Source organism: Rhinoderma darwinii, chromosome 3 (assembly GCF_050947455.1).
Source record: "Rhinoderma darwinii isolate aRhiDar2 chromosome 3, aRhiDar2.hap1, whole genome shotgun sequence".
NCBI lineage: Eukaryota > Metazoa > Chordata > Amphibia > Anura > Rhinodermatidae > Rhinoderma > Rhinoderma darwinii.
The window spans coordinates 86,986,071-87,058,159 of NC_134689.1; the positions used below are offsets into that span (position 1 = coordinate 86,986,071).

The following is a 72,089-nucleotide window of genomic DNA, read 5'->3' on the forward strand; positions in this document are numbered from 1 at the left end:
ATGTGCCACAATGCCTCTATAGATAGTGCCACAGTAATACCCCACCATAGATAGTGCCACACAGCCTTCTGTAAATAGCGCCACACTCCTCTGTCCTCATTCCCGTGTCATCCTCTTATCCAGTAATGCAGACCTGGTATCTTCTGTCCAGGCCTCATCCAGTGGAGTGACCCAGGCGGCGCATTGACGTCATCGCGCCATCTGCATCACAAAAAAGCGCTGAACCAATGGTTCCCTTGCCTAGCCAGTTCTGTCAATTGATACAATTGAGAAACTATGTAAGGGCCTTCCGGCCCTTGTCACAGGGGGCTTTCTACCCCATACACAAAGCAGTTTTGTTGCCTTATTGCCGCGATTGGTACTGCGATGTGGTTTTATTCTTTGGGCTGCCATGGGCCCTCCGGGAGCCTTTGACCCCCGAGCAGCCACCCTAAAATGGACCTATGGGGATCCTCTTTTGGTTGCCATAGCCGCACCCTTGTTAGTAGCATAACTGAACAGATATTAATAAAAAGGTATATCCACAAATGTTCCACTCTCTTATTAGATCTTCACTTTGGTCTTAGATATAGCCAGGAGGTAAATCCTGGCAATCTATTTTAAAGATCCCTGATATTAATGTGCCTTTTACCCATGTTTGTAAGTACAATATACAAGTCAATTCCTTGAATCATTTCTCCTTGCTGTCATGGACAATGTGTTTTTATTTGTCCCTGCACTAGATATCTAGATATTCTCATCTTTTGAAAGGGGTTATTTCCATCTTGTACTTGGAGATTCAAGCATACCCTCCTTGAGCTTCAGAGAGGATTTTTAGGGAAATTTATGTTGGTTATTGCAGATTTTCTTAACACCTTCTTGATTTCTTTGCTAGAAAGGAGAACCTTTGCATCGGCACCAGTGTATATTTTCAAAATGTTGTGTTATAATGATGACTACAACATAGAAGTAGTATAGATAGGAGTTCTATTTCTATGACAAATACCTGGAAGAGTAAAGACAGGACCTCTCTAGTTAATAGGTGTGCAGAAAGCTCTAAACAGATAACTTTCTTATATGGGTTTAACAAAAATCATAAATTATCACCTATGCTGTAGATAGGTGGTAATTTTCTGATCACTGGGGGCTCCATCGATGGGAGCCTCACTCATCATGAGAACGGCATCCTGAACCCCAAAATCCTCACTGGATCCCCTGCAGCGAGGAGGAGCTTGAATGAAGCGCCAGTCGAGCAAGCACCTGCTGCTCCATTCACTATCTATGAGAATGACGGAAACAGCCGAGTGATGTACCTGGCTATTTCCGTAATTTTCATAGACCTTAAAGAGATTGGCAGCACACATGCTCAACCTCCGCTCTATTCAATGTCCTCCTCACCGCAGTAGAGCAATAAGGAGGATATGGCGGTTCAGGACCCCCCATTCTCACGATCGGTGGTGATCCCAGCGGTGGAGCCCCTAACGATAAGAAAATTAGGTGATCATTTTATGATTTTGGGAATACCCTGAAAAGAGGTTGATGATAAAATATTAGTGTACAAAGGACAGTAGGCAATGCAGGAAGATACAAACTTTAAAGGGATTTTACAGGGACACTACATTTTTTGGGGCGGGCAGATCACAGTCACTGAGGAATTTCAGGAACGAGAAGAAAATGGGGCGGGCATTGAAGCGTAAGCAAAGAATTGAACGAGGCAGGCATTGAGGAGGCTGTGGACCAATAGAATGCCTAAAACCCAGGTATATGTCAGAAATTCCTATTGGTCCACAGTCTCCTCAATGCCCGCTCTGTTCATTCTTTGCTTATGGTTCAATACCAGCACCGTTTTCTTTGCGTTCATGCTATTCCTCAGTGCTCGTGCTCTGCCCGCCCCGAAAGGAATATCATGAACGGGAAGAAAATTGTGCTGGTATTGAAGGATAAGCAAAGAATGAAAGGGGTGGTTATTGAGGAGGCTGTGGACCAATCGGATGCCTCAAAGCTGGGACTTCTGACATATACCCGGGTTTGAGGCATCCTATAAATCCAAAGCCTCCTCAATGCCCGCCTCGTTCATTATTTGCTTGTGCTTTAATGCCAGCACCATTTTTTTCACTTTCCTTCTATTGCTCAGTGCCCGTGAGTTGCCTGCCCCGATGGTATCTACAGGGATGATGGCAATTACATATATACAGGGATGATGGGTATCACATAACACATCTGAGGTGCGGTCACGTGATTCTGTGACCACACGCAGAGAAAAGGGGAAGGGAGAAGGGAGAACTAGTGGGGAAGGGAGAACTAAAGGGGAAGGAAGAACTAGTGGGGAGGACCAATAGACAGTAGGGGGGGGCGGAATAATTACTAAAGAACAGCCCTGTGTCGCTACGTAAATGAGTGAGGTATCGACACAGGGTCTGTGTGCATACTAACGCTCGTGCACCAGCCTGTGTCTAAAGAAAAAAGACACAGATGAAAGGCAGAACTTCCAGCCGGGCAGAGGTAGGGTGAATAGGAAGAAATGTGTTCAGATTTAATACAGAATGTATATTAGGAACTTTATTTAATATTTACATAGAGTATTAGTTAAAAAATGTTGTGTCCCTGGAAAACCCCTTTAACTGTTTAATGTAAATTAATATGTGCATTATAAATATTTTATGTTTTTGTGCAAGAATGGAAGCCCAATTCCATGTCAATGAAAACACAACTTCCATTGTCTGTAAGTATTTACAACTGCTAAAGATTGTGTAATCTGTGGTAGGTGATAGTGAGCCTTAAGGGGGTTTTACACAGGATGATTATCGGGCAGACAAGCGTTAATATAACGCTCATTGACAATAACTGCCCTGTGTAAACAGGGGAATGATCAGCAGATGAACGAGCAAACACTCGATCATCTGCTGGTTGTATCGTTTTAAAAAAGTAAAAGATTATTGTTGTCGGCAGCACATCTCCTTGTGTAAACATGGAGACGCTGCCGACATGATAATAATGTATGGGGACGAGCGATCGGAGTAATGACTGTTCATCCTCATCCATAGCTCCGTGTGACAGGAGTAAGTGAGCACCGATCAACGATGTCTCGTTGATCGGCGCTCACTGCACCGGCCGATTATCGGCCGGTGTAAAAGTGCCTTAAGGCCTCATGCTTACAAGCTTATCACAGTTCCAATCAGTTGTACTGTACATGACTAGGCAAAGACACTCAACACCTTCCCCCCAACTATAAAAACACACATGACACAAGGTAAAATTGGGAGGTGCATGTCACAGCTTTATTAATTTTTTTCTTTTACAGAACTTGTAAAATATATAAAAACTAAAACATAAACATAGTTAACTAGTCACCAAAGCATTATGTGGCTAAGTCCTTGGCAATCTTCAAATTTAAACACAGTAATACCCTTAAAGGACTAGCCGTAACGATATAAGCTTCAGTGATGTCACCACGAGTATGCTATAACTTCACTCCATACCACGCTTCCCGGGGAAGCCGAAATCGACTGCCATTATAACTTTTCCTATAATGAAAATGAATATATTGTAACTAAGACTGCAATATATAACATAATACAGGGTGGGCTATTTATATGGATACACCTAAATAAAATGGGAATGGTTGGTGATATTAACTTCCTGTTTGTGGCACATTAGTATATGGGAGGGGGGAAACTTTTCAAGCTGGGTGTTGACCATGGCGGCCATTTTGAAGTCAGCCATTTTGTATCCAACATTAGTTTTTTCAATGGGAAGAGGGTCATGTGACACATCAAACTTATCGAGAATTTCACAAGAAAAACAATGGTGTGCTTGGTTTTAACGTTACTTTATTCTTTCATGAGTTATTTACAAGTTTCTGACCACTTATAAAATGTGTTCAAAGTGCTGCCCATTGTGTTGGATTGTCAATGCAACTCTCTTCTCCCACTCTTCACACACTGATAGCAACACCGCAGAAGAAATGCTAGCACAGGCTTCCAGTATCCGTAGTTTCAGTTGCTGCACATCTCGTATCTTCACAGCATAGACAATTGCCTTCAGATGACCCCAAAGATAAAAGTCTAAGGGGGTCAGATCGGGAGACTTAGGGGGCCATTCAACTGGCCCACGACGACCAATCCACTTTCCAGGAAACTGTTCATCTAGGAATGCTCGGACCTGACACCCATAATGTCACCCATAACTTGTAAATAACTCATGAAAGAATAAAAACTTTTATTATTTTTTTTTAGATCCCCAATTAACCTTACAAATCCCAGAAGAGTAACCTTTTGCCATTTATTGGGCTAATGTATTTAGGTAAATACCTTCTATTTTGCTGTATGGAATAGTGTAGTCAACTGTTATATAGTGTCATATATGTCGGAGGCTTACGATTGAGGTATAAGTCTGCAGTGTGAATAAACCCTAAACTAAACAAAATAAGCAGAAGCAAGATCCACGGAGCTGTTAACATTATCAAAAATGTTTACAGCTTTAGTACTTGGCTGTTCCTATTCTATTAGTATTAAGCCTCTTTGCATACACTTGGAACTAAAGATGTTGAAAAGAGGTAATGGAACATTGATTTCTAAGGCATTAATATGAACAAGTCACATTTATTTTGCAAGTCCAAGATACCACAAAAATTATTTATATTCAAGAACATGTTCTGAATGAATTTGGGCTAGGGGCTATCTAATAACAACGTACAAATATATAACTGTACAGAGATCTTTCTAATGATCTTTTTACACCTATGCCTGTAGCAATGACAAGGGGGCATCCTCTACATCTAGAGGAAAAAAGGTTTCACCAACATTACAGATGGGGATTCTTTACTGTGAGCAGGGCCGGCTCAAGGTTTATGTGGGCCCTTGGGCGACAGAACCTTAGTGAGCCCCTTTGCAGTTCAACTCGAGCGGCGGCAGTATAAAGGCAGAAACATAATGCCAGAAGGATGTAACCATGGATCACTTACCATTCACATGTAATTCATGGGCCAATGAATCCAGTGCCGTTTCTGCGATGTGTGAATCTTGATGTACCTGTTACATGGACGTTGTGATTTCCGGAAGACCTGGTATCTGTAGGCTTGAGTATTTCAGTACCTGGAGGAATTAGAGGTGAAAGTGATGTTGATAAACTGCCTCTACCAATAGGTGACCTTTAAGAAAATAGTTATGGTGCCACCTTTCTACTCCCTACACAGTAATACCTCCCTATGTGCTCCCACACAGTAGTAATGTCCCATTTTCCCCCCTAAAGAATAGTAGTTCTCTTTCGTGCCCCCATCTATTAGTTGTGTCCCTATATATTAGTAAGGCGCCCTTTGTGTCCCTATATATTTTGTAGGTCTCCTTTGTGCCCCCATATTTTAGTTAGGCCCAGGGGCGCTGCTACGGTCTTAAAAGATCAGGGGCACAAGCCCTGAAACATATATTTATCCTACGAAAAATAAATAAACTTTTACATACATATCGGAGATAGCATATCTATAAGACTAAGGCTTCTATAGCTACACCGCTGGATAGAATTGGATGCATTGTCTCAGTAGACAGTATCATACACGATAGGTTTAGATACATGGCCCAGCAGACAGTATCACACATGATAGGCTTAGATACATGGCCCCAGCAGACAGTATCACACATGATAGGCTTAGATACATGGCCCCAGCAGACAGTATCACACATGATAGACTTACATACAGGGCCACAGCAGTAAGTGTAGCGTCCATGGCCGCGGGCCGTAGGGTTTACTCACCTCCCGACGCCCGCAGCCATGGATCCGTGAGCGCTGGTCCCCATCTCCTTCCTAGGAGATGCCAGCGCTCACTTCTGCTCTGGTCTGCTGTGTCCCGTAGGGTGCGCACCAAGGAGATTGTCATCATCATCAACTGCCACGATTTCCTGGTCTATAAGAAGGCCCCACGCCTTCTGATCCTTGCATGAGCGTTGTTAGTTTTCCCAGTCTGTCTTGCAAATGGTCCCTTAGTGTTTCCCGTTCCAGTTGTTACCCGTGCCTTGTTCCCTGTTCCTGTTTTCCGTGCTGTGCCTTTAGTATCAAGTCGTGCCACGTCCTGTGTCATCTGCCACAACCAGAGGAATCTGCCACGTCCTGTGTAATCTGCCACGTCTGTAGGAATCGCCACGTCCTGTGTCATCGGCCACGTCCGGAGGAATCCGCCACGTCCTGTGTCCTCTGCCACATCCGGAGGAATTTGCCACGTCCTGTGTCATCTGCCACGTCCGGAGGAATCCGCCACGTCTGGCGCAACCTGCGGCACCTGTGTCATCCACCACGCTTGGCGTTATCTGCTGCAACGGTCTCCATCAGTGCCAGAGCTGCAGCCACTGTCTGGACTATCCAGGTACCCTTGTGCTGTACATTGTATTGCTGGGGTTTCCTGTTGTTTGGCCAGCTGCCTCCCCGCTACGGCGGTACGGCCTAGTGGGTTCACTAACCCGCTTCGTGACAGTAAGTATCCTTGTTCTAACATATGTCAACCCCCCAAAAAAATGTGTGTGTATGTATATGTGTGTGTGTTTGTGTGTATATATATATATATATATATATATATATAGAGACAGCATATCTATAGCACTATGACCCTATATGGATAGGATTAGATACAGTGGCTCAGCAAACAGTATCACACATGATAGGCTTAGATATAGGGCTCAGCTCGCTGACACAGCGGCTCCTGCGCTGGACCCAGAAAAGGTAAGTATGAGCATTGTTTTGTTTTTTTTATGCGTTACAAATTTTTTTTGTGTTTGTGTTTTTCTTACAGGTTCAGATGTTGGACTGCTTCGGATTCGAGGACTACTTCGATGACAGCATTTTTTTTATTCTCAATAAAATGGTTAACGAGGGTTGTGTGGGGGTTTTTATTTCAATAAAATATTTCTTCCATATCCTTGTAGTTTTTTTAAACATTATTACTATCGCCTTAGCAATAGCTGCTGGCTGATTGACAGTGTCCATCACTAAGGCGAGGCTGAGCGTTAGCCGGTTCAGAGGCAAACACTAACCCCAATTATTACACCAGTACCCACCGCCACCAGGGTTGTCGGGAAGAGCCGAGTACGATCCAGTACCCAACCAGCTGTAGCGATGGGTGGGAACTGGGGCGGCCGCAGGCTGGTGTTACTGGACTGGGAAAAGCCAAAAACAGTGGACCCTTCCGACCCTGGTAATGCTAGCCTGCTGCTGCAGTGTTGTATCTGGCTGGTTATGAAAAATTGGGGGGAACCCCACAATGTTTTTTCCAATTATTTAAAAAATAAATAAATACAGCAGCAGCAGGCTAGCATTACCAGGGTTGGAAGGACCACTGTTTTTGGTAAATTTCTCCCCAGTCTAATAACACCAGCCTGCGGCCGCCCCAATGGCCGACCATCGCTACCAGGGTCGGATTATCATTGGTACTCTTGGAGCTCCAGCTACAGGCCCCGCGTTCCCCCTTACTCAGGGGGGCCCCCGGCCACCAGCGACTTCCATATTAAATTGTACCTGCGTTCTCAGGATGCAGGTACAATTGAATACAATGACGAAGTTGCAGGGAGATAGCGAAGTTGTTTGCTATTCGCTGCAACCTATAAAACAGGGATAGGATGACGTCATCAAGCTGGCGTACACTTCAGGCCTAATGTGGCTGAGTAGGCTGGAGCTCGGTTCATCACGGGAACGGCCCGGGCTTGGTGAGTACAATTTTTTTTTTATTTCATGCAGGGAGGTGTGTGTTTCACTATCTACAAGGAGGGGGGTGTTTATGGCACGATCTACAAGAGGGGGGCTGTATAGAACAATCTATACAGGGGGTGTATGGCACGATCTACAAGGAAGGATGTATGGCACGAGCTACAAGGGTGGTGTATGGCACGATCTATAAGGGGGGGTGTATGGCACGATCTACAAGAGGGGTGTATGGCACACTCTACAAGAGGGGGGTGTATGGAACGATCTACAAGGGGGGATGTATGGCATGATCCACAAGAGGGGGTGTATGGAACGATCTACAAGGGGGGGCTTTGTGTGTCACTATCTACAAGGTGGGTCTGTGTGGCACTACCTACAGGGGGGGGGGTGTGGCACTATTTACAGTGTGATACTGTCTGCTGATCCACTGTTGTATCTAAGCCTATCGTGTGATATTGTCTGCTGAGTTGTATCTAATCTTATCATGATACTGTTTGCTGAGCCGCGGTATCTAAACGTATTGTGTGACACTGCTGAACTGTTGCATCTAAACCTATTATGTCTGATAATGTCTGCTGAGACGATGTATCTAATTCTATTCAGTGGTGTAGCTATAGGGTTCATAGTCTTTTAGATCTATATATCTTTTTTTTTTGTTTGGGGGTGGTGCATGGTTTGTGCCCCTGATCTTATAAGACCCTAACATCGCCCCTGGTATAGATACATATTATGTTAATATACATAGTCTCCCACAAATGCGTCGCAGGCCGCAAATGCTAATTTTACATTGCCCCGTCCCCAGTTGATGCTTGCACCTCCCCACCGTCACCAGCAGGCATAAAATGTAACTTGTCCCTTTGGTGTAGTTTAGAACTGGTGAGTAGATGACGAACCTATGTGTACACAGTGTAGTATTAAACAGAGGTGGGATAGGTCAAGATCACTTTTTTCAATTGGAAAGTCATTTTGGGGGATGGGCTCATATTTGATTGGCATGGTGCAATGGAAGTGGATGCTGCTATGTAAGTAAATCATGAGGTGGGGTAGGTTAGGAACTGACTAATGTGTTGATGAGTAGCTGTATTAACGTATTTACTTTTTTCTTTAGATGACGTGAAGAACCTGACAACTCTACTTGGTGTGGGTAGATTCCAGGCTCCTTCTACCTGCATTTCCTGTGTGCCGGCTGCCCAGTAGGCATAGAATTGAACTTGTCCCTTTGGTGTAGTTTACAACTGGTGAGTAGTCAATTGGCTTATTTATAACACTGTACTAGATAGGAAAGAGATATTTTATATATTGGCTGATGACACTTTTTTTTTCTGTCAGTTTTTGAGCAATTTTTCAAGCCAAACACAGGAGTGTATACAAAAGAGAGATATCAGTTTTTTCTTTATACTTTTCCGTCCTTTAAGATCCACTTCTGTATTTGACTCAAAAAACTGTGACAAAAGTCTGTGACACCAGCCTCAAGGAAATATGCTAAGAGCCTAAGCCGTCTCCAGCCTGACAGGGAGAGCTGCTCACAGATGAAGATGCAAAGCTCTCAGCTAAGTATGTCTGCACCTTCGTTTCAGCGGTGGCGGTCTCAGCACCCAGACCCACTTCAGGTATGTGTCTATGACATTTCAAAAGTTTGATGAAAGTGCAGTTATTATTTCATGTTAAAACTTGTTTTAAAGCAGAATTTTAATATGTTGGATTTTTAACAAGAATCTGTTGCTGTTATCAAAGTTTGTACAGAAAGTTTGTACAGCTTTTCCTTCCAAAAATTATTTTTGTTTAGTCAGGCAAGCACTGTTTAACACTGCTGCACATGCCGTTTCTTGTACCCATCTGAATGAGGCTGCCTTGTCTGGGCAGGTGGGCTCACACAATTTTATCAAATTTGATTAATTAACTGTGTGCCAAGAACCTCACTGCTATTTGCTAATAAGAAATATTGCAGTAATTAAATGGGTTTTTGAATATCATCTCATAAATTCATGGTATATCACCATGATATGCTATAAATGTCTGATAGATGCAGGAACCACTTCTAACACGTTCCCACGACGAGCTGAATGGTTCTGTCACTACCTTCTTACTGGTACTTGGCGCCGCTCGCATCCACAATAACAAAGAGGTGACATGATTATGATTATGATTATGTCAGCGTGACATGATTACGTCATCTGCGCCGCAATGCATTGTTATTGTGGATGTGAGCGGCGCCAAGTACCAGTAAGAAGGAAGTGACGGGACCGTTCAACTCATCGTGGGAACGTGTTAGGTGAGTTTTTAATTATTTTTAGATGCTCCTCTCTGCAATCTACCACTGACGGCTATAGTTAATTTAAGCAGGTGGGTGGAGTAAAGCACACGGCGGCCGAGTGGGCCCCTACAAGAGCAGTGGCCCCGGCACTTGCCCGGGTTTGCCGGGTGCTGACGCTGGCCCTGACTGTGAGAGCATTGAGATTATGGAACGCTCTGCCACAGGATGTTGTGATGGTTGATTCTTTGAACAAGTGTAAAAGGACCTTGACCCCTTTCTTGAAAATATAATATAACAAGTTATGAGTTCTAGATTCTGGAGATGGGATGTTGATCCAGGGATTTTTTCTGATTGCCATATTTGGAGTCATGGAAAAGTTTTATCCCCTAATGAGGCAATTGGCATCAACCTCATGGGGGTTATGCCTTCCCCTGGATATACACATATAGGATTATTGTAAAGGATCTGCCAGACACAGCTTCTGTGTCAATGCCCGTGGTTAGTCAGTCTGCACCTGCTCCTAAGTCTGATAGAGTGACTCCTTCGTCTACCACTCAGGCTGGGAGGCTGAGGAGTGGGAGAGCCTATCACAGCCTGGCCAGACGGAGCTCCCGCCCTCTGTCTATTTATACCTTCATTTCCTGCTTCTCCTTTGCCTGTGATTCTGCTTGTTTCCTGGCTCTGCTGCTGCTGCTTGTTCTATTTGTCCTCTGCTTCATATTGACCCTGACTTTACTGACTACTCTCTTGCTCTGCGTTTGGTACCTCGTAAGCACTCCTGGTTTGACTCGGCTCGTTCACTACTCTTGTAGCTCACGGTGTTGCCGTGGGCATCTGCCCCTTTTCCCTTAGCTTCTTTGTACCCCTGTCTGTCTGTCTGTCGTGCACCTAGTGAGAGTAGGGACCGTCGCCCAGTTGTACGCCGTCGCCTAGGATGGGCCGTTCCAAGTAGGCAGGGACTGAGTGGCGGGTAGATTAGGGCTCACCTGTCTGTCTCCCTACCCCGCCATTACAATTATAGCCGGGTTCCCATATAGTGTAAACGAGCGGAATTTCCACAACGGAATTCTGTGCGAAAATGACGCAGCATTTACAGTAGCAGCAAAGTGGATGACAGTTAGAAAATCTCATGCCCACGCAGCGGAAAAAAATGCAGTGTAAATGTTAAGGCTGGGTTCACACGACCTATTTTGAGGCGTAAACGAGGCGTATTATGCCTCGATTTACGCCTGAAAATACGGCAACAATACGTCGGCAAACATCAGCCCATTCATTTGAATGGGTTTGCCGACGTACTGTGCCGACGACCTGTCATTTACGCGTCGTCGTTTGACAGCTGTCAAACGACGACGCGTAAAATGACTGCCTCGTCAAAGAAGTGCAGGGCACTTCTTTGAAACGTAATTTGAGCCGTTTTTCATTGAAGTCAACGAAGAACAGCTCAAGATTACGGGCGTCAAAGACGCCTCGCATAATGCGAGAAGGAGCTTTTATGTCTGAAACGACGCAGCTGTTTTCTCCTGAAAACAGTCTGTCTTTTCAGACGTAAAAGGAAGCTAGCGTGTGCACATACCCTAATAAATTGACCTGCAACAATTGAGCTGCAAAAATCTCAACTCTGGAAAATAAAAGAAAATCATACCTACCCAGAACGCTCTCCTTCCTGCAGTCCGGCCTCCTGGGATGACATTTCATCCCATGTGACTGCTGCAGCCAATCAGACTGCAGCATCACTTGGCCTGCAACGTCATCCCGGGAGGCCAGACTACGAGCAAAGAAGAGGGAGTGGTTAAGTATGAACAGCTTTTTTTTTTCACATCGCTGCTTTCTGCAGCAGAAATTCTATTCGAACAGCCGCGCCACAATGTACTGCGATTTTTTGGATGGAATGTTCTACGGGTTCGAGGTCGGAACCCAGCCTATAGGTTGGACTTGATGGACCTGTGTCTTTTTTTTCAACCTTATCAACTATGTAACTATGTATGGAAGTGTTCTTTAGGAGCCCTATGCCGCTAATATACTGTATAGCTACTATATAGAATAGGTATTTGTACTGTACACTATATGACAATACACAAAATGGACAGTTGTGGTACCAAAAGAAGGTATCACACATGGCACCATCAAACCTAAGACATGCACTGCGCATACATAAAAATCATTGCTGTCATTAGCGGTATCTGTAGATGTAAGAGCTGCTTTTATAATCAAATTTACGGCGGAATATTTTGAATCATTGTACTGATGGAAATGTCAATTGATCGGTGGTTTGAAAAATTGCTACATTACATTGAAGGTATAAGAAGGTGAACAAGGATTCCGTAACTACCAGATTGTTTAGTACAAGACATAATATGTGAGCGTTGATTACCATGTTAAAAAAAAAGTATACTGCACATTATACATTTGTCTACTGGATGGAGCGATATTTTTTAAATTGGGCATATCTGTATTATACTTCCCTTGCATAAATTTTTAGTATGGTTGTTATGGTTGACCATTATGATTAACCCCTTCCCGCCCATCACCTGTAAATCATGTAATTGATGGCTCGGTTCCTGTGCCAGAAGCTCATTAATTACGTGCTCCCTTTGATGGCACTGCACGCTCCTACATGCAGTGCTATAGGTAAGATATGGCAGTCACAGTACCGTGACAGACAGGGCCACACCTGCCATGAGACGAGCTGAGCATGCCGCCTCAGGCGACGCCACCGAGCTAAAAACCGGGAGGGGGGGGGCGATTTGTGGCAGGGCAGGGGGGAGATGCGTGGGGAGGGCAGGGGAGTATACCTGACAAGGCAGACGTGCGGCACGATAGGCGCACGTCTGCTAGTGCACTCCTCCTCTCTGAAGCTGGAGGCCTGCGGGAGGAGCGGTCGAATGCTCTCTCCTGATGAAAAGGAGAGAGTGGCTTGTAAGTAATGAGGTGAGGACAGGTGGCTGAGTCATTGTTGTTAAAGACTAGAGCGGAAGAGCGGCGCTTACTGCGCTCAGACTCCTGCCCAAACAAATTTAAATGTGATGGGCCGACACTGGGGGAAGGGGGGTATGAGCATCTTGCGGACAGCAGAGGGCTCTGTGGGGTAAATAAACACTCCATAGAGTCCTCAGAAGCTACCATACTAAAAGCCATCAGAGTCAGACATTCAGACCCCCCCATGCAGTATAATTTCCCCCATAAAACCCTCAGTAGGTATTATACTGAAAGGGGGGGGGTGTTTGACTGCTTCAACAGTAACTAAAGTTTTAAAAAACTTTTGACCTGTTACACTGACATGTCAGAAGTTTTGATTGGTGGGGTCCGAGCACTGGGACCCCCACTGATTGCTAGAATGAAGCGTCAGAAGTGCTCGGGTGAGCACTGTACCACTTTGTTTCTGATCGGCTTTTCTCAGAACAGTGTACGAGCTCATAGACACACAGCGCTCACCCAAACACTTCTGCCTCTACATTTTAGCGATCAGTGGGTGTCTCAGTGCTCGGATCCCCACCTGTCAAAACTCTCGACATGTCAGTGTGACATCAAAAGTTTTTTTAAAGTTTTCTCTGGCGCACAGGACCTCCCTGATGCACCAGAATTATTAATATCTATTAATAAATGTGGCGCATCTATAGGTCTCGTGCGCTACAATAGAAATTACAGTTAATTGACCTCTAGTTTCTATTGCGGCGTAGGGGAGAAGACAGAAGACTGCTTTAGGTGAGTATACGTTTTTTTATTTTATAATTGCAAATTTTTGTTTTGCATGTTCCGCTGGACAGTTTGGACTACATTTAAGATTCGTTGGACTACGTCGATGATTTATGCTTCATTTAAAAAATAAAAAATGGTCAAAGAGGTTTGTGTGGGGGTGTTTTTATTTCAATTTAAAAAAATAATTTCTGTCTGTGTTTTTTTAATACCTTATTAGCGCCTTGGTAATGGCAATTGTCTAATTGACGACGTCCATTACTAAGATGAGGCTCAGCATTAATCATTGAAAAGGCTAGCACTAACCCCCCATCATTACCCCGGTGCCCACTGCCACCAGGGTTGCCGGGAAGAGCCGGGTGCAATCCAGAACCTGACCATCTGTAGTGATGACCGGCACTGGGGCGGCCACGGGCTGGTATTGTCAGGCTGGGAAGGGACAAAAACCTGTGGCCCTTCCCACCCTGGTAATGCTAGCCTGATGCGGCTTTGTTGTATCTGGCTGGTTATGAAAAAAAATGGGGAGGACCCCATGTCGTTTTAAAATAAAAAATTGAAAAAAAACTACGTGGTGTCTCCGCCATTTTTCATAACCAGCTATATACAACATAGCAGCAGTAGGCTAGCATTACCAGGGTAAGAAGGGCAACCGTTTTTGGCCTTTCCCAGTTTCATCACACCAGCCTGCGGCCACCCCAGTACCCAACCATCGCTACAGATGGTCGGGTACCGGATCGTACCCGGTTCTTCCCAGTACCCCTGGTTGAGGTGGGTACTGGGGTAATATTGGGGGGTTACTGCTAGTCTTTAACCCCTTAATGCACCATGGCGCAACTGTACGTCATGGTTTGCCCTGCATTAAGGCAGCAGGAGGTACAGTTACGTCATGGCTAAAATCTGACACCATGTCAAAAGAACTGGTGACAGAAGATTGATATCGGCTGTCACAGACAGCCAATAGTCACTCTGATGCGGCGAGGGACCAATTACTGCTTGACTCCTCCCGCGATCGCTGTGATTGACCAATCACAACATTTTATTATAGTAACCCGGCAGTAAGAGCCGGGTTAGGGAATTTAACGTGACGACTGCTGTCCACCGTTTGCGGTCGCTGTGATTGTTCAGTCACTACCGGCAGAAAGAGCCAGGTTAGGGCATTTAAAATGTGACAGATCGTCACTGACAAGATGTGGGGGACCAGTCGCAGCGGTCCTTCGTTTGCGATCTCTGTGATTGGTCAGTCAGTAGTGACTGACCAATCACAGCAGTCTAAGAGTTACCTGGCAGAAAAAGCCAGGGGAGGAGATCACAATGTGACAACTGCTGTCAAAGACGGCAGATTGTCACTTGTATGTTGTGGGGGACCAATCACAGCGGTCCCACATTGTTGATCACTGATTGGTCAGTCTGTAGTGACTGACCAATCACAGCTTATTGATGCCAGTTTCTGGGCATCACCTTTTGCTCACAGCATCTGATCTCTTCCTTTTGTGAGAGAGAGTGAGGAGATCAGACGTGTGTTAATGAGAGACAGTGAGAGAAGACAGAAAATAAAGAATTATATAAATTCCCTGCGAGTGTCACTGACAAGTGCCCCTTCCCTGCTCTACGCAGTAAAGTACCCAGAGAGTGAAGTGCCCTGTACTGTGAATCGCCAGCACCTGCCATTGTCCAGTGCCCCTTCCCTGCTCTACCCAGTGAGGATCCCAGAGTGACGTGCCCTGTACTGTGAATCGCCATCACCTGCCATTGTCCAGTGCCCCTTCCCTTCTCTACCCAGTGAGGAACCAAGAGTGACGTGCCCTGTACTGTGAATCGCCATCAGCTACCAATGTCCAGTGCCCCTTCCCTGCGCTACCCAGTGAGGATCCCAGAGTGACGTGCCCTGTACTGTGATTCGCCATCACCTGCCATTGTCCAGTGCCCCTTCCCTGCTCTACCCAGTGAGGAACCCAGAGTGACATGCCCTGTACTGTGAATCGCCATCACCTGCCATTGTTCGTTAGGGATAGTTGTACGTTTGTTAGGAACGTTTTTAAAAATAAATAAATAAATTATATTATATAAAAAAATAAATACATTTGTTACATTATTTAACTGTTACAGTAGAGTTTACTGTAACAGATTAATATTATAGGTATGTTCACTTAGATCACTATTACAGAACAGCTTACTGTATTATATTTCACACACACACACACACACAATACAAATCATTATGGCAAAGCGACTGTATACCACAGAGGAGGCATTTCAAATGCTCTGTTCTGATACCGATTCTGCCAGTGAGGGGGGATCCATATTTCACCTTTCAACTTCCTCCAGTGACGAAGAGGAAACCCCTCAAACCTCTGACACCCCTCAAACCTCTAAAATAAGAAGCCATCAAGCCCTGCCTGGCACAAATGAAGAGGATTGGGCACCCCATGTAATTTTGATCCTCAAATTCCTGAATTTATTGGTGTCTCAGGAATAAGAGTAGATACAACAGGGCTAAATGAGTTTGAATTTTTAAAACTTTATATAACTGATGATTTTATTAATTCAGTGGTTAGACTAACCTCTACGCACAACAATTTATTAATGTAAACCCGCAATCCTTTTTTGCCAGACAATACAGGTGGCATCCCACTGATGCAACCGAAATGTTAAAATTCTGGGGGTTGCTGATGAACAGTGGCGTAACTACCGCCGTAGCAGCCATAGCGGCCGCTACGGGGCCCGCGGCATGAGGGGGCCCGTGTCGCCCGCTGGCACGGGCCCCCACCATGGCTGGAGACTCCGCTAGCAGCCGCTATGGCTGCTACAGCACAACGCCACTGAACACTATGGCAGAGCAGGGAGGTATCTCCCCGCTCTGCCATTAAACAAAAGACATGTATCCCCTATCCACAGGATAGGGGATACATGTGTGATCGCTGGCATTGATAGGGAGAACCGAAAGTCCCCTGAAGTTCTCCATCACAAACCTCGGACTTCCGGGGTCTGTGCCGGCAGCTCCGTAGAAATGAATGGAGCGCCGGTCTCGGTTGTGCGCATGCGTGACCAGCGCTCCTTTAAATTTTTATTGAGCTGCGCAGACTCCGGCAGTCAGAGGTTAGTCATGGAGAACTTCAGGGGACTTTCTTTCCCCCGTTCTCCCTATCGCTGCCAGCGATCACACATGTATCCCCCTATCCTGTGGATAGGGGATACGTCTTTTGTAGGACACACTGTAGGTCGGATTTTTTTGGGGGGTTGGGGCTGAATGGTGTTACCTACAGGGGGGGCTGTATGGCGTTACGTACAGGGGGGGCTGCATAGCGTTAACTACAGGGGGGGCTGTATAGCGTTACCTACAGGGGGGGCTGTATAGCGTTACCTACAGGGGGGCTGTATAGCGTTACCTACAGGGGGGCTGTATAGTCTTACCTAGAGGGGGGGCTGTATAGCGTTACCTACAGGGGGGGCTGTATAGCGTTACCTACAAGGGGGGACTCTGTATGGCGTTATCTACAGGGGGGGCTGTATGGCGTTATCTACAGGGGGGGCTGTATGGCGTTATCTACAGGGGGGCTGTATGGCGTTATCTACAAGGGAGGCTGTATGGCGTTATCTACAAGGGGGTGTTGTGTGACAGCCAGGGGAGGGGGGCCCCCAGTCAAAAGTTTGCTATGGGGCCCAGTCTTTCCTAGTTACGCCCCTGCTGATGAATATGGTCCTGACAAAGAAGCCAACAATACGATCATACTGGTCAACAGATATGTTACATCATACACCTATGTATCGTATTACAATGGCCAGAGGAAGGTTAGAGGCTATTCTTAAATTTTTACACTATAATGACAATATCCAGTGCCCACCCAGAGATGACCCAAACTCTAATCGCCTCTATAAAATTCGACCAGTCATTTCCCATTTTACAAAAAAATTTGAAGAATGATACACCCCTCAGAATCACATCTCAATCGATGAGTCCCTTGTTCACTTTAAGGGAAGATTAAAATTTAGGCAGTACCTTCCAAATAAAAGGGCCAGATATGACATTAAAATGTATAAGCTGTGTGAATCAGAATCCGGGTACACACATACCTTCAGAATATATGAGGGCAAGGACACAAAAATAAATCCCCTAGACTGCCCCCCCCCCTATCTAGGTACAAGTGGGAAAATTATGTGGGAGCTCATGCACCCCCTCCTTGAAAAGGGCTACCACTTGTACCTAGATAACTTTTAGGGTATGTTCACATGCAAACGCAAAATACGTCTGAAACTACGGAGCTGTTTTCAGGCGAAAACAGCTCCTGAATTTCAGATGTAATTGCAAGTACTCGCGTTTTTTGCGGCGACCATTACGGACGTAATTGGAGCTATTTTTCAATGGAGTCAATGAAAAACTGCTCCAAAAATGTCCAAAGAAGTGACATGCACTTCTTTGACGCGGGCGTATTTTTTACACCTCGTTTGAACAGAACATCGTAAAACCCATTGCAAGCAATGGGCAGATGTTTGCAGATGTAATGGAGCCGTCTTTTCAGGCGTAATTTGAGGCGTAAAACGGCTGAATTACGTCTGAAAATAGGTCATGTGAACATACCCTAACACAAGGGTCCCGCTTTTTAAAAGTCTTGCCCTGAAGCAAATAGTGGCCTGTGGAACGGTCCGTAAGAACCAGCAAGGCCTTCCAAAGACCCTCATAGCCCAGAAATTTAAGCAAGGCGAGAGCAGGGCGATGTGTAATGACGGGGTGCTGGTCCTAAAGTATAAGAACAAAAAAGATGTCCTTATGCTTACAACTATCCACAATGAAGAGAGCACTCTTGTACCCATGCGTGGCAGAGAGGAAGAAACACCAAGGCCCCAATGGATCCAGGCATACAATAAACATATGGGGGGGAGTCGATTTATCGGATTAGATGATAAAGCCATATGATGCGATGAGAAAGTCCCGTAAGTGGTACAAAAAAATAGTTGTACACCTGATTCATATGGCGTTGTACAATTCTTATGTGTTGTACAGATATGCTGGCCATCAGAAAAAGTACCTGGAATACCAGGAAACAATAATAATTTTTTTTATTTTTGCAGACACCGAAGAGGGGGGAGAAAATTCAGCCTCCGGAAGTGATGCCTCCAGAATTGTTAGAGGGCAATATTTCCCTTATGAGGTGCCTCCCACAGAAAAAAAAAGATGGCCCCAGAAAGATGGCGTGTGTAAAAGAGGAATTCGCAAAGACACAATTCATCAGTGTGACACGTGCCCCTCCTAGCCTGGGCTTTGTATCCAAGATTGTTTCAAAATCTATCATTCCACTTTAGAATATTAATTTTACAATTACTTTATTGGCTCTGTCACATTTGCTGTTTTTAGTTTGATTATTTAAATTTAATTTACCCTTTTGCCAATTACTTTACTGCCCCATTACAAATTGGAAAACACACACACAAAACAAAAAATTATTATTATACCCCTAGATGAAGACTTTTAAAGGTGCCACAAAGTGACACCTTTGTAAAAATAAAGTATACATTTTTTTCTGTGCCATCCCACGGCATAAATTGCTGCCAAATGCTTGTGCTGGCAAAATTGTCACTATGATGAACACCTTTACAATTGGTCACACAAAAGTGGATTATCTGTAAAGACCCTCAAACAAAACTAAAAATTCTCACTATACCTCTAGATGAATACATTCTGGTGTGAACTTCTTTGTTTTCATGTCATTACACCACTAAATAAATACCTTAAAGGGTCTAGTGTTCCAAATGGGGTCGTTTATGGGGAGTTTCTATCGTTCTGGCAGCTCAAAGCCTCTCCAAATTTACAGTGGGTCTTAAAACATTTTCAAGCAAAATATGAATCCTGAAAGCCTCCGGGAGCTCCCTTCCTTTTGGGCCCTGCCGTTTGTCCAGACAACGCATTATGGCAACAATGGGGGTATTTTTGAACACAGGAGAAACAGGGTGATAGATTTTGGGGTGTTTCTGCATTCTCATGTTCGCTTTACAAATGATACATTTGTGAAAAAATGTTAATTATATTTTGTTACGCCTGCTTTGCATGAATTCTTATAAAAAAAACTGTGGTGTCAAAATACTTACAAAACCCCTGAATAAATACCTTAAGGGGTGTCGTTTTCAAAATGGGGTCATTTGTGGGGGTTTCCATCATTCTGTAACCTATGAGCCTCTAAAAAACCTGGCAACAAAATGTACTTCAAAATATATAAAATTATTATTAAATTTGTAAGTCTTCTAAATTGCACAATTGCACTATAGCACGATATATTACATACTTATTATAACACCCTCTTATAACCTTGTGCCTACCGGTGGCCCCCTAAAAAAAACACATATATAAAACAAAAATAATCCCAACAAAAAATAATAACAACAATAACAACTAAAATAACAGAAGTAGCAGAGAGAATATGGTCCAGCGCTTGGTTAGAGGTAAAATAGAAAAAATATTTTCCAAGTTTAATTAAGTAGCGTTTAAAAAGTCCATTGTAGTATGGTCTCGGTGTGTTGGTAGAAGGAAAGGATGATCCTGTTTAGCCTACGCGTTTCGGACGAGGCACCGTCCTTAGTCTTGGCTGTAGTGTAGTTTGAATTTGGCGCTCTGGCGGATTTATGCTGTGTCCGTGATTGCAGGTGGGTCCTAATTGCGTTTCACGTCTCTTTGTCATTTGGACCGCAACCCGGAAGTGGAGTAATGCCGGTGTTTGGTATGCCCCTACTAATGTTACGTAACTAATCATTTTATATGCGCACCCAATCCTATGAAGCAATATGTATTCCTTAGTTAGGCTGTGTTATAGTTTATGCACAGTATGTAGCGCTGAAGTATTAAAATATTTAGAATTCTTGAGATATGGATCTTATAACATAGTCATGTGTGCGTTCCAGATCACATGACCAAATGGAACGCAAACATGCAGAATGGATCAACGGCATGAAATCTAGGAAGAGCGTGTGTCATCCTGATTCAACTAAATAAGGTATGTAAATATTAAATATTAAATATTTAATTACTGTACGGTTAACAGAAATTGTATTAGGAAAGTACCATTGAGAAAATGTCAATTTTGGTGTCTGTACATATACCCATGGCTGATTGCCGTTCAGATCACAGTATCTTATGATGTTAGAGTAACAGGGACCGGCCAGGTTGGAACGTTTTGCGCTTCTAGAGTTCAATTTTTTCAAATTAAGGATGATTGGATCGTAAGTGTGCTGGTGAGGAAAATGAAATGAAAGAAACATAAACTCGTGAAAATGTAATGCATGGCAAACAGCATATATTATGCATGCACTACGGGGAGTGATTGGTTAAAATTGTGATTATATGGAGAGATTCCTGTAAAGACAAGATATCAATGTATATTGAGTTATATCATATATTCATAGGACTTTGTATGGAGAGGAGGTACAATGTTGAATCCCTTTATTTAACAGTTTAATATTGAAACATGAGTTCTTTTTTCAAATTAGTCTCAGGTATAGGCTCAATACTAGAGAGACTATCGGAATGGCTTGACACTTTGTTGCAACCTTTAGTACAAAGAACACCTGGTTTTCTCAGTGACACTAAACATGTCCTAAACTCACTAAGCAATGTAAAGTGGAAAGAAAATTATACATGGCTCACTTGTGACGTGGTCTCACTATACACCTCAATTCCCCACCAAATAGCCTACACTGCCTTGGAAGAACACATATCTACACATAGTAGTTACGACAAGAAATTCCAAGTCTACATATTGGAAGTTTTGGTGTTTCTAATGACAAACAATTATTTCCTATTCGATGGAAAATATTATCTCCAATTAAGAGGTGTATCCATGGGGGCCAAATTTTCCCCCTCAGTGGCAAATCTGGCACATTTTTTCCAGTAATAACATATATGGCAATTGTATTGAATGGTACGGTCGCTACATTGATGACATTCTACTTGTCTGGAAGGGAGACATTAACATCATCCCAGTTTTTGTCGAGAGTCTAAACCGTAATCACTGTAACCTTAAATTCACTCATAACTATAACACCACTGAGATTATTTTCCTGGACCTAAAATTAAGCGGCAAAGTGGGTCAGACAATATGTACCGAAACACACCGCAAACCAACAGCATCTAACAACATACTCCATGCCAGAAGTAATCACTCCAAACAAACCATTCGGGCCATCCCAGTAGGGGAGATGCACCGAGCGAAACGGAATTGCAGTTTACATAATCGGTTCCTACTAGAAGAAGAGCAAATAAAATCAAGACTCTCCAAAAGAGGATATCCACAATGGACACTGAATAGAGCAAGTGACATCATGTCCAAAAAACCCAGAACACAATTACTTGAATACCACAATAAGACCATTATCAAGCCAAATACCAACAGTCAGCCCACATTAATTCTACAACAGAGTAATCAATTCTCTCAAATCAAAAATCTAGTAAATCGATACTTACCAATTCTCATGGAGGACGACAGTTTGCGCACCATTTTGGCAGGAGGTATCAGGATAGTAGCTCGCAAAGCACCGTCCCTAGGTAGCGTCCTATCCCCGTCCTATTTCAGTTCACACGACAAAACAAATACCACATGGTTAGAAACAAAAGGCTTTTACAGGTGTGGTCAACACCCCTGTAAAGTTTGTTCCTATGCATATCCCACAAAAAATTTTAGTAACTCCTCTCAATCAGACACATTTACCATTCAAAATTATATAAATTGCAACACGGAATCTGTTGTCTATATTATTGAATGTACAGAGTGCCTTCTAAAATATGTGGGATGCACCAACCGAAAATTAAAAACCAGAATATTGGAACATCTAAGTTATGTCAGAAATCCAAACATAGTGAACATCTCCAACGCATCAAAACACTTCATACACAAACACAATAGGACAATCAAAACTTTCCGCTGCTACGCTATCGAAAAAATTCACATGCCAAAAAGAGGAGGTGACATAAAAAATAAAACTCACCTAAGAGAAGCCTTTTGGATTTATAGATTGAAAACTAGATTTCCTGACGGCTTAAATTTGAAAAAAGAACTCATGTTTCAATATTAAACTGTTAAATAAAGGGATTCAACATTGTACCTCCTCTCCATACAAAGTCCTATGAATATATGATATAACTCAATATACATTGATATCTTGTCTTTACAGGAATCTCTCCATATAATCACAATTTTAACCAATCACTCCCCGTAGTGCATGCATAATATATGCTGTTTGCCATGCATTACATTTTCACGAGTTTATGTTTCTTTCATTTCATTTTCCTCACCAGCACACTTACGATCCAATCATCCTTAATTTGAAAAAATTGAACTCTAGAAGCGCAAAACGTTCCAACCTGGCCGGTCCCTGTTACTCTAACATCATAAGATACTGTGATCTGAACGGCAATCAGCCATGGGTATATGTACAGACACCAAAATTGACATTTTCTCAATGGTACTTTCCTAATACAATTTCTGTTAACCGTACAGTAATTAAATATTTAATATTTAATATTTACATACCTTATTTAGTTGAATCAGGATGACACACGCTCTTCCTAGATTTCATGCCGTTGATCCATTCTGCATGTTTGCGTTCCATTTGGTCATGTGATCTGGAACGCACACATGACTATGTTATAAGATCCATATCTCAAGAATTCTAAATATTTTAATACTTCAGCGCTACATACTGTGCATAAACTATAACACAGCCTAACTAAGGAATACATATTGCTTCATAGGATTGGGTGCGCATATAAAATGATTAGTTACGTAACATTAGTAGGGGCATACCAAACACCGGCATTACTCCACTTCCGGGTTGCGGTCCAAATGACAAAGAGACGTGAAACGCAATTAGGACCCACCTGCAATCACGGACACAGCATAAATCCGCCAGAGCGCCAAATTCAAACTACACTACAGCCAAGACTAAGGACGGTGCCTCGTCCGAAACGCGTAGGCTAAACAGGATCATCCTTTCCTTCTACCAACACACCGAGACCATACTACAATGGACTTTTTAAACGCTACTTAATTAAACTTGGAAAATATTTTTTCTATTTTACCTCTAACCAAGCGCTGGACCATATTCTCTCTGCTACTTCTCTTCCTGCATCGTGTGCCGACACGAAAAAGATCCAGGCGCTGACAGCGACACCCAATCCTTGTGCAAGGTGAGCTGGAGAATTTCTCCCTTTGTTTCCAACTAAAATAACAATTATAATAATAATAAAAAACAAAATAATAATAGTAATAATAACAGAGTCTTAAAATAAAGTAAAAATAATATAAAATTACCATCCCATGGTGCACTTACCTTCAGTGCACCATGTAAATGAAAAGAAACAAAAACAACAAAACAAAAAAATATATATATATTTATTTATTTTTATATATTTTATCTTATCCACATTCATACTTACCCTTATCCATCACCACCCATCACCTCCCCCCGACCAGCACCACACCTCATGTCCTCCCATGTCCGCATAGTTCAGATGCTGGCCCTCGCCACCCAACACAACACCCACCCAGCCCAATACCACATCTCATGTCCATGTAGTCCAGAATTAGGCTGGGCACACCCCCAAGCGCAGCACCCCACCTATCTATTACCAACCTTACATAAACATTCACACAAACCCATGCATACACATATACACCATATAATATCATAACAGAAACACATAACTATAACCAAATACAATACTATATACAGTACATAAACCCGAAAACCTAAGTTTGGCAGCTTGTAAGCATTTATTCTGTCTCAAAAAAACTCAAACAAAAACATATTTGTGCTTATTTAGCCCATCACCAGAGGGGAGAGAGCGGAAAGCCCCCCAGAGCGCCAGACCAGAGGCCAAAGTCACCCTCAACCACCACCCCGGTCCCTATCGCTAAACCTATCCGGCTTGCCCTATCTCTATCCCTTATTTACTTTATAAAATGAATCTGTCCCTCCTGCTGTCCCTCATTCTGTCCCTATCACTATTTTCACGGTGTCATGGCCAGGTGCAGACCCCTACCCACAGTCTAATACCCAGGGACACCCCCTCCCCTAACCCTGAAGGTTGGTTCGACCTTGGGCGCCCCAAAGTTAAAGCCTCTCCAAAGTCGAGAGGCCTTGTGTGCACCCAGTCTCTCAAGCTCCAGAGACCGGACCTTCACCATGTCACCCATGATATTCTTACACACCTCGTCCTCCAGGAGGATTTTAAACTGAGTCAACACTAAACACCATGCGTTCCACGTGAAATACCTGACCACTACACTAACTAAAAAAAAGTGCAATGATCACTTCCACCCAGGTATCCGAATGCCCCATAGGCCCTACCAGCGTAGGAGAGGTTGGTCAGACCGGGCCAACCAATTGAGGCACCCACCCATTTGTAAACCTCTGCATTGAAGGGACACTGAAGCAAGAAATGTTCCATGCTTTCCAGCGTGTCACCGCACTCCTCCCGAGGACAACCTCTTTAATCGGAGTTTCTGTACTTCAGATTGCCCCTTACATACAGCCTCCCATGGAAGCAGCGCCAAGCCAGAGCCCAAAACTTCTGGAAAATCCCCACAGAATTTAAACTTGTTAATCCCACCCCGAGGTCTCTACTTGGGCAGTCCCTCTGCGCCAGAGTCTTCTGGGAGCAGGTCAACAAGACCTTTCTGTCAAGAAATTTTCTCGACATGGTCCTGGATGAACAACCTTCAGAACCAGGGCGGCATAAGCTGGGAGGTGCCCATGGGGTGCACGCAGGTCTTTCGCTTGGCCTCCTCTCTCCCATTCCTGTAAGAAAGGCCGAAACCATCCCCTGCAGGAGGATATCCACAGAGCAGCCCTTTCTCTTTCAAAGAGGTTCTCCAAATTGATTATAATGAAGGTGTTTACTAGAAACACCACTGGGTGAACCCTTTCCCAAAGGGACAAAGACCATCCCTTCCATTGGCCAAACTTCTGGGCAGCTATTGATAGCCTACATTCCCAGTTTTTCTTGGGATAATCACCCGGGCCAAATTCAATGCCTAAGATTTTAGCAGACCCTTTGAGCTCTGGGAGGGTGTCCGGGAGATCGGACCTGGGTTCTCCCCCTACAGCCAGAGACTTTCAAACTTGTCCTGGTTGATCCTCGACCCAGATGCCCGTGAGTAACTCTCCACATCTGACATCACCCACTCTGCCTCCCCTCTTGAGGAGATAAAGATAGTGACATCATCCGCGTATGCATCCACCCACTGAGTAGCTTCCGGCCCCTCCAAGTCCATCCTCACCCCCACCAATGGCCCACGATCGACCCGCCTAAGAAAGGGGTCGATCGCGAAAACATACAGCAAGGGGCTTAAGGGACAACCCTGGCGGACACCAGACCCAACCTCAAAGGGGGTTCCAGTCCAACCGTCCACCAGTGCAAAAGACTCAGCTCCGGCATATAGTGTCTGGAGCCAATTAACAAACTCACCCGATAGGCCATACCTCAGAAGGACTCACCAAAGGTACTTGTGATTCACCCGGTCAAAAGCTTTGGCCTGATCCAAGGACAACATGTACCCCTCCGATCGGCCAGAATGTCCCTGCTCCACTGCCTCTCTGACACTGAGGACAGCACTTAAAGTGCTGCAGCCTGGAATAGAGCAATGCTGGGTCGACGAAAGGAGCCGGGGTGCAAACTTCACTAGCCGATTAAACAGTACTTTTGCGAGAACCTTTCTGTCCGTATTGAGGAGCGCTATGGGACGCTAGTTCTCAATATGGAGTAAAATCCTTACCTTTTGACAGAATAATGAAGGTCGACTTGCCCATTGACTTTGGCAGAGTGCCAGAGGAGAGGCACTCATTAGAAACCACAGTCAAGAGGGGAACTAAGTTTCCCTTAAAACCGGTAGTGACCGCCCCATAGTGTTTTTACGGCTGCCACTAACGGGCTTTATTCTGATGCAATAGCCTTTTTACGACGCTGCATCGGAATAAATAAACAGAGCAGGGAGCCGTTAAATCTCTCTGCTCTCAGCTACTAGAGGTAGCTGAGGGCTTGGGGCATCCCTGCTCGAACGGGTGAGATCGATATTAGTATCGATCTCACCCGTTTAACCCTTCAGATGCGGCACTCAATAGCGAACGCCGCATCTGAGTTGTTTTGGAGAGAGGGAGGGAGCTCCAATGGCAGCCGGGGAGGTAATAAAGGCCCCCAGGTCTGCCTGTACTGTATGCCTGCTAGGTCATGCCAGAGGCATGGCCTAGCAGATGCCTGTCCGTTTTACATGGACAGGCATAATACACTGCAATAAAGAACTATTAAAAAAAGTAAAAAAGTTTTAAAAAAAAGTTTAATAAAAAGTGAAAAAAAAAAACCTGAGAAACCCACTTTTTCCAAACTGCTTTATTATTAAAAAACAAAATAAAGTTAAAAAAGTACACATATATGGTATCAACGTGTCCGTAACGACCCCAACTATAAAGTTATTACATCATTTAGTCCACACGGTGAGTGTCGTAAAAAATAAAATAAAAAACAATGCAAAAATTGCTGTTTTCTTTGAATCCCGCCTTAAAGAAATTGTGATTTAAAAAGTCATTAAAAAGACGCATTTACTCCAAAATGGTACCGATAAAAATGACAAGTCGTCCTGCAAAAAAAACCCTCACACAACTTCATCGGCGAAAAAATAAAAAAGTTATCGCTCTTCAAATATGGAGACAAAAACAAATAATTTTGCAGAAAAACGTGTCTTCACTGTGTAAAAGTAGTAAAACATACAAAATCTATACAAATTTAGTATCGTTGCAATCACAACAACCCGGTGAATAAAGTTATTATGTTATTTATACCACACAATAAACGGCGTAAATTTAGGACACAAAAAAGTGTGGCGAAATTACAGTTTTTTTTCTATTCCCCCCCAAAAAAAAGTTCATTAAAGTTAATCAACAAATTCTATGTACCCCAAAATGGTGCTATTAAAAATTACAACTTGTTCTGCAAAAGCCAAGACCTTATGCAGCTATGTCAACGCAAAAATAAAAAAGTTATAGCTCTTTGAATGAGACGATGAAAAAACGTAAAAAATTGCTTAGTCATTAAGGTCTAAAATAGGCTGGTCATTAAGTTTAAAAGCCTTACAAAACTCAGATGTTAAAGATAGCCTTTCACCTCCCCATACATGTGCAGCTAAGTGCAGCATGTAATGGGAGCGTGGGCTGCACAAACCCTGGGCCACTTTACAATATCTGATTGGACAGTGTCACAGCCATAGCAACATGCCAGTACACGCCCCGTTGACTGTTAAGGGGGCTATTTAAATATCAGGCGCCATATATATAAAGCAACGATATTTAAATAACGGTGGGAGGTAGAAAAAAAATATAACTTGCCCCAGTGTTTGTGCAGCCCTCCCCATTACATGCTGCACTCAGCTGCACATGTATGGGGAGTTGAAAGGTTCTCTTTAAGCCATCTGGACCTGGTGACTTTTTGATGTCCAACCCATCAATCGCCAGCATCACTTCCTCTTCCTTGATCGACTCTGTCAAAACACCAAGCGAGGGGTCTGCTCCTGGCTCAGGGATGGTTTCAGCGAGGAATGCCGAGATTTCATCTCGGTTTAGATCTTGCTCACCAAAAATATGCTAATAAAAGAATCTGATTACCTCCAGGATCCCTAATTTGGATCTCATCAGGGAGCCTATACTATCTACCAGTCCTGTCACCACCTTACGTCCCACTGACATCTTGCAGTTCATGTAAGGGCCAGGAGAGCGGTACATCCCGAAATCCCATTCAAGAACCAATGATGTGTGCCTATCATTATTGGCATCTTTTGAGCAGAGCTTTCACCACAGAGATTTCCTCACGGCTAGCTCCGGTTGAGACTAGATGTTCGAGTTTCCTCCTCATGTCTTGATACAGGCGATACCTGCTCATGGACCTGAGGCACGAGATCTGATGGAAAAATTCAGCCACCCGTTCGTTGAACACCTCCCACCACTCAGACTTAGCACCACCTAGATCCAATAAAGGTACCTGGCTCTGAAGAAAATCCTCAAAGGCCTGTCTTATCTCTGCTTCTTCCAGGAGAGTAGAATTCAGCCTCCATATACCTCTTCCCATCTGGAGGGACACTGCAACATTCAAAGAAAACATAATCATCCAGTAATGGGAGAACTCCACCTCAACGACGGACACTGCCGAATATATGGTTTCCTCCTTTAAAAAAAACCTGTCTATTCTAGACCTACAACTACCTCTGTGATAGGTGAACCCCAAGTGGCCTGGGGTATACCGAATGTGGACGTCCTCCAGGCAAGCATCACTAACTATTCTATTCAACTCAACACTATCATAGGCCAGTATATTTCTGGAAGCTTCCCTGTCTTGGGGCCTAACGCCTGTAAAATGGAAAGGCTTAATCATCAAGAAGAGACTTTTCCGGTCCCACTTCGTCTGGGGACCGTAGATGTTGACAAGTCTTAATTCTTGTCCCCCCATGAGGACATCTAAGAACAAGTACCGCCCAATTTCTAACTCGGTCATTCGCCGGCATGTGACCGGAGCAGTAAAAAGTATCGCCCCTCCGCTATATGGCTTAGCCGCAAGAGACCAGTAAGAGGGCCCACGTCGCCACTCTCGCCTAGCTTTCATGACCCCTGCCAAAAGTGACAGTCTGGTCTCTTGAAAAAACAAAATGTCAGATTCAACCCGGCCGAGAAAATCAAAGGCTGCAGATCTAGCCATATCTGACTTAATGCTGGCAATGTTAATCGATGCCAGCGTCAACGGAGTAGGTGCCACCATCATAAATGATTGAGTTAGACGGTTTTCTTCTTCCCACCCCTTACTTTTCCTCTGAGGAGGACCCCTCTCCATCTTTACCTCTTTTTTTAAGTCGAGGAGTCCATAACCACCACCACCACCCCCTCCCCCCATTCTCATCTCCTGGGTCCGGGCCGACCCCCTCTCCCGGGGACAGTGGCCCCCACACGCTCAATGATTCCTAGATTCCCTAACGCGCCCCCCCCCCAGCCTGGGGGGCTGGAATATCCACGAGAGCACAGTATCGGTTGGGGGAGCGCATTCTGGGGTGCAGGTTTTGCCTTCCTTGGCCAGGCAGGGACAGATGTTTTTAGCCCTTTGGTGTTGTTACCCGGTGTCCTCTCCTTTGCTTTAGGCTGTGACCTCCCTTCCTCTTCCACACTTTCATAGTGGGAGGACTGAGAGTCCTCAGCCCTCTGCTCCCTTTCCATCCTCCTTGCCTCCTCATTCAGTATGGCCTCCCCAAGAGCATCAGTGTTCTGGGGGCATCCAGGTCCGAGCCAGAGGAGTTCCCAATTTCCTGTGTCCTCCTAAGCTCCCGTTCCCTTACGCGTTTTTCTGCCCTTCTCTGACAAGAAGGAGGTCCCCTCCTGGTGTTCATTCTTTGCTCTTGGGCTCTATCGTCTCTGTCCACTCCCTCACTCATGGAGACCTCCCTCCTTACACGCTCCGCAGTGTTGAAGCCATAATTGAAGACTGAGCACGGACACCGACTGAAAGGGTGCCCTAGGTCACCACACAGGTTACACCTAATCTGGTTACACAATGCGGCCAGATGGCCTACCCACCCACAATGAGAACACTTCTGCACAGTGCAGCTTGCGCTCAAGTGTGAGGGGTCGCCACACTGGTAACACAGCTTCGGCTGCCCCTGGTAGAAGTCAAGGATTCGATCTCTTCCCAAGAAAGCAGAAGATTGTATGTGGGACACCGTCTGCCCCAGATGCTTACGTTTTACCATAAACATCCAGGCTCCCGATCAGATGCCAAATTCATCGCAGTTCTTCCGTGGCATCTCTGCTACCTTACCATATCTTCCCAACCAGGTCATGATGTACACAAAGGAAAGTGACTCGTTACGGGTAAGAACGGTCACCTTCCTGAGAACATTCTGGCGAGAGGCTGCTTGTGCAGCAAACCCTCGCCAGCCGGGCTCTCTCTTCACCAGCTCATAGTTCCCCCAGAAGACCTCAAGGCCCCCAGGGTGAACAAAGCTGATGTCAAACTCAGCCATACCATGAGGATGTGTCAAGGCATAGATGTCACTTGCCTTTAAGCCCATCTTCAGCAGCAGCTCCACCACCCTCTTATGAGGAGGGCACGCATCATTGCCACGCCACTGGAGACGGACCCCATTCCTCCTGGACACAGCCGGCCCGGTAGTTGGGAGCGACCACTGATCTCCCCATCTCTCTCGGAAGGCATTCAGACCACACCTATTTATCCAAAATGATAGGTCCTTCTGTACTCCCCCTATTGTTAGTGTCTGCTTCCCCTCCCTTAAGGCTTCTAGGAGGCGCTGTTGCAAACTGCGGTCCCTCGGTCCCAGGAGATGAGGATGGGTGGGCTGGCGGTCCCCCCACCACAATGCCCACATACGACCTGGGCACTCTGGTGGAAGGAGCAACCGGCCCCACGCTATTGGTTGACACCCCCCACATTATTACAAACCACATTAACATCAACGACACTACCACCACCATCAACATTACCATCATTATTCATATTACCATCACCACACATATTTGCATTTACATTTTTACTTACACTTCTCCCTACACCTTTCATTCTGGCCAGGCTGATTACAGAGTTCTTTCTCTTGTTTGTTGTCTTTATATTTAAAAAAAATTGTCTTTGGGGTCTCCAAATCATCGGGTGCCGCTGCTTCTGGGGCCCCGCCGGAAGTCACAGGCGACGTTCCCCCAGCACCCTCCACTTCACTGACCTCCATACTTACTAAAACACTTGCATGGTGTTTGGGAGGAGGGGTGCCGCCACCCCAGGGCCTTGCGGCGATGCAGATGGAAGGGCTGCAGGCACAGCTGGTGCCGCTCCCAACACCAAAATCGGGATTGGCCAGCAGCACTGGGGCCTCCACTACCACCGCCGCTAACCGCAACAATTTTGTCCGGTGCGTCCGCTGGCTGAGTCACTTGACCAGCGGACTTTCGGCTTCACATCCGGCTTACGATTTCCCTCATCCACCGGCCTCCGGCATGCACCAGTGCCTGCTAAGCCCCTCCCACCTCCACTGCCTTGCGGCGATGCAGATAAAGGGGCCGCAGGCACATCTGGAGCTTCTCCCGACACCAAACCACCCCCCCTCCCATCGGGGTGGATAGCAGCGCTGGGGCTTCCCCTACCGCCGCTGCTAAATGCAACAATTTTGTCCGGTGCGTACGCTTGCTGAGTCACTTGACCAGCAGACTTCCGGTGCCACATCCGGCTTCTGGTTTCCCACATCCACTGGCCTCAAGCTTGCACCAGAGGCCGGCTTCTGAGTTTCCCCATTCACCAGACATGGAGACATGCTCCCCCTAACTCCTTACAGGAGACAGCGTCCTGCGCCATCTTGGACACATCAGTTAGAACCGGCACTAAGGTTCTCTGCCCGCGTTCCCGCTCCGACCCCACTGCATAGGCCAGAGCTGGGGGATTTGCGGGATTTGCTCTCACCCAGCCCAGAAGGCAGAGAAGACAGGTAGGAATACTTGTAGTATACTCCACCTGCCTTCGTCTTTGCCGTCTTCCTCATTTTCCAAAGTTTCTTTTTTTTTTTTTTTTTCTCCTCCGGTGGCAGCTGTGATCCAAAACAAAAGTCCTGGGAGGAAATTGGGTATTCCTGCTGTTGTATTTGCGTGAGCAACCTCGGGGGGTGCTCATTGTCTGACTCAAAGCTCTCCACGTATCGGTTGCAGGAACGTTCCCCATGTGCCTCTCCATTACTGCTTTCCCAGGGGGGCCTCCGAGCCCCTCTCCTCCACAAGTTTCATTTTTGTGTTTGTGTTTTGGATACACTTTGCCCTGGTAAGTTATAATTTTACTAGTAATTATAGCTGGGGTAACATAGGGATATTTACTACACAATTGCCTGTAGCATCATGAGACCTTGCAGCTAATAGGAATGTTCAATAATGTATTTATTTTTTTTACATAGTTTTAAATTTTTTGTTTAGATTTACAAGTTGTTTCTCACTTAGGATTTTTTTTATTTTGTGGATAGGGGGGAGCACCATTTAAATTTTCGCCTCAGCCAGCAGAAAAGCTAGAATCGGCCCTGGTGACAGAACTGAAATAATCCGTTTCTGGTCACCAAAAACTGAGACATAATGGGCTGTTGACATTAGATCATTATTATCTGCATGTATCTAACATGAGGTGAGTTGAGCCTCTGTCTTCAGACGGCACCTTGTCGAGTCTCAGAGGTGGTAGCATTACAGAGCTGCTGGCCGAGGTTCCCTCCACTTAGCAGCTGAAGATGTGCTGCTACCTTAAGATCATCTTTCCTGTGCCACCTTAATAACCTCTCCTGACCTCTCCACTCTCCTGTCGCTATTGTTATACGTTCCTGCTTAGTGTCGGGACGGAGAGGGAGGCAAGAGGTGTCTGCTCTGCACTTGAGGGGAAATACTGCCATGAAGGACTCACCAATGCTTGCTAGTGGTTTCCTCTGAAGTCTAACAGCACAGCAAGAGAAGATCCATGTAGGCAGCAGGCTGCACAAAAGGTAAGTATGTATGTATGTACTGTATGTGTATAGTGTTATGTATGTACTGTGTGTGTATAGTGTAATGTATGTATGTATACTGTATGTGTATAGTGTAGTGTATTTGTAATGTAGGTACAGTATGTGTATATTGTAGTGTGTAATGTTTGTATATAATGTATGTGTATAGTGTAATGTATGTATGTACTGTATGTGTATAATGTTATGTATGTATAATGTATGTATGTCCTGTGTGTATAGTGTAGTGTGTAATGTATATATGTATTGTATATGTAATGTGCATTTGTTTAATATATGTATGTATGTACTGTACATTCGTTTCTTGCCCTGCCATTTAGCGCTTTTCAATGACGCAGGCGGCGCGATAAGTGAAGGCATTATACAGACCTGAATTGGCCATGTTGCAATAAAGCTCCTGCTGTGTCCCCTCACCACACCCTCCAATGCACGTTTCACAATCCTTCTTCAGGGGGAGGTCCTTCCTGAAGGATGCCTACATTTATCTTGTATATTCCTAGTGTTTAGCCTTTGAGCTGTTTGTCAGCGCCCCTATTTCAGGGTAATGTCTATATAGGATAGAAGAAAAGAAGAAATGATCCAGCGCTGAGTCGTGCTTTGGATTTTAAAAGGAAGCAGTATTCCCACCTTTATTGGGGTATTGAAATAAAAATTGAAGGGAGACGCAGTCCCAAGACGTGTGTAGATAGTAGGCGGTTTGCCCTGGCCTACGCGTTTCAAGCACGAGCTGTGCTCTTACTCATGGCAAAGAAAATGTAAAAGCACTTCCTACTTTGCCTGCTAAATATACATAAATAATGAGTATGGAAAATTCAGGTGAGTGATTAACCCTTGATGCTGATTGTTGCTGCAGGTGAAACTTGCCTGCAGGATGAAACAGCATAGGTATATGTAATCGAAGAATTGATTAAAAACAACATATATAACCATAGTGTTCCTTTGGTCATTTTTGTGTATATATATATTTAATCTCTTTTTTTATGTTGGGAACAATTAATTTTCTTCCCATAATAATTTTTAATCATATTTCCGATTTGTTCGCATACTTATGTCGTATATTATCAACATCTTTCATGCTAATTTAAATATGCAACAATAGAAATCAAGTCAGACTGAAAATTGTGTTATATATGTTGTTTTTAATCAATTTTTTGCTTCGCAAATATAACATCTGTGATATATCTTGTATGTATCGTGAGGCAATTACTGCTTTGCCTGCTGTATGATCTATACGATTCAAGGTATTGTATGTAACATCTAGTACCTTGAGTAGTTTTATTCATATTTAGTTATTGTTTTTTGCATGGAATGAACAGGTCCATAGATTTTTTAGTATGCAATACATACTTCTTCGATTACATATACCTATGCTGTTTCATCCTGCAGGCAAATTTCACCTGCAGCAACAATCAGCATCAAGGGTTAATCACTCACCTGAATTTTCCATACTCATTATTTATGTATATCTAGCAGGCAAGGTAGGATGTGCTTTTACATTTTCTTTGCCATGAGTAAGAGCACAGCTCGTGCTTGAAACGCGTAGGCCAGGGCAAACCGCCTACTATCTACACACGTCTTGGGACTGCGTCTCCCTTAAATTTTTATTTCAATACCCCAATAAAGGTGGGAATACTGCTTCCTTTTTAAATCCAAAGCACGACTCAGCGCTGGATCATTTCTTCTTTTCTTCTATTTGCATACCGCAAGCCGTAGCGGGGATCCGAGCGGAGAGTCTGGAGACGCATCAAACTGGTGAGCTGGAGGTTTCCTCCCTTCTTTACTGTTCTTTATATAGGATAGTTAGTACATTAACACGTCGCTATTTTATCTTATATAGTTAGGAGTTTCAAATTATAGTTAGTATATACATTATTTGGACCTATCACCGTTGTGTGGGAAGTTTGGCACTAATGGTGTATACTCTATCATTTAGTGACCTACCTAATAACTTACACATTAGAGAGAGTTGATCAATTGTGTATATATAGTAATACTCCAAGTATATAGCCTAAATCCTAGTCTTCTCCTTTTTTGTACTATACAATTTGGGATATATATCTATTTTTATATTTGTTTCAGTATATACTGCTCCCAGGCATTGTATTCATATATATCAAACTTGCTATGTCCACCACTGTCCTACTACTTTGATTTTAATTGTCTCAGGTGTATATTTGTGTATAGCTGTGTAATGGAATATTAATAAAGATATTTATATTCTCATTTTGTTATCATTAAATTTTTGGAACTATGGTTATTGGTTGTATATTGAAGTAGTACCTAGTATCCATATCACATTGGTTTGTTACTACCGGGTATGTACCTTCTGTTATTTATAGGTTTTCAATATCTACAGTGGGCACTGTCTACAGGGGGCATTATATACAGGGGGCACCAGTTACAGGGGGCTTTATGGGGGGCACTGTGTTTGCATGTGTATGGGACATAGTGTTTGGTGCTATTATATTCATGGGCACAGTGTATGGTGCGATTATATTTAGGGGTGTAGTGTGTGGCACCATGAGAATTTTATCTACATTCATAGGTGCAGAAAGGTTTGAAAAGTGAGAAGCTTATGACATCTGAGTGGCAAACTGCAGAAATAGGCTGTGGCTGGGATAAGTCATCATATTGGAATGGACCGGATGGAGAAGAAAAGAGAAAAAGAACAACTAGAATCTGAGAAGATGTCACCTGTGAGTCACTCAATGTTAATGTTTATTCTGTCTCTAATCAGTACTGTAGTCACTGTATGATCTGCAGTGAGATGATGGGTGGTATGATTATTTTTTTGTGAAACAGCAACCACCAGCATTTCCTTACCATTGTTCGGGCCATGCTGGGAGCTGTAGTTTTACGCCGTACAAACCTATATGTCAGGGGTTAAACTGAATTAGCAAATGATCTCTGTACTGAGGTGTATTTATTCTGGTACTATATATATATATATATATATATATATATATATATATGTACAGAGCATTGTTCTGGTGCTGTAGTTATGTACTGAGCTTTGTATTGGTGTTGTATTTATGTATTGAGCTTGGTTCTGGTGCTGTATTTATGTACTCAGCGATGTTCTGGTGCTGTATATATGTATTGAGCTTTGTTCTGGTGCTGTATATATGTATTGAGCTTTGTTCTGGTGCTGTATATATGTACTGAGCTTGTATCTGGTGCTGTATTTATGTACTCAGCTATGTTCTGGTGCTGTATATATGAACTGAACTTTGTTCTGTGTTCTGGTGCTGTATATATGTACTGAGCTTTGTTCTGGTACTGTGTAAATGTATGAGCTTTGTTCTGGTGATGTAATTGTATATGTTATTAATACGGCTTGTATATCAAATATTTTATATATCTTATCAATTGGGTTTATATTATTATGTTCTGTTATTTTTTCCTATATGTTAAATTCAATTATCATATCGCTCTCTTATCTAATTGACGCACACTTTTTCAATCATACGTAGTTGTTCTTGTAGCGTTTTTTTGTCCTATTCCTCGTAGCAAACTCCCTGTGTCCCCTCCCTATTTCCCCCTGGTGATTGGTCGGTTTTTGATTACTGACATGTGTATATATATATGAGATGTTCTTTTGTGTATGTTCATGGCCTGATGAAGACGCAATTCCTGCGTCGAAACGCGTAGCCTACCATTATCCCATCTTTAATAAACACCCTATTTGATATTAGCAGCGCCTTGCATCGGTCCCCCTTTTTTTCTATCCTATACCTTCATTCTGACGGTGAATTCGCGTTCACCGGCCCTTGGACCTTGGCAGCAGCTACAGATCGCACTTGGCTGTACACACCCTGGGTGTGTCTCCTCACTTCGCATCTCTATAGCAGTGTGCTCCCTGGAGATCGTTCCACACCCTCCAACAGTGTTATGCCTGGTCAGCATAACCCAACTAGGTGAGTGCAAATCACCCTAGCATCATTTGTTGTTTTTTGACCTCCGGATAATTGCACTATGTGGCGCCGTGTGTTTTTTCTTCTTTTCTAGTAATTGTATAAGATATACTTATAATAACAAAATTGCAGGGCAGATGGAATTGTTGCAATTCATTGTATATTTAATGGGAACCTGTCAAGTAGTTTTAACCCTTTGAACCGCCACCATGCAGTAATACATGACCTGACAATATTTCCAAATCATCCCATGTGGGTTTTTTTTCAGATGCAGCAAAATATATAAAATTAACTTTTAAAATAGTGCACGCAGTAATTAATTACAACTAATTACTCTATAAAGGGTCATGTGGTGGTGCGAAGAGTCACATAGTCTTGACTACAAACCCACCTTTCCATGCTTGATTGACATCCCCCTGGCTGTTCTACATCAGCCTCCACCATCACTCTTGGATTCACCATTGCATGGGCACGCACCGTGCAGCAAGGTGTTTTCTGCCCGACTTCATTGCTGCACCGCACATGCCAGGGAATTATAAAGCAACGGCGTATCCAAAAGAGTTGGAGAAGGCTGCTAGTGATGTAGGACAGCATGGGAGTGCCATTTCAGCTTTCACCACTGGGAGCAGAAAATCTAGAATCGACCCGGATTATCAGTGTTCTATGAGAAACTTGACTTGGGCTGTTTCAATGGTGAATGCCACACTGAATTTGCATATTTTTAAACCTGTTTTTATAGCCAGTTTGTGAGTAAAGTAAACATTTTACCTGCTGTGAAAGCTTTATTACACTTTTTCTTTATATTATTATCCATAGCTGTGTTGATATATTATATATAACAACATGGATTGAAAGCGCAGTGGTCAGCTGGCGAGGATTGACCTTGTTCCTGAAACTAGAGGGGAAGGAATACTGCTACTTCCCTCTTTTTGTCTAACTGGTAGAGCACAATGAATGTTTTGCATTTTATATGACTTTGGAAGAATTTGGACACTTTTTTTATGTAAGTTGCTATATATTTATTGGATAGATAACCTTTTTATTAACATTATTACTTTTAGGTGGACATTCTTGTTCACAATGCTAGGGAAGACTATGCACCATGTGCAACTCTAAAAATTTGGAGGCATGTAACCTATTTTTTTTTTCTTGACACATTAGGTAACCTTTTACCTCCCATTAGAAGCACTGCAAACTGCACCACCAGTTAAAATGTTGCCACTTTTGCATTTTTACGCTGCCTTCGAAACTTTTAAAAAAACTGGGTGTGGCTTAGAGGGACCGACAAATTCATTATAATTCACACCAGAAGCTGGTGTAAATTAGAGTGAAACTCGACTCCAGCCAAATAGCTGGCGTAGATTTCCCTTCCTGGCGCAACGGACAGCCAGAGATACACCTAATTTAATAAGAGGTGTGCTCCTTTTAATAAGTTAGGTGCGTTTTACTCCAGCGCCCTTTATAATAAAACTGGCATATAAAACACCAGTGTTAGTAAATCTGCCCCAATGTATTTACATAAAATCCTTTATTTTTTTTAAACAAAGACCCCATCTATTTGTCAATTCCTCAAAAGATACGACTTATAGTACTTATAATATTACCTAGATGGCTCTAAAACATTTCCAAGTTAATTTAACTTCAATTTTAAGTTTTTCACTGGCAACAGAAACTGGCACCAAAGACAGTTCTTAGCAGTTATTATACTAGCGGCACAATATTTTCAATACTGCCCCTTAAAAGAAATTTGGTTGCCCATTTCTGTAACCCCCGCCAGCTCTGCTGTCTTTCTTCTTCACTAGTTCCCACCTTTCCTTTTCTAAACTGCATTGGAGAATTAAATATGTTTTTTTGTCTGACTGCTATTAGAAACTATGTGACACCAGTAGGTAAACAAAGAAAGCAAATATCGGGTTGGTTGCCACAGCTTTAGTGGAAAATAACACATTTTGAGCAAAGCTAGTCTATAACTCCTATTTACTACAAATTATTAGACCAAAATCTATAATATGAGGTTGTAAGGGGAACATGCTGAAACTTTGAATACTTGTAGTGGGGAAAAAGTGTCCATGGAATTAACGTGACCTTACAAGACTTTGTCTAAACTTTAATGTGACCCTTGTGAAATATTTTCATGTCACGCTGTGCTTCTCCAGTTTGGTCAGATGGGACTGCAACAGAGATATATCAAAGACATAGTTGTAAATCCATTAACAAAGCAAACAATTAGGGAGCTTGCTTATCTCTTCTTGCTATAATCCTCAAATGATTTCTTGACGGAGACATGTTTACAGTGTTTTAAGTTTACCGAGCCATGAAAGACCGATAACTGACACAAAAATAGAAGTACTGGGAAAGAAAATACAGCTAAAATAAAAGGAAAACCAGTTCTTTATCTATAATGTCGCTAATGATTCATGGGTAAAATTCTTTTTTGTTAAACATCATGGAAAATAAAGGAGTTTGTTCATTATATTACAGATATTTAAAGTCTCTCTTAATAAAGAACATCTATACTTAGTAAAGTGGATGTCCAGTCATGAGCTCAAAAATAATATATAAGTCAATACCTACATTTATAAGCAATTAGGCAGCTTGCTTATCTCTTCTTGCTAGAATCCTCAAAAGATTTCTTGACTGAGATATGTTTACAGTGTTTTAAGTTTACTGAGCTATGAAAAACAGAATAACAAGTCAATACCTATAGGTAATGGTTAGCTGCTTCTTGGCTTTGCTAATTTTTAGTTCAGCTCTATATGGGCAGACCTGTGATCTGTGACTACAGATTAACTACAGTGCCTAAAGAGAGTATGAGGTAGTCTGAAACACACCTCCTGTCTCATGATTGGTTTAGGGTACTGCTCATTCCCCACTGCAAGTTCCGCCTCTTCAGATTGGCTACTCTATATAACAGCTTATTTCCAGGGCTTAATCATTATAAAATACAGACTACTTAACCACCAGTGATGAAAAGAAGATTGTTAGGAGTTTATCGCACAAATACTGTGGTAAATAATCCCCAATAAGAGAGACACTGAAGATTAACTTTAATGAAGAAGTTGTTTGTAATGTAAACACTTTCTGTTATTTTTAATTTTATTTGGAACTATTCTTTGAAGACCGTAAGTAAGGTGAAAGCATGTTTTCATTTTGGTTGCCATGACTACATCCAGAAATGTGTTTACTGCAGCATGGACAGTGATATCAGCGCATCATATCAACATGAGAAATGCATATTAGAGATTCAGCAAAACTACAAAGGAGTGGGAGTTGCCTACAGGTACCTGTTTTATTTTTCCACAGGCCCCCAAAAGTGAGAGCTAGAATCTGATTGGTTGCTATTGGAAACTCCTCCCAGTGGTTTACTTTGCACATGTTAAAATAAATCCCCCATGTATGGACATTCCTAGATCTCTAGACAGCTTCTTATTTACCAGATCATGTATTTTACATAATTTAGTAAAATTCAACTACGATTGTGTCCTTTGTGTTCTATCATACTGTACATTTAAGCAGTTTAAATTATCATGCTTACTAAACGGCACAAATGTAATACAACATACAAAATTACCATGTACACTAAAGAATAAATTATGTTTAGCCAAATAGATGTAAATCAAACAGGCTCAGTAGAATAAAGCCAGCTAGACATCCAGAAAGCTGTGGTCAGTACAGTCTAAGATCAGGGAACAGCATCTTAATGTGATACAATGACATCACTGTAGACAGATCCAGATGGTTCCTTCAACAGTATACATGTTCCTGGACATAGCCATGGCAACCAGACATAAAAAAAAAAAACATCCATTGTTTATAAAATGGGAAATGGTGCAAAATAGGAAAAAGTAGTACATAATACAAAGTCACCTTTATATTCTATGACTGAACTGCTATGTTTATAGTAGAGATAAAAGACATAGACAAAGAATAAACAGGCGTTTGCCTGAAAATCTGGTAATTTACTCCTCTTCTGATTTACCGCTTTAGTCCGCTTTAAACTTTCATAGTTAAAGAGGCTCTGTCACCAGATTTTGCAACCCCTATCTGCTATTGCAGCAGATAGGCGCTGCAATGTAGATTACAGTAACGTTTTTATTTTTAAAAAACGAGCATTTTTGGCCAAGTTATGACCATTTTTATATTTATGCAAATGAGGCTTGCAAAAGTACAACTGGGCGTGTTGAAAAGTAAAAATACAACTGGGTGTGTATTATGTGCGTACATCGGGGCGTGTTTACTACTTTTACTAGCTGGGCGTTCTGATGAGAAGTATCATCCACTTTTCTACACAACGCCCAGCTTCTGGCAGTGCAGACACAGCCGTGTTCTCGAGAGATCACGCTGTGACGTCACTTCCCCAGGTCCTGCATCGTGTCAGACGAGCGAGGACACATCGGCACCAGAGGCTACAGATGATTCTGCAGCAGCATCGGCGTTTGCAGGTAAGTCGATGTAGCTACTTACCTGCAAATGCTGATGCTGCTGCAGAATCAACTGTAGCCTCTGGTGCCGATGTGGCCGACACGATGCAGGACCTGTGAGTGACGTCACAGATCTGCACTGCCAGAAGCTGGGCGTTCTGAAGAGAAGTGGATAATACTTCTCATCAGAACGCCCAGATAGTAAAAGTAGTAAACACGCCCCGATGTACGCACATAATACACGCCCACTTGTACTTTTACTTTTCAACACGCCCAGTTGTACTTTTGCAAGCCTCATTTGCATAAATACGAAAATGGTCATAACTTGGCCAAAAATGCTTGTTTTTTAAAAAGAAAAACATTACTGTAATCTACATTGCAGCGCCTATCTGCTGCAATAGCAGATAGTGGTTGCAAAATCTGGTGACAGAGCCTCTTTAAATTTCTCTTTTTATCATTATGATCAAGGGAACACTGAGGCTCCTGCAGTTGAGGGTGCCCATAGCCCCGCCATCTGCCCCGCAGAGATTAATCCAGATACTAGATACCAAGCAGGTAATGAGAGGTGTCTGAGCTCCCAAATTCCATCTAACCTGTTATAAGCTGACCTTCATTTAAAATGCAAAGAGTAAATATGTAACATTGTGTGCATCATATCTTTATCTGCGAACTATAGCTTTATTACATTTATTTTCCATCGGTGTATACTTAACCAGAGGCTTTCATAGTTTTTTGTTTTTTTCCAAGACAAATATAGTCAAGAACCGTTTTGTTTTTTTCTAACTCTGTATTTGGGCCCCACGTCCTTTGTATTCTGGTAGTGTTTATCTATATACAGGAAATTGCCAGTAGTAACCAGTACAGCCGTGAATAGTTTGTTCCTTCTTATAAGGCAGCTGGAAGAAAAACCCTCCATATACACTGATCATAAAGTGGGATGGCTGGTAGAGAAAGGCAGGCATGCTTGTATCTTGCACACTGTAGCGTAGCTATAAATACTAAGTACTGAGCTAAGTAAAAGCTGCCTTTAGTTTGAACAAGGTCTTAAACACCTTTTTTTTCTCTTAAATATCTCAAGATTCACGATACTAACAAATCTTCTGAGGCCGGCATAAGTTATTCAGCAGGTTCTAACTTTTTCATACAGTCACTGTTTTGTAAGAGAAAATTCTGCCTCCTAAAAATGTCTCACAACTGTGACTAACCCATGCCACATCCCTGTGAAGCCACTTAAAACTTTCCTCGGTGTCATTAGCAGTCTCGAGAATAATGCAATTATTTGCTAAATATGCAACAGTTCTCAGGACCCTCTCACACCAGCTTTTCACTAAAAAGGGTTGTCTTACCAAGACAACATGTTTTTAAAAAGAAGTTGGCAATGGGATAGCTAAGCTGATCGCCACAGGTCTGGCTTCTTTAACCCCTTCGCAATAACACCTGGGAAGCCATGTTTGCTCCCTCATTTCCCCTGCCTACTCATTCCCGTGCACCCATTCCCCCTAAATGACTGTCCATGTATTATATGGGTGGGTAATATCCGCAGAATGGGGGCTCAAGCAGGGAAACCCCCTCTAAGATGGCTATATAACCTAATATGACATATGGACATCGGTTGTCTTTGTGAGACAGAAATGGATCTGATGTTTTGCTCCTAACTGGCCATACCCTGGTACTCTTACCATGCACAAGGCACTTATACTCTTTAGAAGAAAGGGGCATGTCATCACTGCTTACTGGCCCCATGTATGGCACCCAAAAAAGTATTTACTGTACATAAATGTGTATGTTCTCTGCTATCTACCATTTTCCATAAAAAAAATTCTACGTGTCTTAAATCTGCAATGAAATTTGTGGTAGTTTACTGAAAAATTACAACTAAATATTTTAAGCCATATAAATCTAAAAGCTCAATGGTGTTTTGGTAGTTGTGTTTTTTACAAAGCGTGCATACATTTTATGTCAATTGCATTAAGTATTCTATAACATATTAGTGTTCTCTATATTGATCCCAATAAGTGCAGGCAAAAAAAAAGAAAAGACATTCCTACCATGTATATGTAATTCTAAAGCAACCAACTAATAATGCACAACCTTCTTAACTCAGGGAATCGATTTATTCTTGTTATTTTTTATTAAAATAAATGGAGAGATTTGCTGTATAAATAGTTATGAGTTCTGTACAGAGAAATGTGAAATTTTGGCACCTAAAGCTGGGCATGTACGGCTGTGGCCCCAAACCACTTATGGATTTACAATAAGTGTGCCTGGTTCATGCCATGTACTTATAGAATAAAAATGATCTCAATTAGCTATGCACTGGAGTAATGCTGCGTGCCAACCTAATGCTAGTACCATCTGTATAACATTAACGGAATTGAAACTGGCACAAAGCATATACGTAGTTTAATATTCTTTTCTGTGAATATATTTACTGCAGATATTGCTTAGTAACAAAAATGTATTAAAGCATTTTTTTAGGTCAATTTTTTTTATTTTGTTTTACATATTCTGCTTATTACAATACTGACGTTTGCTCTGATGCCATTTTATTTCTGAGATTTAAGAAAACTGGCACATAGTGTAGTAGGCAGACTTATTCCAGGGATGTAGCTGGTGTTGCATGTGCCCCAAGTACTGGGTGTCAAGTGGATAGGATCCAAGAAGCCAATCTGACTTGGCCAGTGTATCTCGATACAGGGATAGGGCAGCGAAATGAATCCTTGCCCTGAGAGAAGGTAAGCTTAGCGGTGGCTCTGCATACTGTACTGCTACATTGAAAATCTCATTCTCCATGGACTCACAAGCCGTGTAGGGGTTAATAAATAATTTTATCGTTTAGACATTGGTTTTATAGCCTAACTTAAATACAAATAAGTTTGGCCCTGGAGTGGTAGGTTTTGCATTCTGTCTTTTCTGAGCTGCAGATACACCTGCACAAAGCTTAACACTATAAATCATTATAACCTAATGTCAGAAAAAAGATCAATACATTGCACTGTGTTTCCAAGAAGAAAGGAGATATTGCTATTTATTTCTCTTACAGAACGTGTAATTTTCTATACAATTTATCACAGTAAAAATCATTTACATCTTCTGAGATGCCTCCGCTATAATATTAATATATAAATTTGGTTCTTTAGGAGTGCCAAACCACTAGCTCCCTGAGCATGTAGTAGTTGCTCTTGAATTGTCATTTGACATCCAGTGATAAAGGAGTCTGCCTGAATCATGCAATTATAAAGAAATAGATGAAAATCACAATGTCATTATAAATATGGAGGCTCTACAGAATATAATGAAAGATAGCTTTAAAAAGATTATTAAACGTAATCACGTCATACGGTCGTTTCTTAAAGAATTGTGCGATTTGTCATGGATAAAAAAACTGATGCTTATAATAACAATTACAGTAAAATGGCATTTAAGTGGTTTACTACTAAAACAGAAGTCTATGCTTGTGCTATTTACCGTATGCCATTATTATATCAAAATCCACATAGGAAAATGCATCCCAAATCCTGGCTATGTTCTTCAGACAGACTGGGTCTTCCAGGGACTCCTGGCTTCTCTGAGGGATCTGTCATAAGGGAAACCTGCAAAGAAAGAATTCCGTAGCTGGCAGTTTATGAATAGGACAATGAGAGTCACAGATAAGAAGAGAAGGACAAATAGTATTATATAAGTCATCAGGTCCGGTTTGTTGATCTCCCCTTCCTTCAGCACCCTGGCTGTAGACATGTAGAAGGCTGAGGAGCTGACCGGTCTCTGCGTGCTGCTCAGGTAAGGAGTGTTGGTCTGAAGCATGATCTGGGCTTCGGTTGCACTGCTGGAGTTTAGTAACATCTCTCCATACATGATCATGGTGATGAGATGGTCTTCACAGTCCTTCAGTACACAAGAAAACCCAGAGAAGTCTTCATCTTTGTAAAAACTGTTCTAGATTATAGAAACCTTGCTCCATCCTGCTGGGCGTACTTGTATCCCAAGTAATCCTGACTATTGTGGAGGTTTGTCTTACAGAAGCCTCCAAGACATGATATTCACCTTAGAAATAGCCTTTGTGTTCCAGCTCGCTCTGTGCCAGGAATGATTTGAATATCAATGAAAATATATTAAGACCCAGCAATAGTATAATGCTGCTGTGACAACTTGCATCCCATGATGGCTTAGGCAGGTGTGCGTGCCTTCAGTGCAGCATTGTAACAGAGGCACACAATGTTACGTTAAAGCTGATCACATCCATATAGTATGTCATATCCATGTCAGACAGACCTCTGGGGCTCGTAGAACAGCCAGCTCCTTAATAATAAATGCAATGGCTTGACAGCTGTGGGGTTCTTCTTACACAGAGCAATGCAGCCGCTCTAAACTGTTTAGATTTGTTCCTGCTGTTGAACTAGGAGAAAGCGATAATAATATACGCCGGCTCACCTTACTTAATAAACTTCAAGTCTCAATAAAATGCTCATCAGAGAAGGATATCGTGCCGTATGCTCATAATCCACGTAGTAAATAATCCAGGGAGCCTGCTTCAACTAACACCAGACCTCCTTTTTAATGCACTCCAAAGTTGACGTTGTCTCCGAGCGCGGTGGTTTTCCAACACAGACTTCCAGCAGGCAGCCAGCCTGAGTAGACGCTGTACATACACAGAACACGTGACCAGCTGCTGAAACTCCAGCAGAGCCTCATTGCATGCAGCAGGGGAGCTTTGTGCACTACGGTGCTGAATCTCTCTGGGCGCTGTGATATCTCACAGCTTCCTGATATTAAAATGAAATAAACATGAGAATTTAATCACCTGTTTGCTTTCGTGGTCCTTGCCTCGTATTAGTTGTGGTTAATATTGGGAGCAGGTAATGATTTTCTGTAGTCACCAGCACCATCTACAGATTGGCAATCAGTATGTTAATTCTATTTAATCAAACCGCTTTTAAATGCCCATTAAGAATTGGCGCAATTCCAGGCATTTCTCAATCTCTTAACTCCTTAGCACTTTGTAATACAGTAAATGGCCATGGAGTTCATACATAGTTCTGTATCCTGTAACAGAGATAAATGCTGTATATTGTATGTGTGCTGTGTTAGCTATGAGAGAGATCAGAATTTCTGGGTTTAATACCAAGGCGTATACACACAGTATTTTTCTGTTTATTGTAATGCCTTAAGATAGAAATAACTTACATATGTTCTTTACCAATGTAACCCATATGTTCCTCCATAATGTATGACTCACAGGGCCATAGTTGACATTTTGTTTTTGTATGCTTTCTACCTCATTGATATGATGAATATTTTATTATTTCCATAGTTTTCACAATTACCATTCTAATTTAAAGCAACAGTATGATACCCCTGCATACAGGAGCACAGCTAAAGGCTCATGGGCCCCGATGTGAAGAGTCTTCTTGGGCCCCCCCAAACTTCTCATGGCCAATGGCTGCATCGCTGGGTCTCCTAAGTGATCTAACGATGCAGCACTAGCAGCCAGGGGCATCACTAAGGTCTTGAAACGTCAGGTGAAATAGCCCCAATACATATAACCCCCCAAAAAAATGTGTGTGCGTGGAGGAGGCTGAACTCTTAATGGTTGGTAGGGGATCAAATACTTATTTCTCTGTGCACAATGCAAATAAATATATATAATTTTGACTATGTGATTTTCTTTTTTTTTAAATATATAATCTATCTCTCACTGGTAAAATTAACCTAGCCTAAAAATTCTAGACTGTTCATGTCTTTGACAGTGGGCAAACTTACAAAATCAGCAAGGGATCAAATACTTATTTCCTTCACTGTATATGTGTATATAGGAGACATCATATCTATAGCACTACAACCCTATAGCTATGGATAGGATTAGATACAGTGGCTCAGCAGACAGTATTACACATGAAAGGATTAGATATAAGGCCCAGCAGACAGTATCACACATGATGGGATTACATACAGTAGCTCAGCAGACAGTATCACACATTATAGGATTAGACACAGTGGCTCAGCAGACGAGTATCACACATGATAGGATTAGATACAGTGGGTCAGCAGACAGTATCACACATGATAGGATTAGATATAGGGCCCAGCTCACTGAAATTGCGGCTCCAGCGCTGGACCAGGAAAGGTAAGAATAATAATTGTTTTGCTTTTTTAAGTGTTACTAATTATTTTTGATTTTTTTACAAGTTCGGTTGTTGGACTACTTCGTATTCGAGGACTACTTTGATGACAGCATTTTTTTATTCTCAATAAAATGGATAATGAGGGTTGTGTGCGGAATTTTTATTTCAATAAAATATTTTTCCTATGTCTTTGTATATTTTCAAAACTTTATTACTACCACCTTAGTAATGGTCGCTGGCTGATTGACAACGGCCATTACTAAGTCGAGTCTTAATGTTAGACATGAAGAAGCTAACAGCCATTATTACCCCGGTACCCACCGCCACCAGGGGTACCGGAAAGAGACGGTAGTGATGGTTAGGTACTGGGGCAGCCGCAGGCTGGTATTATTAAGCTGGGAAAGCCCTAAAACAGTGGCCCTTCCCACCCTGGTAATGCTAGCCTGCTGCTGCTATGTTGTATTTGGCTGGTTATAAAAATGGGGGAACCCCACATCGTGCTTTCCAATTATTATTATTTTTTTTTTTTTAAATGACGTGAGGTCCCCCCTATTTTCATAACGAGCCAGATACAACACAGCAGCAGCCTAGCATTACCAGGGTGGGAAGGGCCACTGTGTTTGCGGCAACTTTATTCATATTAAATGCAGAGTAATTTGTTATACGTCTTCTTTTACATACAGGTCATATACGTTTTTCCTCTATCCATATCTGTCCAGATTGAGTCACTATCTGACCGTTTTGATCATTGTGGTACGATACCTGTTACTTAAGCCAGTAGCTTGCAAAACTATACAGGCGGACCACAGCGGCGTCTAATCAAGGAATGGAAAAGCTGCTTCAGAGCCATGTTTCAGTCCACATTATAGGAGGGACAAAATGGTTTATTACCATGGGGCCCTTGTAGCAGGACTGCATAACTTGAGATGACCAAGAAACTAGTTCAACGGGCACTGTAATTTCAACCAACTGCGTTATGGAATAGTACAGGCAGGGCCGCCATCAGGGGGGTATTAGGGGTACTACTGTAGGGGGCCCGGCCAAACTTAATTGAAAGGGGGGCCCGGCAACTGCCGCGACTTGCCTTTGGTAGAAAAAAACAGGCCCCTGCAATGGGGCCTGTTCTTTTCACCAAAGCAATGTCGTGAGCTGCGGGCCCCCCTCTCGTCAAACACCGCCGTGAGCTGCGGGCCCCCCTCTCTAACACCGCCGCGAAACACCGCGCTCGTTACCGCAAACGCGCGCTCATGCGCGAACGACCGGACACGCCGGAAAGCAACCCGCTCGTGCCCGCCGCCGAGAGGGATGCGGTGCGCACGCACCAAAAGTACAGCGACCAATCAACTGGGAAGAACAGCCAGGACAGCGGCGCACAGTCTAATTACCTGCTGGCACGCCTCCGACTCCGCCTCCGCCTCCTCGGCCTCCTCGTCCAGCGCCTCCTTGTCCGACTCCGCCTCCTCGTCCGACTCCGCCTCCTCCTCCTTCTTCTCCAGAGCGTAGCTGCGTAAGGAGAGGGGGAGGAGTCCAGTTCTTGCGCGGCGGCAGGAGTTCTTTGATCCCCGCCATTGCCTGGAGGTGAAGGACGACATCTGGACCGAAGACATCGCCTGACGAGGACTGGAGTGGGAGCATCTCTTCTGACACAGTGAGTAAAATGTCTCAAAGTGCTGTTTATGTATGGCCCTGTTCACACAGAGTATTTTGCAGGCCGAAAAAATCTGCCTCAAAATTCCTTAAAGAATTTTGAGGCAGATTTTGACCTGCCCACACTATCTTGCCGCGTTTTTTGCTGCGTTTTTTGCCTGCGGCGATTGAGGACAGCAGACAAAAAACGCAGGGAAAAATGCATTTTCTGCCTCGCATTGATTTCGATGGGAGGTCAGAGGCGGAACAGCGGCAAGAAAGGACGTGCTGCTTTTTCTTTTTTCCGCGACTGGCTCCCATTGATTTCAGATTAAATCAATGGGAGGCGGTTTTGGAAGTTGTTTGGTGCTGATTCTGACGCAGTGTCCGAGTCAATATCAAGGCCCAAAAACTCTATGAACTGGGCCTTATTGTTAGGGCTTATTCAGACGAACGTGTAATACGTCCGTGCAACGTGCGTGATTTTCACGCGCCTCGCACGGACCTATGTTACTCTATGGGGCCGTTCAGACTGTCAGTGATTTTCACGCAGCGTATGTCCGTGTGTCCGCTGCGTAAAACTCACGACATGTCCGATTTTTGTGCATTGTTCGCGCATCACGCACCCATTGAAGTCAATGGGTGCATGAAAATCACGCCCAGCACTGCCGCAGCCGTATAAACTATGAATGAAAACAGAAAAGCACCACGTGCTACAAACATACAAACAGAATGTCATAATGATGGCGGCTGCGCGAAAATCACGCAGCCGCGCATCATACGCTGCTGACACACGGAGCTGTTATGGACATTTTGCATGCGCAAAACGCCACGTTTTTGCGCACGCAAAAAGCACACGCTCGTGTAAATCCGGCCTTAGGGTAGGAACACACTAGGCATGAACACTGCGGATTTTATGCAACACATTTTATTGTGGAAAATCTGCAGCGTATTACAGTCGCAGCAGAGTGGATGAGGTTTGAACAAATCTCATCCGCACGCTGCAAAAATAATTGACCTGCAGTGAGGCTTTTTAAGCCGCAGCATGTCAATTTATTCTGTGGAATCGCTGCTCCTTTGTTGCGGAAATGCTGCGGTTCTGCCGCAAAAATCACAAAAGAGAAAAAAAAAAGGTACTTTTTTACATTTATAAAAAAGTTTAGACTTACCCCGGCCGTAGTCCTGTTGACGCGATCCTCTATTCTTAGCGCAGCCCGGCCTCCTGTCATGACGTTTCATCCCATGTGACTGCTGCAGCGGTCACATGGTCTACAGCGTCATCCCAGGAGGCGGGGCTACGTTCAGAAGAGAGAGACGCGTCACCTACACTACGGCCGGGGTAAGTCTAAACTTTTTTTTCCCTGCAGGATTCCCGCAGCGGACACGCCTCACGAAACCTGCGCCACTATTTGGTGCGGTTTTGCTGGCAGAAATCCCTGCGGCAACCACGCTCGTGTAAATCCGGCCTTAGGGTAGGAACACACTAGGCATGAACACTGAGTAGTTTTACTCAGCATATCCGCCTAGTGTGTCCCTTATGATGTCGCTCCTGGAGCTGCTGCCGGTCTCTAAATAGGCAGTTGGTCCAGTAGAATTTGAAATTATTTTTTTTTGTGAACCAGCTTAAAAAAAATACAAAACTTTTGTGTTAGGGCCTGTTCACATCACCGTTCACTTCCGCTCCGGGGTTCCGTCTGAGGTTTCTGTCGGGTGAACCCCGCAACGGAAAGTGAAAGTGACAGCACAGCTTCCGTTTCAGTCACCATTGATCTCAATGGTGACGGAAACATCGCTAATGGTTTCCGTTCGTCACCATTCCGGCAGGTTTTCGGACGGAATCAATAGCGGAGTCGACTGCGCTAATGCTGACGGAAACGGAAGCTGTGCTGTCACTTTCACTTTCCGTTGCGGGGTTCACCCGACGGAAACCTCAGATGGAACCCCGGAGCGGAAGCGAACGGTCATGTGAACAGGCCCTAACACAAAAGTTTTGTATTTTTTTAAGCTGGTTCACAAAAAGAAATAATTCCAAATTCTACTGGACCAATTTCCTATTTAGAGACCGGCAGCAGCTCCAGGAGCGACATCATAAGGGTAGGAACACACTAGGCGGATATGCTGAGTAAAACTACACAGCTTATCCTCCCCGGTAGCCGCAGGGAATTCCGACAGCAAAACCGCACCAAATAGTGGCGCAGGTTTCGTGACGCATGTCCGCTGCGGGAATGCTGCAGGAAAAAAAAAGTTTAGACTTACCCCGGCCGTAGTCCTGTTGACGCGATCCTCTATTCTTAGCGCAGCCCGGCCTCCTGTCATGACGTTTCATCCCATGTGACTGCTGCAGCGGTCACATGGTCTACAGCGTCATCCCAGGAGGCGGGGCTACGTTCAGAAGAGAGAGACGCGTCACCTACACTACGGCCGGGGTAAGTCTAAACTTTTTTTTCCCTGCAGGATTCCCGCAGCGGACACGCCTCACGAAACCTGCGCCACTATTTGGTGCGGTTTTGCTGGCAGAAATCCCTGCGGCAACCACGCTCGTGTAAATCCGGCCTTAGGGTAGGAACACACTAGGCATGAACACTGAGTAGTTTTACTCAGCATATCCGCCTAGTGTGTCCCTTATGATGTCGCTCCTGGAGCTGCTGCCGGTCTCTAAATAGGCAGTTGGTCCAGTAGAATTTGAAATTATTTTTTTTTGTGAACCAGCTTAAAAAAAATACAAAACTTTTGTGTTAGGGCCTGTTCACATCACCGTTCACTTCCGCTCCGGGGTTCCGTCTGAGGTTTCTGTCGGGTGAACCCCGCAACGGAAAGTGAAAGTGACAGCACAGCTTCCGTTTCAGTCACCATTGATCTCAATGGTGACGGAAACATCGCTAATGGTTTCCGTTCGTCACCATTCCGGCAGGTTTTCGGACGGAATCAATAGCGGAGTCGACTGCGCTAATGCTGACGGAAACGGAAGCTGTGCTGTCACTTTCACTTTCCGTTGCGGGGTTCACCCGACGGAAACCTCAGATGGAACCCCGGAGCGGAAGCGAACGGTCATGTGAACAGGCCCTAACACAAAAGTTTTGTATTTTTTTAAGCTGGTTCACAAAAAGAAATAATTCCAAATTCTACTGGACCAATTTCCTATTTAGAGACCGGCAGCAGCTCCAGGAGCGACATCATAAGGGTAGGAACACACTAGGCGGATATGCTGAGTAAAACTACACAGCTTATCCTCCCCGGTAGCCGCAGGGAATTCCGACAGCAAAACCGCACCAAATAGTGGCGCAGGTTTCGTGACGCATGTCCGCTGCGGGAATGCTGCAGGAAAAAAAAAGTTTAGACTTACCCCGGCCGTAGTCCTGGTGACGCATCTCTCTCTTCTGAACGTAGCCCCGCCTCCTGGGATGACGCTGTAGACCATGTGACCGCTGCAGCAGTCACATGGTATGAAACGTCATGACAGGAGGCCGGGCTGCGCTAAGAATAGAGGATCGCGTCACCCGGACTACGGCCGGGGTAAGTCTAAACTTTTTTATAAATTTAAAAAAGTACCTTTTTTTTTTTTTTCTCATGTGTGATTTTTGCGGCAGAACCGCAGCATTTCCGCAACAGAGGAGCAGCGATTCCACAGAATAAATTGACACGCTGCGGCTTAAAAAGCCACACTGCAGGTCCATTTTTTTTGCAGCGTGTGGATGAGATTTGTTCAAATCTCATCCACTCTTCTGCGACTGTAATACGCTGCGGATTTTCCACAATAAAATGTGTTGCATAAAATCCGCAGCGTTCATGCCTAGTGTGTTCCTACCCTAAGGCCGGATTTACACGAGCGTGTGATTTTTGCGTGCGAAAAACGTGGCATTTTGCGCATGCAAAAGGTCCATAACAGCTCCGTGTGTCAGCAGCGTATGATGCGTGGCTGCGTGATTTACGCGCAGCCGCCATCATTATGACACTCTGTATGTTTGTATGTTTGTAGCACGTGGTGCTTTTCTGTTTTCATTCATAGTTTATACGGCTGCGGAAGTGCTGGCCCTGATTTTAATGCACCCATTGACTTCAATGGGTGCGTGATGCGCGAACAATGCACAAATATCGGACATGTCGTGAGTTTTATGCAGCGGACACACGGACACATGCTACGTGAAAATCACTGACAGTCTGAACGGCCCCATAGAGTAACATAGGTCCGTGCGAGGCGCGTGAAAATCACGCGCGTTGCACGGACGTATTACACGTTCGTCTGAATAAGCCCTAACAATAAGGCCCAGTTCACAAAGTTTTTGGGCCTTGATATTGACTCGGACACTGCGTCAGAATCAGCACCAAACAACTTCCAAAACCGCCTCCCATTGATTTAATCTGAAATCAATGGGAGTCAGTCGCGGAAAAAAGAAAAAGCAGCACGTCCTTTCTTGCCGCGGTTCTGCCTCTGACCTCCCATCGAAATCAATGGGAGGCAGAAAATGCATTTTTCCCTGCGTTTTTTGTCTGCTGTCCTCAATCGCCGCGGGCAAAAAACGCGGCAAGATAGTGTGGGCAGGTCAAAATCTGCCTCAAAATTCGGTGCGCGGTTCCAGGCGGTCGCGGGTGCGCATGCGCGGGAGTTTGCGGGTGCGCGCGATCGGTCGCACTGGCGGCAGTGTTTGACGGCCCCCATGACGACCCCCATGCCACCCAGGGCCGCCATCAGGGGGGGTATTATGGGTACTGATGTGAGAGGCCCGGCCAAACCTAATTGAAAGGGGGGCCCGCAGCTCACGACATTCTTTTGGTGAAAAAAACAAGCCCCATTGCAGGGGCCTGTTTTTTTTTCTACCAAAGGCAAGTCGCGGCAGTTGCCGGGCCCCCCTTTCAATTAGGTTTGGCCGGGCCTCTCACATCAGTACCCATAATACCCCCCTTGATGGCGGCCCTGGGTACCATGATATAGTGCTGGATGGAGTACCGTTAACAGGCGGTGCCACGGTAGGGGGGCCCAGAAAATTTAGCTGTAGGGGGCCCTGAAATTCCTGATGGCGGCCCTGAGTACAGGCCATTAAAATAAATTTTGAAGTATATCTTTTCCGAGAAAAATGCTTCTTTCTGCTCTTATCTGGCTGTTTTCTTGCTCCCCCTCACATTGTTAAACTGACTTTCACTCTGAAAATTCAGCACTATCTGTCCTGAGTCAGACTGCAGCTCACATGCATCAGATTACACATGTCTATGGAGACGGGAGGGGGTAAGAGTGAGCAGGAGATAAGAGCAGAATGACAGGCATAGAAACTCTCTACCATGACTAAAACACTTTATTCACATCAGTACAGGTCAGTACTTTTCTAGATATGCCCTGAATGATCATGGGGTGGTTTCTGAGAAGGGAAGTTTATAGAGCAGATTCTCCTCTTCTTACTATGTGTAGTGTATGGTTGCTAGTCTCCACCCCCAGCTCAGAGAGAAATGCATACTACAGATATAGCATGCAAAGGGGAAAACAGTCAGAAATAGTGCTACTCCTCATGTAGACACACATGGTAGCTTATTCTGAAAAAACAAAGGAAACGACAGGTACACATTAAGTTACTTCAGACATGCTCTTTTTTGCAGTAACCAGCAGAAAACAAGAAGTGCACAATTTCAGCGAGTGCAGTAACAGGTCAAGCTGGAGTATAAGTAAGTATAAGCAATAACACAACCAAGGGCATACATACTAGATAGGCAGATCATGCAACTGCTATGGGGCCCTTGCAAAGGAGGGGCCCAGCACTGGTTGGTCTCATCCCCTTTACTACTGGGTAGCAAAAACCTGTGCAAGACTTCAGAGGAATTGCATTTTTAGCAAGTAAGGAGTGTGCATAGGTCATGGAAGGATGGGGAGGGACAAATACTAAGCCCTCTGTCTTGGGTGGATAAAACCAGCAACAAAGTGGGGGACCCATTTTGAGCTTCGCTATGGAGTACCCTTAGTTTTTTATGTATGCCACTGAACACAACAGGTGCTGAGGTACAACAGTCCACTCCATCATTATTGAGTGAAGTACAAATGATAACTTAAATGGGCACTAACTTTTCAAACAACTTATGCTGATCTAACAGTAAACCTGATATATACCAACTTTGCAATTTACTTACTATTAAAATTGAATTGCTTTATCCATGCAAATTCTGTGTGAAGCTATTGTCACTAGATTTCTCTCTTCCTGTAATCTGTCATTCACCCCCTGTTATGAAGCAAAATTTGTCTGTATTTATAGAGCAGAAGAGACGGACTGCAGGAAGTGGGGGGTGTCTCTTTAGAGCCTGCCAATATAAGTCTATATAGAAGGAGAGCTAAGAGACAGACACAGACCCAAATACGATGCCCATAGAAGTCTATGGAGCGGGGAGGGGGAACAGGTAAAGCTAGAGAAGACACCGGCTGCTGGTAAGAGTCATATGTCACCCCAGTGCTGGATTCTCCGCTATACTGCTCTTTATTGCTGTGTAATATCCTCCATGCTGCTGCTTCTCTATATGTGATAGATAGCGATAGGAGAGCAGTATTTTCCTCTTCTCTGTGTGCAGTGTATAAAAGACATGATAGCAGTTGGACTCCACCCACTAGCTCAGAAAAAACTGAAAATTAAAGCCTGCAGAGGGGAAAACTGCTAACAATGCAGAATACAAGTCATATCAAGGTCAGAAATGGTGTTATTTCTCACTTACACACATATGACAGTTTATTATGAAAAGTCACCGGAAAGGTTAGGTAGGCTTTTAAAAAAAAGAATGCACAGCCTTTACCAAACATGCAATGGGAATGGAGGTAGAGCAAGATAGAAGAAAACAGTGGAGAGTGTGACATGATTACTACTGCAGTTAAAGTGGATGTTAATTTAGGAGACTGTTATTATTGAACATTGCATATATGGGCACTCTATGGTACGTTTTGCTTGTGGTACTAAATTGTTGTATTTTTATACCTAAAACAACTATCAAAGTCTATGGAGAGTGTTCAAAATACAAAAGCATCTAAATGAGGTCAGCGTTTTATCCATATTGTATCTATGGTACTAATCCAAGGAATTTATTTCCTGTTACTTATATACATGTTCCACCATATTCTGCAGCGCTGTAATGATTGTTACCCCTTTCAGTCCCTGTCCCTCACTGTCTAAATTCTCTGTCTCAAACACACACATACACACTAAGGCCGATTTTAACCGCAGTAACAAAAAAACATCCATGCACATGTTGGCCACGGTCAGATTTGAAATCAGGAACATAGTGCTGCATGACAACAGTGCCATCCACTAAGCCAACTTCATTAAAAAGTAATTTCTCCTAAAAAAAATCATCTGTTTTTAGCGTTAGAAAATGATAGATATGAATACAAATGTGCATTAAACACGGATGCTATATGAGTACTCTGCATATAAAGGAATACACTCATGTAAAGTTGCACTTAGGCTACATTCACACGACAGTGAAAAACGGCATGTGATGGACGTTTTTATAACGTCCGTCAAACGGTCGTTTTCAGAACAATGAAGTTGTATGGGTGTATTCACACAGCCGTGTTTGTTAATAGTAGTGGACAAAAAATAGGATATGTACTATTTTTGGCAGTTTTCACGGCCAGACGGCTCCCATAGAGTTCAATGGATCAGTTTTTACCGGCCTCTTTTCAGGAATCAATCTTTGTAATGGCTTATAGAAACTGATCCTGACTGAGGACTCCCCACGCTACTTTAAGCGCTGAGCCTGAGGAAGCCTCTGAAAGCACTGTCCATATATGGATAGTGAAGCCAGGGCTTTAAACTATGGAGTCCCCGGCCAGAGAAATGCAAGATCTCTGGCCGGGGACTCCCGTCTTGGGATTTGGTAAAGCCCTTAACGTCACTGACCATATATGGAGAGTGGCGTCAGGGGCTCCCTCTGACCCCCCTCCGCATGTAGATAGCACCCCCCTGTAGATAGCACCAACCCCCCCAATAGAAAGCACCCCCTGCCTGTGGATAGCAACCCCCCCACTGTAGCTCCCCATAGGAGCGGAATCCCCGGCGGCCAGACCCTGCTCTGACTGGGGATTCCGCTCTAGGAGAAGCCCCCGGCGTCATTATCCATATATGCACAGTGACGTCAAGACTTTACTCCTGGAGCGGAATCCCTGGCCAGAGGGCTGCCGACGTCTGGGGATTCTGCTCTCAGGGGGAGCCTCTGACATCACTGTCCATATATGGCTAAAAGAGAAAAAACAAAGCACGGCGCCACATGGTGCAGATTACCCAAGGAGGGATGAGGGAAGAGATGAGAACAGTAGTGTGCTCACCTCAGGAGTTTGTGCAAACACAGGCACAACTCCGGAATTGGCATGAAACACAATCCACGTTTGTAAAGCTGCAGCCAAGCTCCAAACTAGCAACAAAAACTGTTGCCACAAAGTTTAGAAAGGAATGGATGAGGAGAAAAAATAGGACCCCAAATTGGCACTGCTAAACGAGACAATAATCTGGCGTAATAATGATAACAATGGCATAATAATGTGATAAGGGCTACACGTTTAGACGCTGGACAAGCGTCTTCATCAGGCCATGTAGTTACAGTACAAAAAACATCTTAAATACAATGGGCTATTGCCAGTGTCGGATTAAGTAAACTATGGGCCCTGGGCTGTTCCACAAGCTTGGGCCCCCTTCTCCACCACCGCCCTGCCTATATTAAATACCACCTTTCTGTGCAAGCATTGACAAATGAGTGCTACGATTCCCCTTGTCAAAGGGCTGTGTCCCTACATACTGACAGTCTCCAACCATCGCTGACAGTATCACACTGTGTAGGGACATATCCTTCTGACAAGGGGAATGGTAACACGCATTTGTCTATTAGTCCTGGGCACACAAAAACTTTATGTGGAATACAAGGATTTCCGATAACAGACATATCAGGAGAGGTGACAGATCTATAAATGCAATGGCTCACAGGTGATGTCTTCACTGATGGGTCGTTCTCTTTTCTTCTCCATCTGACACAGACCGTTATGGCGACTTCTCCTGATGATTGCAGGGTTTCCTGATGAGAAATCTTTTCCCCTTGATTCTGTAGCCTTTTTCAGCATCTATAGTAACATAAAAATTCAGAAATAAACACCATAAATTGTCTTATACCCCAGACCTTAAGCAAATTAAGACCCAGGCACATACATTAACTCAAACCAATAAATTCAGTCCCCAAGGGGTAACTAAACTTTTAAAAAACATTTGGCGTGTCATAGTGAGAGTGATATGTCAGAAATTTTGATCGATGGGGGTCCCAGCATTGAGACCACCACCGATCACTAAAACAAAGCAGCAGGAGTGCCCGGGTGAGCACTGTTCCACTTAATTTCTGATTGTCTTTCCTCGGCGCGGTGTACGGACTCCTAAACTTTCTGTTGTGCCCGTACACCGCTTGCTCGGCTATCAGAGGAAAGACGATCAGAAATAAAGTGGCTCCTCACTCACCTGATCGCTTATGCCACTTTCTACAGCGATTGGTGGGGTCTCAGTGCCCGGACCCCCACCGATTAGAACATTTGACATGTCACTATGACATGTAATTTTTAAACAAAAGTTTAGTTAGTTACCCTTTAAGCAGTCAGACACCCCTTCCCAGTGCATCTGACTGACTGCTGAATGCCCTATGGGAAGGTCTAAGCGTCTGACACTTAGGGCGGATTTACACGAGTGTGTGCGTTTTGCGCACGCAAAAAATGCAACGTTTTGCGCACGCAAAAGGCACTTAACAGCTCCGTGTGTCATCACCATATGATGCGCGGCTGCGAGCCGCTGTAATGATGGGGGTAAGGAAACAGACAAGTGAGCCCTAATCTACCCGCCACTAGTCCCTGCCTACTTGCAACGACCCGCCCTAGGCGACGGGGTACAACTGGGCGACGGTCCCTACGCTCAGTAAGTGCACGACAGACAAACAGACAAGGGACACAGAAGCAAGGGAAAAGGGGAAGTTGCCCACGGCAACACCGTGAGCAACAAGAGTGGTAAACGAGCCGAGTAAAACCAGGAGTGTACGAGATACCAAACGCAGAGCAGGAGAGTAGTGAACAAGCCGAGTCAAACCAGGAGTGTACGAGGTACCAAACGCAGAGCAGGAGAGTAGTCAGTAAGCCAGGGTCAATATGAAGCAGGGTCAAATAGTTCAAGAAGCTGCAGCAGGGCCCGGAAACCAAACGAGAAGAATCACAAGCAAGGAGGAACAGGAAAGGCAGGTATAAATAGACAGAGGGCGGGAGCTAGCTCCGTCTGGCCAGGCTGTGATAGGCTCTCCCACTCCTAAGCCTGCCATCCTGAGTGGTGGAAGATGGAGTCAGTCTCACAGACATAGAAGCAGGTGCAGACTGATTACCTATGGGCGTAGATACAGAAGCTGTGCCTGGCAGATCCTTAACAGTACCCCCCTTTTATGAGGGGCCACCGGACCCTTTCTAGATGGACCTGGTTTATTGGGGAAACGAAGGTGGAACCTCCTGATCAATACCCCAGCGTGAACATCCCGGGTGGGTACCCAAGTCCTCTCCTCAGGCCCGTATCCCCTCCAATGGACCAGGTACTGGAGGGAGCCTTGGACCATCTTGCTGTCCACAATCTTGGCCACCTCGAATTCTACCCCCTCAGGGGTGAGAACGGGGACAGGAGGTTTCCTCGAGGAAGCAAAGGACGGGGAGCAGCGTTTAAGGAGGGAGGCATGAAACACGTCGTGTACTCGAAAAGATGGGGGCAACTCCAGTCGGAAGGAGACAGGGGAGCAAACTTCTTGGACGGGACTTTAAGGCGCAAGTTCTTTGACGATAGCCACACCAGATCCCCGACCATAAACAAGGGGTTAGCAGAACGTCTTCTATCTGCCTGAGTTTTTTGTATGCTCTAAGATGCCTCGAGGCAGTGCCGAACCTGCCATGAGGCCAGGTGAGCCGACGGCCTCAGGCGGCACCACCTACCCAAACGGGGGGGGGCGGCATTTTCAGCCCGGGACTGGACCGGGGGGTGGGGCCATGCAGACGCGCCGAACGTCTGTAATACTCCTCCTCCTGACGCTGTACACAGTACATACAGCCAGAGAGGAGCAAGTCTGCAGGAGGAGCGACGAGCAGCACCAGCACCACGAGGTAAGTGCCTGCCTTGCTGGGACCGGGACGTGAGTATACTGCAGGGGGGCATTTTACCGACAGCAGAGGGCTCTATGGGGCTGGAATAATCCACCCCATAGAGCCCTCACATCACTATAATGGAACGATTAGTGTGGGTGGGGGAGGGTCTGAGCGTCTGACTTACTGCAGAGAGCTCTATAGGGGGGATTCTGCCCCCACTTTAGAGCAGTCAGATGCTCAGACCCCCCTAACCTTCCAGTATAGTAACTAGTCAGGGCTCTATGGTGGGGGGATGATTCCCCCCTATAGAGCCCTCTGCTGTCAGTAAAACGACCCCCCCCCCCTGCAGTATACTCCTGGCTTTGTAGCTTTCCTGTGCTTAATTAGCGTGGGAAAGCTACAAATAGGGCTGACTGGTGAGTCTCACAGTGCACACTGCATGCAGCAGCTGCGGCAGCCAGTCTGACTGTGAGTCTCTGACCAGTCACCACCCACACACAGCAGATAGGAGAGACTAATAGTGCCTGTCATTCAATAAACCCTCAAGTACTACAGTTTCACAGGCATTGACTGAAGCTTTCTATAGTGTAGTGGTTAGCTTGTCTGCCTTACACATGAAGGTTGCTGGTTCAAATCCCAGTTGGGTTTTTTTTTTAAATTTATTTATTTATTAATATCTTACTTGTATTGGGCTTTGTTCACACTAGCCTTAATATACGTTTACCTCTCTTCTGTCAGAGGAAGAGAGGATCAATACGTTAAGCGGAAAGCAACGGCTCCATTAGAATTACCATTGCTTTCAATGGTAATTCTTTTGTATCAGTTGCTTTCCGTTTGTCTCCGTTCGCTAGGTTTCCGTTCTTTTGAACGGAAATAAAAGTTCTGCAGACTTCACTTTTGTTTCCTTTAAAAAAAACGGAAACTTAGCGAACGGAGACAAACGGAAAGCAACTGATACAAAAGAATTACCATTGAAAGCAATGGTAATTCTAATGGAGCCGTTGCTTTCCGTTTAACGTATTGATCCTCTCTTCCTCTGACGGAAGAGAGGTAAACGTATATTAATGCTAGTGTGAAAGAAGCCTTAGGGCCTGTTCACATCAGCGTTGGCTTTCCGTTCTGGGGTTCCGTCGGAGGTAACCCCGCAACGGAAAGTCAAACTGAAACCACAGCTTCCGTTTCAGTCACCATTAGCGCAGTCGACTGCGCTTTTGATTCCGTCACAAAAACTGAAACCTGCCGGAATGGTGATGAACGGAAACCATTAGCAATGTTTCCGTCACCATTGATTTCAATGGTGACTGAAACGGAAGCTGTGGTTTCAGTTTGACTTTCCGTTGCAGGGGGTTCACCCGACGGAAACCTCCCACGGAACCCCGGAACGGAAAGCCAACGCTGATGTGAACAGGTCCTAATCCTTCCCCATAAACCTGCCCCCGCTAATTAAAATAAATATATTATATAATGTATATAGCGCTGTATCCTGTATCCGTCAGGTCAGCGAGTCCTGCAGGATCGAGCTGTAACCGATCACATCTAAGTTCATAACTTAGATGTGATCGGTAATAGGCGACCTAATGGATTCAGGTCTCAGCGCTATATACAGCTGCTCTGTATACAGGATACAAAGCAGCTGTATCTCAAAAAGTGCAAATCATTTTCAATAAAAAGTAATTAAAACTTGCACCAATCGCAGTAATAGATATCTTTATATATCATAGTGACATGTCCGAAGTTTTCATCGGTGGGGGACGGAGCACTGAGGCCCCCACCGACCGCTAAAACGAAGCAGCAGAAGTGCTCGGGTGAGCGCTGTGCCGCTTCATTTATGATCGACTTTCAGCCGAGTGAGCGGTGTACGGACTCCTAGACTTTCTATTGAGCCTGTACACTGCTCCAAGGAAAGCCAAACAGAATTGAAGTGGCACACGCTCACCCGAGCACTTCTGCTGCTTCGTTTTAGCGACTAGTGGAGGTGTCTCAGTGCTCGGCCCCCACTGATCAAAACTTCTGACATGTCAACATTTTTTTAAAAAGTTGTTACACTTTAAAGAGAATCTTTCACCTGCCCACAGATTTGCATTTGAGTGCAGCATGTAATGGTCAGGGCTGCACAAACTCTGGGGCACTTTACATTTTTTTTCTACCCTCTTTCCATACTTAGATATCGGTGCTGTAATATTTGGCGCCCGATATTTAAATAACCCCATGAACTGCCAATGGGGCGGTAATTGGCAAGGGGACGTGTAACATCGCTGTGACACTGCCCAATCCGCTGCGGACAATGTCAACAGCAAGAGCTGGAGAGAGGAGATCATGTGCACACGCACGCTCTCACTCTTCAGCTCTCAGCAGGCAAGTACAAGACTGTGATCTCAGGTGAGAGATCAGTCTTGTCGTCCTTGTCTGCCGAGAGCTAAAGAGTGAGAGCGTGCGTGCGCGCACAGCTCTGATGCCATGGAACAGAAGAAGAAGAATTCACACTCTTCTTCTCCTCTTGTGTTCCTTAGTGGTGGCGGAGCTGCGCGCACGCGCTCTCTCTCCAGCTCTTGCTGTAACGCTGACCGTAGCTGATTGGACAGTGTCACAGCGATGTTACACGCCCCCTTGCCAATTACCTCCCCATTGACAGTTCAGGGGGTTATTTAAATATCGGGCGCCAAATATTACAGCACTGATATCTAAATAACGAAAAAAATGTAAAGTGCCCCAGAGTTTGTGCGGCCCTCCCCATTACCTGCTGCACTCAGCTGTACATGTATGGGGAGGTGAAAGGTTCTCTTTAAAAGAAAGGTGTTATAATTTTTTATTTTTTTATTGGCCTAATTTTTCTAATTATTTTAATATGTTTCCGAAGGTAGCTATTTATTCATATGTTTGTACGTCTGTGGGGGAGCCAGCTTTATTTTTATTTTTCATACTGCTAATTTTTGTTTTGCAGGTTCCACTGGACCATTTGGACTACGTCGTAGATTCATTGGACTACTTCGCTGATTTAAGCTTTATTTCTTTTTTTTTTTAAATAAAATGGTTAAAGTGGATTGTGGATTGTGTGGAAGAGTTGTCATTTCAATAAAATAAATGTCTTTATGTCTCTGTTTTTTAATACTTCATTACCGCCTTAGTAATGGCAGCTGTCTGAGAGCGTCCATTACTAAGAAGGGGCTTAGTGTTAGCCAGTAATAAGGCTATCACTAACCCATATTATTACCCCGGTACCCACCGCCACCAGGAGTACTGGGAAGAGCTGGGTACGATCCAGCACCCGACCGTCTGAAGAGAAGGGCGGGTACTGGGGTGGCCGCAGGCAGGTAATAACAGGCTCGGAATGGCCTAAAACCATGGCCCTTCCCACCCTGGTAATGCTAGGCTGCTGCTGCTTTATTGTATCTGGCTGGTTATGAAAAATGGAGGGGATCTCACGTAATTTTTTTTCTATTTATTTTTTTAAAAAGACGTGGGATTCCCGCTATTTTTCACAACCAGCCAGATACAATAAAGCAGCTGCAGCCTAGCATCCCCAGGGTGGGAAGGGCCACGTTTTTTATCCCTTCCCAGCCTGGTAAAACCAGCCTGTGACCGCCCTGCTGCCTTACCGTCGCTTCAGATGGTCGGGTACTGGATCGTACTCCCCTCGCGGCAGTGAGAACCGGGGTAATTATAGGGGTTAGTGATAGCCTTTTTACTGGCTAACACTAAGCCCCTTCTTAGTAATGGACACTCTCAATCAGACAGCAAAACTTTTATTGAAATCTAAACTCCCCCATGCAACCCTCTTTCACCATTTTTTTTTTTTTTTAAAGTAGATCATCGGAGTAAAAATTCACTGTATTTCAAAGATACATTCAATTGTGCTCCCACAACATAACAATTTTAAAGGATTCACTGGTGTGATATATGAGTAAAATAGAACATTTATTTATAACTCTCTAAAAACAGGGGTACAATCACCACTGTGAAAAAGCCCCACCGTGTGTATAAAAACGTATTAAATAATAAACTCTGAGTTCTAATTCAATTGTGAACCTCCTATAGCTCAGTGTTCAACAAGAATATCAATACGGAATCAGCATTTGAAAAATGGGCATAACAATAGTCTTGACCCTAATTCACACTAGAGTCCGTGATAACCGCACCGGAAGCTCCTAGTGTTGAGGTATACAAACAATGCTAGTGTTCCCAATGCTAAAAAATTCCTATTCACAACCGACCCAACGCGTTTCAATACTCATCATCAGGGGTCTGTAGCTTGGTCACTCTGGCCAGGGATGCCAGCGATATTTAGTTCAGCAGCAGGTATTCTGCTGTACTCCACGGAAGCATGCTCGCATAGATGTCAGCGGCATGCTTCATTCTGGGACTCTGAGTTATTTAAAGCATCTGACTCCTCCCCCTGTCCTCGGCACCGCCAATCGAAACAGCCAAACACACTCACCAATCGAATTAGTGACACCTGTCCATGTGACTCCCGGCCATCAGCTGACAGCCAGGAACCATGAGCTATAGTAGGTTCACAATTGAATTAGAACTCAGAGTTTATTATTTAATACGTTTTTATACACACGGTGGGGCTTTTTCACAGTGGTGATTGTACCCCTGTTTTTAGAGAGTTATAAATAAATGTTATATTTTACTCATATATCACACCAGTGAATCCTAGATCATCGGAGTAGTCCAATGTATCTACGACGTAGTCCAAACGCTCCAGCGGAACCTACCAAAAAAAAGCAGTAGAAAAATGTAAAAAACTTAAATTTGCCACAATAGTCACTCGATATAACTATACTGTAATCACTTATATGGTTTGCAGATATCTTGTGTATAACTGGCATCTACCTCTATAAGGTCACTATATGGTGGTAATATTGGTCTATATATAGTGTGATTTATTCACTAACAGTATGGTGGGTTTTTTCTGACACAATGTTGTAGTAATATGTGATCATGGTTTGGCAGTTTTATTCAGTAACCGTATGGAGGTATTATTCAGTAACAGTATAAATGTATTATTCAGTAACAGTATGGGGGTATTATTCAGTAACAGTATAAATGTATTATTCAGTAACAGTATGGAGGTATTATTCAGTAACAGTATAAATGTATTATTCAGTAACAGTATGGAGGTATTATTCAGTAACAGTATGGGGGTATTATTCAGTAACAGTATGGAGGTATTATTCAGTAACAGTATGGGGGTATTATTCAGTAACAGTATGGGGGTATTATTCAGTAACAGTATGGGGGTATTATTCAGTAACAGTATGGAGGTATTATTCAGTAACAGTATGGAGGGATTATTCAGTAACAGTATGGAGGTATTATTCAGTAACAGTATGGAGGTATTATTCAGTAACAGTATGGGGGTATTATTCACTAACAGTATAAAGGTATTATTCAGTAACAGTATGGAGGTATTATTCAGTAACAGTATGGAGGTATTATTCAGTAACAGTATGGAGGTATTATTCAGTAACAGTATGGGGGTATTATTCAGTAACAGTATGGGGGTATTATTCAGTAACAGTATGGGAGTATTATTCAATAACAGTATGGGGTATTATTCAGGAACAGTATGGGGTATTATTCAGTAACAGTACGGAGGTATTATTCAGTAACAGTATGGGGGTATTATTCAGTAACAGTATGAGGGTATTATTCAGTAACAGTACGGAGGTATTATTCAGTAACAGTATGGGGGTATTATTCAGTAACAGTATGGGGGTATTATTCAGTAACAGTATGGGAGTATTATTCAATAACAGTATGGGGTATTATTCAGGAACAGTATGGGGTATTATTCAGTAACAGTACGGAGGTATTATTCAGTAACAGTATGGGGGTATTATTCAGTAACAGTATAAATGTATTATTCAGTAACAGTATGGGGGTATTATTCAGTAACAGTATGGGGGTATTATTCAGTAACAGTATGGGGGTATTATTCAGTAACAGTATGGAGGTATTATTCAGTAACAGTATGGAGGTATTATTCAGTAACAGTATGGGGGTATTATTCAGTAACAGTATGAGGGTATTATTCAGTAACAGTATGGGAGTATTATTCAGTAACAGTATGGGAGTATTATTCAGTAACAGTATGGGGTATTATTCAGTAGCAGTATGGCGGTATTATTGGTAATGTTGGTCTTACAATCTATGTACATTACAGTGGTGGGGGCTGTGGGGAAGTGTGAGTGGCAGCGGATGATCAGGCTAAGAGACAGTCAGCAGAGTGGCATGTGATGTACTTTGACATGTAGGTGATACTTACGTGTGGGATGTGGGTCCATAACTTGTGGACCGCACAGGGCCAAAGATCATATTAATCCACCACTGGCATCGAGCCAGAACAAGCAGACCACAACAATACAGCAGGTAGAGCAAAGAAACCAGCCCAGGACGTGCCGCTTCAAAACAGCGCTAAGCGCGATCCGTCCTGGACTGGCCTGAATGTAATTGCAGAGAGTTTCGCCGCAAATGAGACTGGCTGCCGAGGAGAGATATGGGGCTGTGCAGACTGTACTATTTGCACTGCACTGATTGGCAGTAAGAATAATTCTTTAAATATTTTCCATACTTCAAACAGCACTTTAAGGCTATGTTCACACTGAGTTTTTGGGGTTTTTGAGGCAAATTTTGTCCTTCCTGCACGTTGTTTGCCGCGATTTTCACCGCGTTTTTCGCTCACGGCCATTGAGTGCTACGGGCAAAAAACTCAGCGAAATACCCTCTCTCTGCCTCCCATTGATGTCAATAGGAGGTCAGAGGCGTAAACGTGCGAAGATAGGGCATGTCCCTTCTTTCTCGGCAGGCATTTTCGGCCGGTTTTTGACGAGTTTTGCGGAGCGGTTTCCGCGCCCAAAAACTCGTCAAAATACTCTGTGTGAACAGGGCCTAACAAATAAACATTAAATGTTTTGCTATTTAAAAAATTTATATATTCCGTGTTTGATGTGTAAAGTTAGGAATGAGAAAACTCCGATAGATTTGTGGGGGGGGGCGCCTTTTTATAGCTCGCCTCAGGCGGCAGACGGGCTATGTTCACCCCTGCCTCGAGGTTCTACTGAACCTGGGCCCAGACTGTGCACAGTTCCCGATGAACGACCTCTACCTCGGGATTGTTGGAACTACCAGGTGAAATGGAGGAGAACTGTGGATTAAACCCAAAATTACAGAAAAAGGGGGAGACCCCTGACGAGTTACTGACCCGGTTATTAAGGGAAAATTCGGCGAGGGGAATGAACGAGACCCAATCATATTGACAGTAAGAGATAAAACACCTTAAATATTGTTCTAGAGACTGATTAGTCCTCTCAGTTTGGCCATTAGTTTCAGAATGGAAGGCAGAGGAGAAGGACAGATCAATCTCCAACTTTTTACAGAAGGCTCTTCAAAACAAAGAAACAAATTGTACCCCTCTGTCAGAAACAATATTGACAGGGACCCCATGGAGACGCAGGATGTGTTTGACAAACAAGGTAGCTAACGTCTTAGCATTGGGTAGTTTTTTGAGGGGCACAAAGTGGCACATCTTACTGAAGCGGTCTACTACAACCCACACCACCTACTTGCCTTGAGATGGCGGCAAATCGGTGATAAAATCCATGGAGATATGGGTCCAAGGTCTCTGGGGAATGGGCAAAGAACGTAGTAAGCCCGCTGGTCGGGACCTGGGAGTCTTGGACCTAGCACAACCCTAACAAGCAGCGACGTAGGCCTTAACGTCTTTAGGCAACCCAGGCCACCAATAGTTTCTGGCAATAGGTGCTTGGTACCCAGGATGCCTGGATGACCAGATAGTGCGGAGTCATGATTTTCCCTAAGTACCCTTAGCCGGAATTGCAGGGGAACAAACAGCTTGTTCTCAGGAAGGTTCCCGTGAGCTGAACCTTGATCAGCAGCAATTTCAGAAACTAAATCAGAATCAATAGAGGAAATGATTATACCTGGAGGCAAAATACAAGCAGGATCTTCCTCCGAAGGAGGGCTGGCCATGAAGCTACGCGACAGTGCATCAGCCTTAATATTTTTAGACCCAGCCCTATAGTTAACCAAAAAGTTGAATCTGGTAAAAAATAATGCCCATCGAGCTTGTCTCGGGTTTAGCCTCCGGGCAGATTCTAGGAAAACCAGATTCTTGTGGTCGGTAAGGACCGTTACCTGGTGCCTAGCCCCCTCCAGGAAGTGGCACCACTCTTCAAATGCCCATTTAATGGCTAAGAGTTTGCGGTTGCCAATATCATAGTTACTCTCAGTGGGCGAAAACTTCCTGGAGAAGTAGGCACAGGGACGGAGATGGGTGAGGGACCTGGTACCCTGGGAAAAGACAGCCCCCACTCCCACCTCAGATGCGTCAACCTCCACGATAAATGGCTCCATTTGGTTGGGCTGAACCAACAACGGGGCCGAGATAAAGCACTTCTTAAGGACCTCAAAAGCCTGGACAGCCTCAGGAGGCCAGCGGAGGAGATCATCACCCTTGCGAGTGAGATCCGTAAGAGGCTTAGCGATGACCGAGAAGTTAGCAATAAATCTCCTGTAATAATTAGCGAACCCCAAGAAGCACTGTAACGCCTTCAGGGAGGCAGGTTGGACCCATTCCGCCACAGCCTGGACCTTGGCGGGGTCCATGCGGAATTCATGAGGAGTGAGGATTTGACCCAAAAATGGTATCTCCTGAACCCCAAACACACATTTTTCGGTCTTCGCAAACAGTTTGTTTTCCCGAAGGACCTGTAGCACCTTCCTGACATGCTCAATGTGGGAGGACCAGTCCCTGGAAAACACAAGTATGTTGTAAAGGATCTGCCAGGCACAGCTTCGGGGTTAACTCCCAGAACTAATCAGTCAGCACCTGAGAATACATCCCTGAGACTGACTCCTGCTTCCACCATTCAGGCTGGCAGGCTTAGGAGTGGGAGAGCCTATCGTAACCTGGCCAGACTCAGCTAGCTCCCGCCCTCGGTCTATTTAAGCCTGCCCTTCCTGTCCCTCGGTGCTTGTGATTCTTTCCTTGTGGTTTCCTGGCCCAGCTACAGCTCCTGCTATTTTTGATCCTGCTCCATACAGACCCTGGCTTACCGACTACTCTTCTGCTTTTCGTTTTGTACCTCGCACAGTCCTGGCTTGACTCGGCTCGTTCACCACTCTGGTTGCTCACGGTGTTGCCGTGGGCAACGGCCCCTTTTCCTTGCTTGTGTTCCTTTGTATGTTTGTCGTGTTTGTCGTGCACTTACTGAGCGCAGGGACCGCCGCCCAGTTGTACCCCGTCGCCTAGGGCGGGTCGTTGCAAGTAGGCAGGGACAGAGTGGCGGGTAGATTAGGGCTCACTTGTCCGTCTCCCTACCCCCTGCCATTACAATTGCAGCCAGAGAACTTCCGCGTCTAAGTGATCATCGGGGAGGTCACTTGGGCGTACAGGTATTTCCCGTAAATATGAAACGTACTAAGATCTTGCTTCCCTTTCAGGTCTCTTTTGGTGGTAGGTCTGCTACCGGCAGTGCCTTCGTGGATTCAGGGTCCTCTACTAATATCATGTCTGTGGAATTTGCTATGTCCCTTGCTATGCCTCTGATTGATTTGCCTAAACCTGTCCCGGTAGTGGGTATCGACTCCACTCCTCTTGCTAATGGTTATTTTACACAGCATACCCCTGTTTTTGAACTCCTTGTTGGCTCCATGCATTTGGAGCAATGCTCTGTACTGTTGATGCAGGGATTATCGTACGATTTGGTTCTAGGTCTTCCCTGGTTGCAGTTGCATAATCCCACGTTTGACTGGAATACTGGGGAGCTAACCAAATGGGGTAATGAATGTTGTACGTCATGTTTTTCTGTTAATTCTATTTCTCCCCCTAAGGAGGCGAATACGCTACCAGAGTTTGTTCAGGACTTCGCTGATGTTTTCTCTAGGGAGGCCTCCGAAGTGTTACCTCCTCATAGAGAATACGATTGCGCTATCGAATTGGTACCAGGAGCTAAGCTTCCTAAGGGTAGGATATTTAATCTTTCTTGTCCCGAACGTGAAGCTATGAGAGTGTATATCCAAGAATCCCTGGCCAAGGGTTACATTCGTCCCTCTTCTTCTCCGGTAGGTGCTGGCTTCTTCTTCGTGGGGAAGAAGGATGGTGGTCTTAGGCCATGCATTGACTACCGTAGCCTGAATAAGGTCACGGTAAGGAACCAGTATCCCCTTCCTTTGATTCCTGATCTCTTTAATCAGGTTCAGGGGGCCCAATGGTTTTCTAAATTGGATCTACGGGGGGCGTATAACCTTATTCGCATCAAAGAGGGGGATGAGTGGAAGACTGCGTTTAACACGCCCGAAGGCCATTTCGAATACCTCGTCATGCCCTTTGGGTTGTGTAATGCCCCTGCGGTCTTCCAGAATTTCATAAATGAGATTTTGAGAAATTACCTGGGGATTTTTCTGGTAGTGTACCTTGATGACATACTGGTGTTTTCCAAGGACTGGTCCTCCCACATTGAGCATGTCAGGAAGGTGCTCCAGGTCCTTCGGGAAAACAAACTGTTTGCCAAAATCGAAAAATGTGTGTTTGGGGTACAGGAGATTCAATTTTTGGGTCAAATCCTCACTCCTCATGAATTCCGCATGGACCCCGCCAAGGTTCAGGCTGTGGCAGAATGGGTCCAACCTGCCTCCCTGAAGGCGTTACAGTGTTTTTTGGGGTTCGCTAATTATTACAGGAGATTTATTGCTAACTTCTCGGTCATCGCTAAGCCCCTTACGGACCTCACTCGCAAAGGTGCTGATCTCCTCCACTGGCCTCCTGAGGCTGTCCAGGCTTTTGAGGTCCTTAAGAAGTGCTTTGTCTCGGCCCCAGTGCTGGTTCAACCCAACCAAATGGAGCCATTTATCGTGGAAGTTGACGCATCTGAGGTGGGAGTGGGGGCTGTCTTGTCCCAGGGTACCAGGTCCCTCACCCATCTCCGCCCCTGTGCCTACTTCTCCAGGAAGTTTTCGCCAACTGAAAGTAACTATGATATTGGCAACCGCGAACTCTTAGCCATTAAATGGGCATTTGAAGAGTGGCGCCACTTCCTGGAGGGGGCTAGGCACCAGGTAACGGTCCTTACCGACCACAAGAATCTGGTTTTCCTAGAATCTGCCCGGAGGCTAAACCCGAGACAAGCTCGATGGGCGTTATTTTTTACCAGATTCAATTTTTTGGTTACCTATAGGGCTGGGTCTAAAAATATTAAGGCTGATGCACTGTCGCGTAGCTTCATGGCCAGCCCTCCTTCGGAGGAAGATCCGGCTTGTATTTTGCCTCCAGGTATAATCATTTCCTCGATCGATTCTGATTTAGTCTCTGATATTGCTGCTGATCAAGGTGCAGCTCCCGGGAACCTTCCTGAGAACAAGCTGTTTGTTCCCCTGCAATTCCGGCTAAGGGTACTTAGGGAAAATCATGACTCCGCACTATCTGGCCATCCAGGCATCCTGGGGACCAAACACCTCATTACCAGAAATTATTGGTGGCCTGGGTTGCCTAAAGACGTTAAGGCCTACGTCGCCGCTTGTGAGGTTTGTGCTAGGTCCAAGACTCCCAGGTCCCGACCAGCGGGCTTACTGCGTTCGTTGCCCATTCCCCAGAGACCTTGGACACATATCTCCATGGATTTTATCACCGATTTGCCTCCATCCCAAGGCAAGTCGGTGGTGTGGGTGGTGGTGGACCGCTTCAGTAAGATGTGCCACTTTGTGCCCCTCAAGAAACTACCCA

The 72,089-nt window shown here is 44.2% G+C and overlaps 1 protein-coding gene across 2 annotated transcripts; it reads right to left on the reverse strand.

The window, feature by feature from the left end:
- Window positions 1-3,290: 3,290 nt before the first annotated feature.
- On the reverse strand, window positions 3,291-58,304 carry SMIM32 (small integral membrane protein 32). Of its 2 annotated transcripts, none has more exons than XR_012882345.1 (3): window positions 58,180-58,304; window positions 4,943-5,072; window positions 3,291-3,503 (listed from the first exon to the last, which is right to left on the reverse strand). XR_012882345.1 is itself a non-coding variant. In XM_075856437.1 (3 exons), exon 1 carries the CDS (start codon window positions 45,350-45,352, stop codon window positions 45,023-45,025), a length of 330 nt encoding a protein of 109 aa, XP_075712552.1. In that variant the 5' UTR covers window positions 45,353-46,819; the 3' UTR covers window positions 3,330-3,503; window positions 4,943-5,072; window positions 44,960-45,022. The 2 variants fall into 2 exon arrangements, 1 of the variants encoding a protein (XP_075712552.1); XM_075856437.1 differs by lacking the exon at window positions 58,180-58,304 and adding an exon at window positions 44,960-46,819 and having other exon boundaries at window positions 3,330-3,503.
- Between the last annotated feature and the right edge of the window lie 13,785 nt (window positions 58,305-72,089).

Bases quoted from the DNA above. Each gene is read 5' to 3' on its own strand.
- SMIM32 (XM_075856437.1), bottom strand. From the start codon at position 45,352: ATGATCATGTATGGAGAGATGTTACTAAACTCCAGCAGTGCAACCGAA.